The sequence below is a fragment of the Panthera onca genome, chromosome B4, assembly GCF_046562875.1.
Source record: "Panthera onca isolate mPanOnc1 chromosome B4, mPanOnc1 haplotype 2, whole genome shotgun sequence".
Lineage (NCBI taxonomy): Eukaryota > Metazoa > Chordata > Mammalia > Carnivora > Felidae > Panthera > Panthera onca.
This window is the reverse complement of record NC_138345.1, coordinates 40,800,421-40,868,036: the sequence shown is the minus strand read 5'-3', so window position 1 is coordinate 40,868,036 and position 67,616 is coordinate 40,800,421. Positions and strand designations below refer to the sequence as shown.

The following is a 67,616-nucleotide window of genomic DNA, read 5'->3' as shown; positions in this document are numbered from 1 at the left end:
GTTGATTTGGGCCAGTCACTTATCCTTCCTGAGCCTTAGTTTCTTCATTCGTAAAAATGAGGATCACCACACCTTTGTTGTGAGACCTGATGAGATGACAAGGAAGGTGAGTTATGGCCAGCACTTTGCACGAGACCCCCATGTTCACGTCAAGGTCCAGGGAGCAGAGAGGCTGGGCCCTGCCCTCTATATGCTCCGGTCCCTAAGAGGAGTGGGGCCTCACCTGGTGCCCCCACCCATCCCCCAGCCTGGCTTCCTCAGGGTCTTTGAAAAGCCTCACCTTTGGGAGATGTGGCCTGTGGCTCCAGCTAAGGTCCCTAACGAAGGCAGCGGAGACTGTATCACCCATGTGAGTGTTGTAGGTTGACAACCTGAACCATGAAGCCCAGAAAACCCATTCGTGGACATCAAGATGCTCTGGTCCTCTGAATGATACCCTCAGACGACCCAGCCTTGGGCATGGACAGGGGCCCCTCTGCTGTCCTCTGTGCCTGTCCCTCTCTGTGAGCTGGCAAACTTCACTCAGTGGCAGTGAGCTTCTGTTTAGACGAGCGCTTACTGTCTCTTAGTCAGAGTTTGGACAGAAGAAGAGAGAAGGAAAAAAAAATCAAGTTCAGTGTATTCATTCAATAATTTTTAGTGATACATTCCGTGTACAAGCAGTACCACCTTTAGACCTGGCCCCAGCCTCCACTGCCCCAGCTCCCACTCCAGCGTGCCCTCTGACCCTCTATGCCATGCATGAACTTGACCTGAGGAGTCCCGGGGTGGGGTGGGGGTGGGGTGGGGGGAGGGAGACTCTGCAGCCAGGCCTCAGCTCCAGGAGAACAACCTGAGTCTGCTTGCTCCTGATGGCTGGTATGGGATCACAGAAGACTGAGCTCTGGAATGGTGCTGACCTGTTGATTTTGTGTGGCTCAAATTGTTTAACTAGACAGCAGCCCAGAAAAGGAACATTTGCCCAGGACTGCCTTGCCCACTGTTGGGGGTGGCCCTGGTGCTGGGCACCTTGTCAGGCACTAGAACTAAACAATGTCCTACCCCGCCCACCCCCCACCCTCCCTGCCACCCCAAGCTTATATTCTGGTCAGGAGAGACAAATTGGGGTGACAGGGGCTATGAAAAGAAAAACAGCAGGTTAAGGAAGATAGATGATGACAAGAAGGGCTGGCTGGGAAGTCCTGAGTGAGGAGCCAGCATTTGAAGAGCTGTGGAGGGACACCTGGGTGGCTCAGTGGGTTAAGTGTCTGACTTCGGCTCAAGTCATGATCTCACAGTTTGTGAGTTCGAGCCCCGTGTCAGGCTCTGTGCTGACAGCTCAGGGCCTGGAGCCTGCTTCAGATCCTGTGTCTCCCTCTCTCTCTGTCCCTCGGCCACTCGTGCTCTCTCTCTCTCTCTCTCTCAAAAATAAATAAACTTTGAAAAAAAATTTGAAGAGCAGTAGGAAATGTGCCAGGGTGTACCTAGGGGATGGGCTCTCCAGGCAGAAGGAACAGGAAGTGGAGGCGGGCACAGGCTCAGCCCGAGCCAGAGAGAAAATGATGAGGACAGAGATGTAGTGCGGGCCAGGTGGGGCAGAGAGTCTGCAGACCCTTGAAAAGCCTGGCCCTCACTCCAAGAGAGAGGAAAGCCATTGAGGGGTTTGAGCAGAGGAGTACCTGATCTGACTTATGTTTTTAAAAGGGTGACTCCGTTCATTCCTGTTCCCTGCTATGTAGTATTTCATCCTGCAAAGAAAACAATTTAGTTATCTGCTCTCCTGCAATGACCTCTTGGGCCATTCTAGCTCTTCACAACAAGAAACAGCACCGTTGAGAACATTATTTACGCATCTCCGGGTGCGCCCGTGCAGGCATTTCTGTCGAGCAGATACCTAGGAGAGGAATTGCTGAGCTGTATAACGTCATGCCAAAACATCGAAACATCGTGGGAAAAAGGCCGAGTTGTTTCTCAGAGTCGTTGTACCTATTTACACTTCTAACCATATACAGGAGAACCTGTTGCTGTATTTAAATAAAACCTCTTCCCACACATGGTCTTGTCAGGGTTCATCATTATTACCAGTCGAATGATGTCAAATGGTACTTCCTGTGGCCTTGATTTGCATTTCCCTGGTTACTAAGGAAGCTGAACACCTCTCTCCTCATGTAACTTGACCCACCAGCAGCACTGGGCTGGGGTCACTGCTCCTTCCTTTCGAAGCACTTTCTCTGCTAGCATTCCTGGATCCTCCACTCTGTCCTCTCTCCTCACTGGCTTCTCCTTCCTGGTCTCCTTTGCCCCTTTCTCCTCGCCAGCCTGACCTCCTGGCCCTGTCCTTGGACCTCTTCTCTCTCCTGTTGTCACATATTCATAGGCCCTGTCATCTGGACTCATGGCTTTAACAGCAAGCATATGCTAATGTCTCCCAGTTTTAGCTGCTGCCCAGACCTCCTCCTGAACTTCATATATTGAATTTCTGACTATGTCATTCTCTACTTAAATTTCTAACTTGTATCTAAAATTCAACTCCCGGGACGCCTGAGTGGCTCTGACTTTGCCTCAGGTCATGATCTCACAGTTTGTGAGCTTGTGAGACTGAGTCCCGTGTTGGGCTCTGCACTGACAGCGTGGAGCCTGCTTGGGATTCTCTCTCTCCGCCTCCCCCCCCCCCACTGTGCCTCTCCCCCTTCAAAATAAATAAATAAACATAAAAAAAATTTCGACTCCTGATTCCTTCACTCCCTGGACCTCCTCCTAAAGTCTTCCTGTATTGGTAAAAGGCAACTTCATACTTAATGTCCCTCAGGCCAAACAACCTTGGACTCATCCTTGACTTTATCCCATTAGCCAATTTCATTAAGTTTACCTTCAAAATGATACCCACTTTTCACTGCCTGCTCTCCTGGTGGAAGCCACCATCATCTCTCAGCTGGATTAATCCAATAGTATCTTAGCCCACCTGCATCCTCCTCCTTGGTTTCCCTAAAATCTATTCTCTAACCAGGGAGACATTTTTTAGACAGAAGTCAGATCAGAACATGTTCTCTGCTCAAACCCTGTAACGACCGCCCATCTCATTCAGGATAAAACCCAAAGTCCTTGGAATGACCTGAAACCACCTGGCCTCTTGCTACCTTTCTGACTTTTCTCATGTTACCCTCCATTTTGCTCACTCCGATCCAGGTTTGCTGGCCTCTGTGCTGACCCTGGGACCTGTGGGCACCCTGCTGCCTTAGGCCTTTGCACTGGCTGTTGCACTGAAATAGCTTCAATGTTCCTGTTTGTTTACTTACTGTCTGCTTCCTCCTGATAAAAAAACTCTTTGCAGGCTGAGGCTTTCTTTCCTTCCTTTCTCCCTACTTTCTTTCTTTCTTTCTTTCTTTCTTTCTTTCTTTCTTTCTTTCTTTCTTCTTTCTTTCTTTCTCCCTTCCTTCCCTCCCCCTCTTTCTTCTTTCTTTCTTTCTTTCTTTCTTTCTTTCTTTCTTTCTTTCTTTCTTCCCTCTTTCTCCCTTCCTCCCTTCCTTCCCTCTCTTTCTCTTTCTTTCTTTCTTTTCTTTCTTTCTTCCCTTCCTCTTTCTCCCTCCCTTCCTTCCCTCTCTTCCCTTTTTTCTTTCTTTCTTTCTTTCTTTCTTTCTTTCTTTCTTTCTCCCTTCCTTCCCTCCCCCTCTTTCTTCTTTCTTTCCTCCCTCTTTCTCCCTCCCTCCCTTCCTTCCCTCTTTTTCTTTCTTTCTTTCTGCCCTCTCTTTCTCCCTCCCTTCCTTCCCTTTCTTTCTTTCTCCCTTCCTTCCCTCCCCCTCTTTTTCCTTTCTTTCTTTCTTTCTTTCTTTCTTTCTTTCTTTCTTTCTTCCCTCTTTCTCCCTCCCTTCCCTCTCTTTTCTTTCTTTCTTTCTTTCTTTCTTTCTTTCTTTCTTTCTTCCCTTCCTCTTTCTCCTTTCTTTCTTTCTTTCTTTCTTTCTTTCTTTCTTTCTTTCTTTCTTTCTTCTTTCCTTCAGTTTTATTTATTTAAGTAATCTCTACACCCAACATGGGGCTCAAACTCATGACCCTGAGATCAAGTGTCACACACTCTTCTGACTGAGCCAGCTGGGCACCCCAGGACCTTTGTTGTCTTTACCGCTGTCTCCAGCACCTACAACAGTGCTGGGCACAGAATGGACAACTATTTCTTGAATATATCAATTACTGGATTATTATTATGAGCTATGTAATCTAAACCAGACAAAGGAAGTTACATCATGAGGGTGAGAGGTGGGGAAAAGGCGATAAGGGCAATGGTTGGGAGGCTCTGGGTAGGTTTGGGAGATTGTTGGATCTGGGCTATTAACGACAATGAGTTTCAGTGACATGAAGAGATTAAAGAGTGTAATACCTGGGTTGAGTGGGTAAAGTTTCTCCATTGTTCTACCTCCTTGGCTACTTCACCTCAATCTCCTTCATTTGTTTCTCTTCAGCTTTTTGATTTCCAAAATTGGAGTGAAGTAATATAAATGTTTAGGACAGTGTTTTTCAAATTGAGAGACGTAGCTCACTAGTGAATCATAAAATTAAGTTAGTGCATATTAAAAAATGAGGTAGAACAGAAACAACAAATCACGGGTAAGTATCATATTATAAAACTTTATTTAATTTATGTATGTGTAGACCTAGGTGTTAATATATGATGTGTGTTATACTGAGTCCATGTATGGTTCGGTCGTGGACAAACAAGTTTGAAAGCCACTGGTCACGAGAGTGGCTGAGGAGGCCAAACAACTGACAGGCCAGGTCGTTGGAAGGATTTTATTGTGAATCCTGAAATCACCAAGACTGTAGGGGTAGCACTGGAGAGAAAGATACTTTACCAGGGTCCAAACTCTTCAAGAAATGTCCTGGAAGTCTGTAGATAATTGCAATGAGGTGGTTCTTATTCCTTTGCTAAGACTTCTAGTTCTTTTTTTTTAATGTTTATTTATTTTTGAGAGAGAGAGAGACAGAATGTGAGGCAGGGAGGGGCAGAGAGAGAAGGAGACACAGGATCCTAAGCAGGCCCCAGGCTCTGAGCTGTCAGCACAGAGCCTGACGCAGGCAAAACTCAGGAACTGCAAGATCATGACCTGAGCTGAAGTCAGATGCTTAACCGACTGAGCCACCCAGGTGCACCAAGACTCCTAGTTCTAACCCCTTCCTGCCCTTCCCCAGCCCGGAGCCTGCTGGCTCTTTTTATCCCCACCGGCACATTCCAACCTGCCTCAGTAGCCCTAGCAAGCTGTTTCTGACTCCTGGGTCACAGCCCCAGGGGCCGGTTTCCTCACTCATCTCTCTGGCCTCTCCAAGCATGCTCATTAGTGATAACAGCGGCACAATATCAAAGCCAGCCAGCATTTACGGAGTCCCTCTCTGTGCTCTAGAGCAACAATGCAAGGTACACATTCCCCTTCGTTTTAAGAAGAGGAGATGGGAGTGCAGAGGTTAAGTGACGTGTGCAAGGTCACTCAGTGGCAGAGTCAAGATTTGAACTCAGGTCTGCTTTCCCTGTGAAGCCTTTGCCAAAACCTCCCCCAAAGGCTGATGGATTCACTCTTACAGACCGTCCTTACAGCATGAAATTCAGATTTCATGCTTCAACACAACTACAAATCACTACATTTCATGGATGTTGGGTTCTATAATTCTGACACAAATTCTGATATGTGGCTTTTTCACCCTACACCGAGTAATTCTCTGACAGCAGTGGGGTGTCCTACAATTCCACTCAATTCTGACACTGTCTACCTGGAGATAGCATCTGATGCCACAGGTTGAAGGCTCAGTCCCACAAGACTGCCTCCCGGTCTCAGACTCCCATCACAAGCCTGGGTTGTTACTTGTGCTTCTGACCAACTGGCTATAAGTGGGAGGTTCCTATGATCCCCTCTGTGGATTCAATTAATTTGCTAGAGCTGCTCACACAACTCAGGAAACCAGTTTACTTACTAGATTACTAGTTATTACAAAGGATGTTAAAGGTCACGAATCAACAGCTAGATGAAGAGATACATAGGGTGGGGTCTCCAACCAGGAGTTCCTGTGGAGTTTGGGGCCTGGCACAGTGGCACGTGGATACGTTCTTGCTCACCGACCTGGAACCAAACCCTATCCTTTTGGGTTTTTATGGAGGCTTCATTACATAGGCAAATGGATTAAATCATTGGCAGTTGGTGATGAATTCAACCTCTAACCTTTCTCCTCTCCCCATATGTCAAGGGGATGGGACTGAAATGTCCAACCCTCCAATACCATGGCTGGTTCTCCTGGCACCCAGCCCCCATCCTTTGGTGCTGTTCCAAAAGTCAACCTCATTAATTTAACCGTAGGTGTGGTTGAAAGGGGTTTGTTATGAGTATCAAGACACCTTTATTGTTCTTATCACTAAGGAAATTCCTAAAGGAGCTCTATGCCAGAAATGGGAGTAATATTAGATATATATTTCTTTTTTTTTAATGTTTATTTATTTATTTTGAGAGAGAGAGAGAGAGAGTGCTGCATGCATAAGTGGGGGAGGGACTAAGAGAGAGAGAGGGAGAGAATCCCAAGCAGGCTCTGAGCAGCCAGTGCAGAGCCTGATGTGGGGCTTGATCCCATGAACCAAGAGATCATGACCTGAGCCAAATCCAAGAGTTGGCGTCTTAACCGACTGAGTCACCAAGGCGCCCCTTTATATTTCTTATTACAACTCACAATATCACAGGTTCTTTTAAGAGCTGAAGTATAAACATCAAAATTCTTGAATGGCTATTGTGTCTACTGAATGCTAACCTTGCACCCAGAGCTGTGTTGGGGATATAGGGAAAAAGTGAAGGCCGGGCCCTAGCCTCAGGAGGTTACAATTAGGGGACTTGAGACCTTGGAGATTTTCCACATTTAACAACATGAGTCATAATCCAGGAAAGAATTAGAAGCCTTGGAGTGAGGACAAAGAATTTATAAACTCCTGGGTCATGCTTTATCATTTCTCAAAAGTTTTTCATACTTGGTAAAAAGTCTCTCTAACACTATTGCTATAAAATCTTGTTGGCTTCCAGAATCCAGGTCTCCTGTCCAGTAGTTTATACCTTCCACAGGTTGAGATGACAAAAGGACAGTATGGGGCATATATGAATCTGGCTTACAGTGTTAGGGCCTACCTAATCACCAGGTCCTGCCCCATTCTGGGTGTCCAGAGGCCAGGTGCCCCGAGTGAGACTGTGACCCTTCCTAGCCCTGGGCCTGGGCCCTGGGGAATGAGTCTTGTTTAGTCTGACCCACTTATGGTAATTCCACTCCACTTGCCTTGATTTAAGAATGAGCAAACGAGGAGGCGGCTGGGAAGAGGATCAAAATTGGTGAAGGAGAATGGGAGGTACAGGCTTCCAGTTATGGAATGAATAAGTCATGGGGATGAAAGGCTCAGCATTGGCCATATAGTCAATTGTATTGTAATAGCCTTGTATGGTGCTAGCTATGCTTGTGGTGAGTGTAGCATAAAGTATAGAGATGTTGAATCACTATGTTGTACACCTGAAACTAATGTAACACTGTGTGTCAACTATACTTTAATTTTTTTAAAAAAAGTTTTTAATTGTTAAAAAGTAGGAGCATTGGAGGGGCACCTGGGTGGCTCAGTGGGTTGAGTGTCCAACTTTGGCTCAGGTCACGATCTTGCAGTCCATGGGTTTGAAGCCCTGTGTCGGGCTCTGTGCTGACAGCTCAGAGCCTGGAGTCTGCTTCAGATTGTGTCTCCTTCTCTCTCTGCCCCTCCCCCACTTGCACTCTATGTGTGTCTCTTTCTCTCTGAAACATAAATAAACTTCAAAAAAAGTAGGAGCATCGGAAAGAAAATAATGCGTCTGTAGTCAACTTTGACCAATGAGATGTGAGGGGATGTCTTCTGAGGGAATCTGGGGAATAATTTTCATGTTCTTAAAAAAAGACACACAGAAGAAATGTTTTCTCTTCTATTATTTAAATATAAATGCTATGGGAGGAGATGAAGCCTTGAGTTGTTACAGCCACCTTGTGACCATGAAGGGGACAGACACTAGGGCAAAAGCCAGTGTACTCAGGATGGTCAACCATGGAGGTGCCCTACCTCTGAATTCCTTACCCAGGAGTAAGTTCCTTATTGGTTAAGATTTTTTGAGTTCAGCCTCCTGATACTTATAGCCCAAAGCATCTTAACCAATTGAGGCAAAATGTGGCATCAAGTGGCCTTGGCTCTGAGCACTGGAGAAGGTCAAGCAAAGCAGGAGTCGGTGGCAGCCAGAGCTGTAGGCTGGCTGCTGTAACACCAGGCTGGCTGCTGGAAACCTGTGTTTAATGCAATACAAACTATTTTCTCCCTGTGTCGCTGTCCATACACAGTCTCATGAAGTCACCCTTTCGTGTGGTCATTCTGGGACCCGGGGTCCTTTTTTCCTTCTCTGTTCTTGAGATTCTCTCCATTTAGCCTGTAGGCAGGGATGAGGCAGGTGTGCTTGCTTCTTAAGCACTGCAGGCCAGAAGTTACACTCATTGCTTCTACTTTTGTTCCACGGGCTAGAAGTAGTCATGCAGCCCCTCATGGTTGCAAGGAGACTGGCTGGGCAGCCCCTTCCAGTAACAACTGCAGGGACATTTGACAGTCAGCAGGCCATCTCTGCCAGAAGCTGTGGTGGCTGGGCCTCCAGAGAGGAGGATCCTGGTGAGGGAGGGAAAGAGGGGCTTTCAGCGGGGGATGGTGGACACAGTGTGTATTAAGGTAAAAAGCTGATTCAAAGGGCACCCGGTTGGAGTAAGCCCTGCATTTGGGGTGGAGAGGTATATAGACTTGAGTAGAGAGTCTGAGACCAGAATACAAAAGGCCCTGAATGTCTGTGTCAATCTGTTTTGTTTTGTGTTCCCCAGAGTTGAGTTGGGATTGTTATGCAGACGCGCTTTGTCTGGGTCCCTACCTGGTGAGCATTGGGATTCAGGAAGAATCCCACAATATTCCATGGCATGGATAAAGAAACAGGCTTTACTTATTTATTGAGGGGTGGGGAAAAAAGAAAATTTACAAGTCCAGGGTCAACAAAACTAAGTTGTCATATTCTAATAAAGAGACCCTGGCCCTTTTCATAGGGCAAATATGAAAACAACCTTGCCAATGAAAAAACACACAGGCTGTTTGGGGTCAGCTAGTCTGGGTCTGGGTGCTCACTGTTGGCCATGGACCTTGGGTCCTTGGGATGTTAGGTTGTGGGAAACTGAGTTTAGGGCAGCCCCTCCCACTTGGAGAAGGGGAATCCCCATCCCAGTGAGCTCTCTGCCCACACTACCCAGAATGGGCTCCCAGAGCCACTTTCCAACAGCCCTGGTCCTAGCACCGCTGGGACCTGAGGATTTTGTGATCTTTGGTTGAAGATCTAACATTCTTACATAACATTGCAAGAGGGGTCAGCGCCCTGGGATTCAGCAATAACAAGACCATTTATTGTGCGTTGACTATGTGCTAGGCGCTTTATAATTGCACTTAGTAGGCAGAACAAGCAGGGCCCATGGGTTTTAACCTTACAGCCACTCTTTTTGTCTCTCCCTGTTCCTAAATTGTGTTCATTGGGAGCAGTTCATCTTTGTCCAGGATGGATATGTGGCAGTCCTGTGACTGTCCTGATGACTTTTAAGGTAAAGTCCTAAAGTGGCTTCAAGCTGGCAAAACACAGTCTTCATTCCAGAATTACAAGGTTTAGTCACAGGTGATAGTCAAAACTTCCAATTATAGTTAAAGATATGGCTGCTTTCCCTGTGCTTGGGAAGGAATGTGGCCAGCGTTTCTTTCCTTGCTTGGTCTGCTCACCTAACAGCATTTTCTGAGGTCCAACTTGGGGAAGGCTTTGGGAATCCCAGGCCAACGATCAGGGGCATAGAGCCAGTCTCTCCCCAGCCCTCCCAGTGCCAGCAGCAGTGGGTACGTGGCCCCTTCTCTGAGCTTCTAGGGTCTGATGGCCTTACCCCTTCTCTCTGTTCCCCCACCCTGTGGTTTTTTCTGCATTCCTTCCTTCTCTTTTCTGATTTTTTCAGTCCTCTAAAGTGTGTTTAACCAACTCCCTGTATTCAGTTCTTCTTGATGAATTACTTATTTTAGATTCTGTCTTCTTGGTCAGACTCTGGTTGTACATTGGTTCCAACCAGCCAAAATTGAAAAAAGATGTGAATTGTATTAAATACAATAGTCAATTATTTATGGAGAAAATGATGTCACATTTGCTTATGTCAGCCAAGGTTTGATAAGGTACTGCTCTCCCTGGGAGTGATTTGTATTAACTGAAGTGCTATGACCTTCCTTCTCTAACTCTTCCCTAAACCCAGAGGGCACCTAATACGTCATTCATGGACCAAACTATGAATACACCTTCCATCACATTAGCATCATCAGTAGGATATGGGAGTGAGGAGCAGACTCCACTCTCATCCAGAAAGAAATGATATACAGACTGATGGCCACTGAATTTGAATCTAGGTCTTTCTAGGGCTGGTGGGGGCAGGAGACATGGCAGAAGAGAAAAAAAAATGTTCCCTTGGATCTCATGACATCAGAGGGTTGGGCTTGTTTTCAAGTCATTCAGAGGATTCGTAACTTTAATTTGCTGAATATCATCTCTACATTTTGTCTTCATTCTCTGGTTCAGCTGGTTCATTTAATTACCGATGACTGCTTCGAAGAGGAAGAAAAGTGGACCAAGGAGAGTTTGCCCCTCTTTATTTCCACCCCAAGGCAAGGTAGCTAGGTAAAGGCTGCTTCCTTCTGTCCAAATGCTAGAACACTTGTCTGTTGGGGCCTCCACTCCTCACTGTCTCATTGGAGGTGTGTGCTCCTCCTCCTTCTCCTCCCCTCTGCTCTCTCTCCCTTCCTCCTCCTTTCCTTGCCCTCCCCCCCTTACCTTCTTCCTTTTCTTCTTCTTCCCTCCCCTTCTCCTCCTCCTCTCTTTATTTCCTCTTCTCCCATCCTCTCCTCCTCCTCCTCCTCCTTCACCTTCATTTCTCTAATGCTTTTTTTTTTAACGACGTTGTTAAAACAACAATCGACAAAACAATTGACAAAACTAAAAGGCAACTAATGAAATGGGAGAAGATATTTGCAAATGACATTTCCAATACAGAGTTTTATACATATACATATATATAACCTATATATAAAATATATAAAGAACTGATACAACTCAACACACAAAAAACAAATAATCCATCTAAAAAATGGGCAGAAGACATGAATAGACATTTCTCCAAAGAAGATATCCAGATGGTCAACAGACACATGAAAAGATACACAACTTCAGGGAAATGCAAACCTCACACCTGTCAGAATGGCTAAAATCAACAACATAAGAAACAAGTGATGGTGAGGATGTGGAGAAAAAGGAACCCTCATGCATTGTTGGGAACACAGACTGATGCAGTCACTGTGGAAAACAGTATGGAGGTTCCTCAAAAAATTAAAAAAGGAACTACCCTATGGTTCAGGAATTGCTCTACTGGGTATTTACCCCAAAATACAAAAGCACGAATTCAAAGGAATACGTGAGCCTCTGTGTTTATAGCAGCATTATTTATAATAGCCAAATTATGGAAGCAGCCCAAGTATCCATCAACTGATGAATGGATAAAGAAGATGTGGTATATATATATATATATATATATATATATATATATAATGGAATACTACTCAGCCATCTGAAAGAATGAAATCTTGCCAATTGCAAACGACATGGGTAGGGCTAGAGAGTAGTACTCTAAGTGAAACTAGTCAGTCAGAGAAAGACAAATATCACATTATCTCATTCATATGTGGAACTTAGAAAACAAAACAAATGAGCGGGGTGGGGGGAAGTGAGAGAGAAACCAAGAAATATACTCTTAACTATAGAGAACAAACTGATGGTTACCAGAGGGGAGGTGGGTTGAGGGATGAGGAAAATGGGGGATGGGGGTTAAAGAGTATACTTACCATGATGAAAAATAAAGTAAAATGAAAAAAAAATCATTGCTCTGGCCTGCATGCCAATGAACAGCCCCCAAATTCATGTGGAAGTTCATGGAAGCTGCCACCACCCAGTACCACCATGGTAAGTAGGCTCAAGAGTCATGTAACTGGTGTTTAAATGAACCCATAGAAAATTTGCACCTGGCACCCCACTCTGACATCTTATAAGATACATCTTGATGTCTTAGTTGAAACTTCCATGTTATCATCCTGTTACATGCACATTGACATTTTAAAATTGTTAAAAAAATTTTTTTAACGTTTATTCATTATTGAGAGACAGAGAGACACAGAGCATGAGCAGGGGAGGGGTAGAGAGAGGGGAGACACAGAATCTGAAGCAGGCTCCAGGCTCTGAGCTGTCAGCACAGAGCCCGACGCGGGGCTTGAACCCATAAACTGTGAGATCATAACCTGAGCCGAAGTCGGTTGCCCAACCGACTGAGCCACCCTGGTGCCCCAATTTTAAAATTGTTTTTAAAATTTTAGACTCTATTTTTAGACCAATTTAACAATACTGAATGAGAGTTCCCAACTACTTCTTCCTCCCCTCTGCTCCTTACATGTATAACTTTCCACACCATCAACATTGGCATCGATGTGGTACATTTGTTACAACTGATGAACCATTGCTGACACGTTGTCATCACTCCAAGTCTGCAGTTCACCTGAGGGTACCATAGTCTACTTGGGCATTGTACATTCCACGGGTTTTGACAAGTGCACAATGCCATGTATCCATTATTATATATGGTACCATACAGAATAGTTTGACTGCCCTAAAAATCTCCTGTGCTCCACCTATTCATTCTCTCTCCCTTTCTAACCCTTGGCAAATTACCTTTTCACTGTCTCCGTAGTTTTGCCTTTTCCAGAATGTCATATAGTTGGAATCACATAGTTTGTAGCTTTTTCAGATTGGCTTCTTTCACTTAGTGATATGCATTTAAGGTTTCTCCATGTCTTTTCCACAGCTTGGTAGCTCACTTCTTTCTAATACTTTCGATATGCAAAACTTCCCTGTGAGATAGGTTTTATCAGCTCATACTTACACATGAAGAAACCAAGGCCTATGACGATGCTAGCTGAATGCTAAGGGACGTCCTTTGCACATAGATCTGTTTCAGGGTCTCATTCTGACCTTTCCTCCATAGCCAATGGGTTTCTCTAGGTTTGGTTGAGCTCTGTGGTCCTGGGCAAGTCACTGCCTCTTTTCTTTGGCCCTCAGTTTCCCCATGTATTAAAAATAGAGAGGGGCACCTGGGTGGCTCACGTCTGACTTTGGCTCAGGTCATGATGTCACAGCTTGTGAATTTGAGCTCTGTGTTGGGCTCTGTGCTGACAGCTCAGAGCCTGGGGCCTGCTTTGGATTCTGTGTCTCTGTCTCTCTCTTCCCCTCCCCTACTTGTGCTGTCTCTCTCTCCCAAAAATAAATAAATGTTAAAAAAGAAAAGAATAGAGAATAATCCTCATGTTTCCCTAACTCCTGGGACAGTGCTGAGGGTCAGTTGGACAGCCCAAACTCTGTGACTGTACTTGCAGGGTATGTTGGAACAACCTCACTGGGTCCCTCACTGCCTTGCTTGGCCAGGTCAGCTCTGGCTCCTAGAGCCCTGGAGAGGAGTAGAGATTCCACATTGGGATAAGATCTGATTCTGTCTGCACAGCTAGAGGGGAAGCAGATGGTTTGGGGAAATCCAATTTAAAAGTAAAGAAATTGAATTAGCTCTCCAGGGGTCTGCTGGCCAATGATTGAGTAAAAACTATTACATTAGCTTCTCAGGCGTCTCCAAGCTAGCATAAAAACTGAGGGTGGTGGGGTGGCCTGAGGAGAGGAGAGGAGAGAAGAGAACTTAGCTTGGTGGTGTAAAAGTCCTTAGCCGCTGATGATCCCTGGCCTGGGACTGAAGCTGTATCTGCCTCTGCCATTGACTTTTCATGGGTCACAGACTCTTTCTGTAACTTTCCTTTCTCAGAGACCCACACGCATAATCCTACCTCTCTTGGAGTGTGGTCACACCTGCTGAAGGAGAACAACCTCAACAAGTGTAATTACTCGGAGAATCTCATTGGAGATTGACCTTGGTTTTTCTCCCCTTTGTATCCTCAAACCCCTACCCCTCTCCTTAGCTCATGTAAGCATCATGTTGCCTGGCTGTCTTTGGAATTTCCATGTCTCTGTGAATTCCCTGTATGTATGCTATTAAATCTGTCTCCTATTAATCTGTCACATGCCAATTTGATTCTTAATCCAGCTGGAAGGATCTTGAAGGGCAGAGGAAATTCTTCCACCCCAACACTGTGTATTTGCTTGGAGACTTACATCTTCATAAGATTTTAGAGATGGGAGGGATGTAGGAGTTCCTCAAGGCCCCACTGGTGCAGGAATTGTCACACCCCATCTCCAGCCTCTCCTGGAGCCTCCTTCACACTTTGGGGCCCACTACTCTGTTGGATAGTCCAAGGTTCTAAGGAGTTTTCTTTGTATTGAGGCAACACCTGTTCCCTGTGAACTCCACCACAAGTTCTCACTGTGGCCTCTGGGACAACATATGCTGCTGGACCACCTTATAGCACTTTAGATATTTGAAAACCAAGATTGTTGTGTTGTTGGTTCCCCCCACCCCACCCAGGTTAGAATCCCTTGGTCTTTCACTCTCCTTTTGGATGACATGGTTTTAGGCCCCTCCGTAATAAGGTCTCCCTCATCTCCAGCTGCCTTACTTTTTGAGGAGAGGCCCCCCCCAGATTGGAGCATCATACTGCCTTAGGGTCTGACTGCTGCATTTGTTGTGGCTATATTATCTCCCTCCATCTGGACACCTATCTCTCCGGATGGAGCCCCAGATAGCCTCACCTCACAGTTTTGGCTTCTGTTAAGTTTATGGTAAGCTACATTTCCTTGTCTTTTTTCAAATGAGATTCTTTCTCCATCCTGAATTTATGTAATGAGTTATTTTAATCAAGAAGTTCCAGTGTGTTCCAAGGGGTGCCAGGATGGCTCAGTCGATTAAGCGTCCAACTTTGGCTCAGGTCATGATCTCGCAGCTCGTGAGTTCAAGTCCCGCATCGGCTCCATGCTGACAACTCGGAGCCTGGAGCCTGCTTTGGATTCTGTGTCTCCCTCTCTCTCTGCCCCTCCCTGCTTGTGCTCCGTCTCTCGTTCTCTCTCTTTCAAAAATAAATAAACTTTATTTTAAAAAAGAAGAGGTTCCAATGTGTTTCTGTTAAAAAAATCCCTCTTATGATGTTAATCCTGGAGGCACCACTGTGTAAAATGTGCAATAAGACTGGAGAAAAACAGAACTGGATTCAAATCTGTATTCAATATATTAACTGTATGATCCTGGGGCAGATACTTAACTTCTCCAAACCTTATGTCCTCCCAGTTTAAAATGGAATAAAGGGGCACCTGGGTGGCTCAGTCGGCTAAGCGTCTGACTTTGGCTCAGGTCATGATCTCGTGGTCCGTGAGTTCGAGCCCCGCGTCAGGCTCTGTGCTGACAGCTCAGAGCCTGGAGCCTGTTTCAGATTCTGTGTCTCCCTCTCTCTCTGACCCTCCCTCGTTCATGCTCTGTCTCTCTCTGTCTCAAAAATAAATAAACGTTAAAAAAAAAAATTAAAAAAAAAAAAAGGAATAAAAACACCCATAACTCATTCGTCCCTTGTCCACCTTCTTTGTATCTAAGATTGGAACAATTAAATACTCATGTTCTCTGCTTCCCTTGTATCTGAGTACTCATGTGACAGATTTTGGTCAATGATGCACAAATGGAAGTCAGCTTCCAGTCTTCTGGGGGAAGCCTTTGCATTTTAGATGAAAGGGGTAGTTGTAGCAAGTATTTGCCCTTCTCCCCTACTTTCTGCTGTGGATATAGAGATGTTTGGAGCTGTGGCAGCTACCTTGTGACAGAGTGGGAGAAGCCAAGAGAATCACAGAAATGCCATCTTTGATATAGTGCCTCACTGCTAACTCAACACCTGAGGTTGCCTCAAGACTTAATATATAAGGGGGAAAAACCCCCATCATCTAGCCAGCCAAACATGCAATTCACGTATTATTCAGCTACAAGTGTAAGGAGGAGGACCTGTGTTAAAATACATTATGTAGATTGCTTGATTTCATTTACTTAATTATTCCTGTTAAGATATAACCTTTGGGTGTCATAATCCATTATTCCAGATCCTAACATCTCTTCGAACTATAATTTTGTTACTCACATTACTGGGTATTCCTCAGAGCTTTGGGACACCTATAATATTTGATAATATTCCAAGTTATTTAAAACATTGATAGGGATAGAGCAAAGCAGGGCCCTCAGCCTACCAATAGATCTCCGCTCTTGCATGGGAGTGTTCACCCAGCTATGCATCTGCCTCATGGTGCTGTAAGTCCACCCCTACTGCTCTATCCTGGGCCCAAGCAGCTCATGAGGTGTCCTAATTTTCAGTGGAACAAAAATACACTGTCCTTTTGGAGTGTCCTAATGCACTGGTTAAAACCTCTTCCCACGGGAAATGGCAGCAGCATGGAATGAGTGCCAGGATGCCTGCGGTCTTGCCTCCACCCTTGCAACGCTCAGCTCCAGCCTAGAAGGCACGGAGTTTGGGGATTTTAAAGCACTTTCAGTCCTTGAAGGGCACCAGGTAAAGTAATAACCTTTAATAACCTTTACTACCCACCTTATATTCAAACTTGTAGCCCCTGCACTGCCTTTCACAGCTGAACCAAGAGGCCAATACACCCAGCTGTGTATTCATTCCTCTTTTGCTCAAGGAGGTTCCTTCTGGACCCACAGCTATTAATGCTGTTGGCAGTCTCTTGCCCTTTTGTGACTAAAACTTCCTCAAGGCCTTTGTTCCACAAGCCCTTCAGGCCCTGAGAGCCGGGACCGTCTTGGTTTTGCCTTAATTGCAAAGCGTCAACTAGACTCACCCACCAGGAGTCAGAGCAAGCTTGTTCGGCTGGATCAAGGGCTGTGTGGACCAGCTGGCTCCTTTCTGGGTGTCTGCCAGCTCTCAGCGATCCCTCCTATTCTGGTTGTAGGCTCCGTCTATAGGTCAAAGGGTGGCCAAGTCTTTACTCCTTCCCCGAGCTGCCGGCTGAGGAGTCAGGGATAGATAATCCACTGAAAACTGGGTCAGATTTTCTCTCCTGGACGTTGAGAGAGGTCACTGGACGTTGTCTGTATGAACTTGGGGGTTCAAGCCTAGTGCTTTTTCCAACCCATGTGGACTGAGTAGCAGAGACAAGTATACTTGTCTCTTTGGAGAGCAAAACACAGCACTCAGAAGTGCAGAGCTGCAGGGAATCCTAGTTCACAGTTCCAGGAACCTCCTATGGCTCAACTGTGTTTCTGTTCTTGGGTTCCGTGGGCACCACCTCAAGCTTTCGCTTAAGCTAGCCAATTGGTCCTTTATTTATGACAAACTGAAGAGACAGGATACAACCCTGAAGTGTTCCTCGATTGAAGCAGTAGCAAGCTGTTTCACTCTTGAGTCCATCCACTTTTCAGCGAGGCAGCAGAGTGGAAAGTGTGTGGATGGGACCCGCTTTTCCTAGAGGGAGCTGGCAGTCACTAACAGGGCAGGAATTAGAGCTAATCGGGGATTGTGATGCCTGAGTGAAGACAGCCTCATTCACTGTCATAAAAAGAACAGTTGGCCTGTTATTCCCACATTGAAACGGTACAGTTAGCTCTCAAATGCTCAGATTAATAGGGCTCCTGGGGCCACAGAACAGCAAGGAGATGCAAGCCTGCTACGCTGATTTCTCCCCCTCCTCACAGGGGAGGCCTGGATGGAAATGAGGCAGCATTTTCAAGTTCACACAAAACGGTTGCTTTTATGAGGGCTCATGTCTGCTTCTTGAGCTCCTAGCCAGTGTGTGTTTAGCGCCACTACATAGGGTCCTGGCCTCTGTAGGACCCACACCACCATCAGAGGAATAAGAATTGATATAGATTTGTCTGTCCTCATGGGTGCTAACTCATGTTTGACTTCTGGCCTGTTCTTGCTCTCCCCAACTACATCCATCTTCTTGCCTTCCCGACTGTCTGCCCTGTGGGCTTCAAGATCCAGTGTCAAATGCAAAAACAATGGAATTTATTTATTTATTTATTTATTAAACTCCAGGCTGGAACTCACCACCCTGAGATCAAGACCTGAGATGAGATCAAGAGTCAGAAGCTTAACTGACTGAACCACCCAGGAACCCCGCAAAGACAATGGTCTTAAAGAAACTGCGTAAGCAACTCCAATGATTGTCCAAGGTCAAATCCCTGTAGCAAATTATACACACACACACACACACACACACACACACACACATTATAAATATGTATTATATATTATATGTATTATATATATATATATATATATATATATATATATAATGGATATATAGGATGGAAATTATATATAATATTTAACATCAATATTTTGCTTCCCTGATCAAACCCCGATGTGTATGCTCTCATTTATTCAACCAATAAATATTAATGGATAACAAATACTTACTGAGCACCTACTATGCACTAGACAATAGGTTCTAGGTGCTTGGGGCACAGCAGTGAATAAAACAAAGTCCCTCCCATCAGGGAGTCACGTTTACTGTTGCCCCCCCAAGATACAACCTAATGCTACAAGGAGGAGTCGTGGGCTAGGTTCTGGTGTGGACTCCACACCAGGTGCCCCAATTCAGAGCTAAATAAATGTTAATAATTGTGTGATCTTGGATCAAAATCCCTTCATCTCTCACTTTCTTCATTAGTCACGTAGGGAGACCAACCTCCCAACCTATTTCTCATATAAATGCAGTTAGACCAAACAGCAGTTGAAAGACATGTGAAAAATAAATAGCTGTAAAAAAATAAAGGAAGCAAAAACCAAAAACGAGTCGAGGATATTGTCATCATCATTTATTATGTATCAAATTGTCTTCAACATAAGTTACAACCTGATTAAGTTTGATAGACATTTTTTTATCTATTTAAAGACAAAAAAAATTCTCTTTATGTACAATATCTTTTGTCTAGAGTCTAGCAAATATAGTACCTTTCATTGCAGGATTTCTGCTTAACATAATAAGCAAAAACAAACAACCAAAAAAATGTAAACCAAAGCAAACCAAATCCCCAAATCTCTCAACTACAAATACCAATATTGAATAAAGCATTAAAAACACAAACATGGAATAACTTTTGTTTAGCAATGCGGAATGAATACTAACATTAGTGGCAAAAAAATAAAAAAAAAACAAAAACAGTACAACACCAAAAAAAAACCCAAACAAACTCCCCGCCCCCCAAAACACAATAAAACAAAACCCCAGGAAAATAAGCAACAATTTTTAGGGGTGGGCTTTCCTGCTCAGGGGTACAAGCTGACTCTAGACCATCTCTCGGCTCCTGCGGATAGCACAGCACAGGATCATACTGAAGATCATGCCAAATATCTAGAAGACAGAAAGGAACATGAGGAACAGGGTGGCGTGGCTCAGGGAAGGTTGAGGGACAGGAAAGACGGGAGTCATTCGGGCCAAGACAAACGAGAAGAATGGTGACTGCATGGTCAGGCATGTACAGTGTGCCAAAGCAGGAGAGATGGAGGCTAGCTGGCTCTAATGGGGAGAGCCGCTGACTGGTGGGATTCTGAGGGTCTGCAGCCACTTGTCAATGTAAACTGCACAAGCAACTTCCCTGAAGAATTTCCAGAGTGTGACAAATAAGCTCAGAGCTAAATTTAGAATTAAAAAAAAAAAAAAAGTTTTATTTAGTTTTGAGAGAGTGTGAATGGGGGGGGGGTGGGGGACAGACCATTGGAAGAGGGCTCACTTGCTGTCAGCAGGGGTTGATGAGGGGCTTGAACTTACAAACTGTGAGATCATGACCCGAGTTGAAGTCAGCCGCTCAGCCAACTGAGCCACCCAGGCGCCCCAATTCAGAGCTAAATTTAATGCTCAAATGCCAGACGTTCCGATAATCCACATAGGCTTGTACTTCCCATCTTTGTGAATGTCTGTTTTATATTCTATTTTAAAAGGTATTATTACGCCTTTTACTGAAAGCTGCCTCAAAGCCTTTCTTAGGTGTAAATAACCACTAAGAAAGGAAAGAATTCTCACTTTCTCGGGATAGTCTTACTGGGGCAGAGGAAGGCCCCTCTTGGGGAATGAGGGAGTAACCCCAGGGAACCTTGTTTGTACTTAATGGTTTCTAGGGCTGATTAGCAAGACAGTAGATTGTTTGAAGCCTGGAATCTTCCCTCTGGTTGTCCACCTTTGCATGCCTTTCAGACTATGGGTGTGATGTGTGTGTGTGAAGTAATTCCTGTCCATGTAACTTTCACTGAACTACTTTCTCTGGGAAAAGAAAAGCAGGCACATAACAAAAACAAGTCCTAAAGATTACCTCAGGATCACTAACAGGGCTGGGTGATCTACACCCTTGCTATTCAAAGCGTGGTTCATGGACCAGCAGGACCAGCATCACCTCACATTTGCCCCCTGAACCCTAAGGGTTAGAAGAATGCATTCTGGAGACGCACAGAGCTCAAATCCCAGATGCTTCACTCACGAGCTCAGAGGCTTTGATCAACTCGACCTGTCCCTCCACTCCCTGGTCTGTAAAATGGGAATACTAACAGCTCCCATCTCATAAGTATGGTGAGGATTAAATTAGTTGATGAATGAATTGATTCATTAAAACAGTGCCTGGGCAGACTATGTGCTTCACAGATGTTAATCGCTGTGACATCATTCCCTCCCCACATCCTCAATACTCACCATCACCACGGCAATCCCAATGCCCACTGCGCCGATGATGTGGAATTTGTTGTGAAAGACTTCTTTGATGGCCTCAGGGCAGGGCTTAGGGGGGCAAACCAAGACTCGGGTCACACACAATCCCTGCTCCAGGCACACCTCCCCCCTCCCACAGCACCTGTGTCACACCAGGACATTGGGGATCCGGGAGAAAGGGCCGAGGACAGGAGTGCTCAGGTGTCCTGTCTGGCAGATGGAAAGGAGAACCAAGAGATATGGAGGTGAGTCCTTAAAGTCTGGGTAAGAAATAAGGGAAGGAAGAAGGGGAAGCACCTGCTTTGGGGCCTATTTCTTATCAGGCCATCAGGCTACTTCCTATCATTCTGAAGTGTGGACACGAGCTCTAGCTTACAGTCGTGAGCTGTTTGTACGTCTAAGAAGCGGGAGTGCAGAATTCAGAGCACAGCTGGGGGAGGCGGGATAGAAGCCAGCAGCTGGCAGATCCAGGTGCCACTAGAACACTTTGCTGTTTCCCTGGTCTGGCCTTTGTTTTGCTGCCCTGGAGGAAACAGAGGCCCCAGGGAGGGGAAGAAAGACATGGCTGCCACGGGGCTCTTCCGCAGGTGGAAGGGGTAGTTCTGAAGCACTTAGATGCCTGTCTTCCCAGAACGAGAGGGCAAGGTTTCACTTCAACCCTTGTGGGATTTGTCCAGAGCAGCGGGGCCAGGGCGCAACAGTTTACCTTATTGGGTTTTTAAGTTTACCTTCACTGTGATGGATGACAGTATATCCTTTTGGGGGCAGATGTCGGAGATAAACTGTTCTACTCCACCAGCCAAACCACAGCAGTCCAGCTGCAGGGGGAAGCGCAGGGATGGGGCGAGAGAAACAAAAAAGGATGATTGGAATGGAGATGCACAGGCTGGTGCAACCAGTACCCCGTGTGCACGTGCGTTCTGAGGGAAGGTCAGCGAGGGTCGCGGTGTTGGCGCAGGTGACATACCGCATAGTGGATGGCTTTCAGGGTGTCCCGCTGGGGCTCGTCCTTGGATTTCAGCTTGTTGTAGGTGTCCTTGTAAAACTCCTGGACTTCCTGAATCACCTACGACGGGCGGACGAGAGCGGGGCAGATATGGATTTTTCAAGAACATATAAACGTCACCTGTTCCATCTTGTTCACACTCAGCCAACAAATTCTTGTGCTTGGAAAACGTCACTGAGCAGACTGAAGCCACCAGACTGGTCCTGCCTCTCCCAGCACCTCCGGCGCCCTTCTCGTCTCCTCCCACGTCCCTAGGAACCCAATCCGGTTTTCCCTTCTTCTCTTGCACCTTTGGCAGGTCCCTCCTGCCCCAGTTGGCAACTTCTCCTCTACTTGTGCACTGAATGGACTCTCCTCAATCTAAAGAACAATAATAAAAAAAATTCTACTCCTGACCGGGCTAGTTCCTCAGGCTTGCAGCTTTTCTTTTTCACTTAGAGGCTGTGTGACTTTTGGCAAGTTACTAAACCTCTCTGTACTTCAGTTTCTGCGTATGTAGGATGGAGATTATAAGAGTCCGTGCCTCAGTGGTTATTGTGAGGACTTAAATGAGATGCTGCATGATAAGCCCTTAGCGCAGTGTCTGGCACAGAGTACTGGGTACCTCAGTACACCCTAGTTTAACAAACGCCTGTCCCTTGCCCCCCCCGCCCCCAATCAATTAATTAACTGACCAACATCCAGAATTTCTCCAGCAGCTGTCGTGATCATCCCTTCCTCTTTCTTCAGTTGTAGCATTTATATCTGGATAATTAAATCTTTTTTTTTTTTAAACAGGGTTCCTGCATCCAGTCTCTCGTCTCTTCTCTCTCTTGCTAAGCATGCCAAGACTGCCTTTCCTAATACACGGTTCTGATATGGCCCATCCTGGCCCACAACTCCTCCCTCAGTGGCTCCCCATCGGAACCCACATTCAGCTGTCTCTGCCGGAAAGTACTGGGTCTCCCACCAACTTTCCTCCTGAAATCCTTTCTCTCATCCAAGATTTAGGTGAGTGTCCCCTTCTCCATGAAGCCAGAAGAGATTTCCTGTTGGCATGCCGCCTTCTCAAACCCCATGGAACTTCTGGATATAAATGACTTCTAGGACACTTCTCCTAGTGCATATTTGCATATATGCATTCTCCAAATGCATATTTGGGTGGAAAGTGCGGGGACCACAGCTTGTGTATCACTGGACCCACTGGCCAGTGGTCTGGCCAGCACTTGGCTCATGGTGGCACATATTCATAGACTAGGTGAAGGAGCAGGGGGCTCCAGCCCTCACAGAGGCTCGTTTTCCTAAGCCATCCTTCCAGAGGAGTCGGGGACAGGGCTGCTGAGGTGCGAGACACAGACACACACAGACCTGATGAGTATTTCTTGAATATCTGCTCCGTGCCAGCACCATTCAGGGAACTGGAACCTGTGGCTGGCACCACACCCACATCGCCTGCCCTGGGGGAGCTCACACTCTGCTGGGCATGTGGGAGTGTGGTGAAGTAGGAGCATGTTTGATGGCTGAAAGCTGACCAAAGTGGCCTGCTGAGACACCTGTCACTCTCATCATTCCCACCCCCGAATTCCCAAATCTGTATCACTCCCGAGAGATCTTATGGGAGACACCTACCTCATCTTTGTGGGAATAGCCCCAGATGGCCGCAGCTATTTCAATGGCAAATATCACCAAGAGGAAGCCAAAGAACTAGAAGGCAAAGAAGGGGTAAGATGAGGGGAAATCCCAGCCAGCCAACCACAAAGGGTATTCCGGAGGATAAGGAGGAATAACTCCCTGGGAGTTGGGCATCTGGGGGCGCAAATGAATAGCCTGGAAGGGATGGAAGAAATTTATGGAACTGTGAGCATTGAGCCAAGGCGAGGAGCGAAAGCAGTAGTAGGAAGAGATTCCCATTCAGGAGGAAAGAATGGGGCACAGCTGACCCCAGAATTGATATTCCTAAGGTGTTAATTAAGAGTCAGTGATAAGATATGATCGCTCACTCACAAAACCCACAGGGATTTGAGGAAATAAAGAAAGTGAATGCACTCTGGAATTTGAAGAAAATTGTTAACAAATTTTAAAATAAGAGAAGGCGAAGGTACCTGTGGATTCAGGGAAAAAAAGCAAACGTGGTCCTCGAAAAGGGGGAAAACAAAGTCCTGGCATTTAGTCGCCTAAAGGAAGTGATAAGACAGAGAGGCTCCAGAACAGAAGAGAAGCAAGGCATCACTACAGGGGAGGAGGGCAAGATGGCTACCTGGCTAGGAGGCTGGGGTGGGGCCTGGAATGGAGCAACACTGTGGGGGCTGAGGATAGCTCATGCCTTTAAGGTACCCTCTGGACCCCATCCCACCCCATCTGTTCTATGAGATCTTGGGGGCAGGGCCCTTGGGTCAGAGTGGCTGTGGGGAGCAGAACGGGTACTCACCAATCCCAGCATGCACTGGGACTCTTGCACGGCCCCACAGCAGCCCAGGAAACCCACCAGCATCATGAGGGCACCAGCTCCAATCAGAATATAAACTCCTGAGGACAGAAAGCAGACGGCAAGGCATGGGGTCATTATTGTTGAGACCCAGACATGTGCTGCAATTCTTTTTTCCCCCTCTAAGAATCTGTGCTGCCCCCATCCTTAAAAACAGCCTCCTTGGGGCTCCTGGGTGGCTCAGTCAGTTAAGCATCCGACTTCGGCTCAGGTCATGATCTCACAGTTCCTGAGCTTGAGCCCCACATCGGGCTCTGTGCTGACAGCTCAGAGCCTGCGGCCTGCTTCAGATTCTGTGTCTCCCTCTCTCTCTGCCCCTTCCCCACTCATGTTCTGTCTCTGTCTCTTCTCAAAAATAAACATTAAAAAATAAAACAACAACAACAACAACAACAACAACAAAACAGCCTCTTCCACCTCTGCTTTTAAGTCTCCTCCCCACCAATCTCTTTTCTAGGACCCCGCCCCATTAAGCCCTCACCCCTCTCTTACCCTCACCTTCCTGGAAGGTGCTCATTACCTTCTATAACCAGGACAAAGATACCCATGGGAATCCCCAGGTTTGACTCAGGATGTGAACTGATCCAGTTTGTCAGCTGTTTCCAGCAAGATGAATCCGTTCACACTAACTAAAATAGACCCTCCAAACTAGGGCTAACTTCCTGGGACTCTGATGAGCCTTCTGCTGGCCTCTACCTGACAGAAAAGTCTGTCAGAGCAAGTTTTCCAAAGGAAAGGGGTTGTGTACACTTAGACATCCATGCTCAGGTGGACCAGCTCTGCCTCATTCCCGGAAGGGATGCCTCTCTGCCCTGCTTCCAGGTGGCGGTGAGGCATGTGCAGTTAGTAACACCCAGGGGCACAGGTTGGCAAAGGTAGGGGTACTTGCTCTAGTGCAAAGAACACAGCCCTGGTGTCAGAAGACCCTTGTTTTGATCTCAACATTGCTACTAACTGCTGTGTGATCATGGGGAAGATGCTCTCCCTCTCTGGGCCTCGGTTTCTTTATCATTAGAATGAGAGGTTGGTGGCTAGAACATTTCAAAACATCCCTCAGAGTGCACTAAAGAGATTTTACAGTTGCAATTCATTTACCCCAGGTGAAGGCTGAAAAGGATCCTTCTTTAAAGGGAGGGTGAGTGAGTGACCCTGTTTCTAAGTCGTCAGTTTGAGTAACTGATGGGGGGAGAGGGAGGCGGTGCGAAGGGAGTGACTTCTGCCTAGGCCCAACATGAAGCAAACCCCTGGGAGGGGAACACACTGGAGCCTGGCCTTCGTCATCCTATAACCCCCCAGGGAATGCCCAGACGGACCCATCTTGCAGTTATATTCTTGAAAAGCCACAGCTGTCCTGAAGGGACCACCCCCTTTCCCAGCTCCCCAACATGCAGGCCCCATGGGGACACTGGCAGAGCAATCCCGTGTGCCTCCCTGTCTTGCAGGCATATTCTGTCCAACCTTGGGAAGGACTCCTGTCGCATGGTGAGAGCATGTCTGGGTGTGAAAGCCAGCTCTGTGACCCTGGGGAAGCTGCTTAATCTCTCTGTGCAATAATTTTCTATCTGCAAAACGGGGATGGTACTAATGCCTGCCTCAAGGATCGTTGTAAAGATTAAGTGATCTAACCCAAATGTGCACAACAAATGCTAGCTACTGTTAGTAATATGGAGGATGAATGACAATTATTAATAACCACAGTGATGAATTTTTACATACTCGCGGAACCCTCCCTATGAACTGGGACTAGGGAGACTTCCTTGAAGTGCAGGGCTGAAGCTGAGAGAGAGTGTCTGCGATGTTTCCACACAATACACAACAGGGTACTGCAGTGAGAACCTTGGCAGGTGTCACAGTGACCTCACTGTCCCACATCTGCACCCCCAGTCCCGGGGCCGAGGCTTTGCAGGCAACAAACCGTGCAGTCTGCCTGCAGCTGAGGTTCACGGGCAGCACCCAGCAGAGCACACACAAGGGAGCATTTGTGTCTCTGCCTTTTCCCCCCACATCTGTCGTGATGTCAGGTCACGTGGGTTTACTGGCAAACCCCTATGTTGTATGAATATGGGTATTGTTCCCATGCATGCCTGGCCCAGACTGGGCAAGGGGACAAATGCAGCCTGTCCTGGAGTCAAGTCCTATCCTCCTGGGCCGTTCGATACTGTGGGGCCACGGGTGCATTGCATGGGTGCCGTGGGAGGGGCGGCCTCCCTCAGCTTCGGGCTCTGCCATGGGGCCACCAGTGAGCTGCAGCAGTCAGTCCGATGGCCCTGGTTTCTCCCCATCTCACTGGGGCAAGACAACGAAGGATGAGGGTCACTCCTTTGAGCTCTGCGGCAGGGGCTGAATAAATAGGGCGTATTAAGAGATCAAAAGGATTTACAAGCACATGGAATAGAGTCAGTGGGAATGAACAGACAGACATGTTTTCTCTAAGTCCAGACCCCAGTTCATAAGCCGGGACAGCCCTGGCAGAAGTCAGGAGAGTTGGATAAGGAGCAGTAGGGAGCTACTAAAGGAAAAAGCTTTCCCATGCATGGGGGGGGGGGAAGAGAGAGAGAGAGAGAGAGAGAGGACATTCTCCTCCTAATGGGCTTCTTGGTTAATTATAAATATCCATTTCTTGGGCTCAGCAGATGAAGCTTGTAGGACAAAGGGTCTTGTTGGGTTTAAATCTTGCTCAGGTAGCTGCCAATCTGGGGTGTCTTGGCTTACGCTCTTCAGCTGGGGATAAAGACAAGCAACCCCCTGGTGGCTGTCCATAGGGATTTTAGCACCGGCCATCAAACTGGAGCGGCCATCAAACTGGAGCGGGGGCTCATCTGCAAGCCACACCTCCCCCCCCCCCCCCGCCCCCGCCGGAAGCCACAGAACCACTGGAAGGCTTGGTGGCCTCTTACAGGGCCACGCAGGGCTTCCCTTTGGAAAGGCTCCTCCTCGCCTGCATCCTGAGCTTGTTGGCAAAGGCCGGCAATGATAAATGACAATGTGTTCCCCTTTATAAAACAAGTGAATGTTAGCTTTCTGTCTGACTCATGGAAAAAGTTATTTGTCACGGAGCCTTCTCCAGGATTACTGTATTAATTTGCTTAAGGGCTGTTTATTCTTCCTTTTTCAGGCTGACAGTACAGGCCTAGCCAGAGAGAAAAAGCCTTTGGTGCAGCAGAAGCAAATGCCCAGGTGTCCTTTTATACACGAAACTGAGCATTCTTTTCCCCTATGTATCAGGACTCTGGGCTTCGGCGACAGAGTGACACATCAGCCTCTTGGCATCACCCCAAGCCCATCTCGCAACTTAGAACAGTTTATTGTCTCCAAAGACTCAGTCGGGGGTTCAAAGGAACCCTACGCAGCTCCCCACTGGCTCTCTCTCTCGGTCCTGCTTCCTTCCACCGATGGCGGTTCACACTAACAAGCCAAGCCCGGTAGGTAGTTCTCTGTCTCAGAGAGGTGTGGGGTGTGTAAGCTCTGCCAGTTTCAGGATGGGGAGAACCAGGCACAGGGCAACAAAACAAACTGCCCAAGGCCGCTAACTGCCCTAGCTCACAGAGGGCAAAAGCCATGTATTCTGGAAATTATTGGGTGCCTTGTCATAAAGAGAGGAATGACCCTGGGGAGGGGTGGCCATCTGTGGCCTCTGGCTGGAGCCCCCAGATGTCCTCATTTAGTGGTGATGGTTCTGGAAGGACATCAAGGAGTTAAGAAGGGCTGCTGGCCCCGGACCAAGAAAATGAAGTTCCCCAACACGTTTGCGGCCTGGGATTACAGATACTGCTGACGGGCTGAATCTCCCAGGGCCTGAATTGGAGAGAAGGCCCATATAAGGCTGTCAGCTGTTCTGGATTCACTACTGACTGTTCTGAATGTTGGAAAGTTTCATTTTTAACTTGCTTCTCTGCCTGGTTACGTGTTCTTTCTTTATTTTAGAAGCCGTTGCCCCCCTGGAGAAAAGACACCCCTGGGTCCTTCAGGTTTTCTGAAGGGCCAGTTGTGTGGTCAGGCTGGCCTGGGGGCTGCCCCGCAGATGGTTAGTGCCCCAGTGCCAGGTACGGTCACCCCACGATGCTGGGAATATCGGCAGGGATGGAGCTGACACTCTGCTAACAGGGGCCATGGGCCAATACAAAGGCTGGTGTCACAGCTCAAGGGGGAAGGGGACACACAGAATGAAGCCTCCTTGGCCCTTTGCCCATGGATGACGATGACTCAGTTTCCCAGAGCACTTGGTGAATTGCAAGGCCTAGCCAAACCCAGGCGGTCACTCGTCTGACTGATGTTCTAGTGTCACCTGAATTACCCTCCTTTGCTTGGGCTTCTGCAAGCAGAATACAATCACCAAAGTGGAGCCCTTTCCTAGGGAAGCAAAGCGTCAACAGTCCTCTGTTAGATCCGAGGGGGTGATGGCCACTGGCCTCCAACTAGAAATCCCTGAGTGTCTTTGGGACTGTGCCTTCAAGTCACCTTCCTGGTCACTTCAGGTAGGAACACTGGCCTCCTGCATCTTGTGAGATTCCCAGAGGCAGGCTGTGCCTCCTCCACCCGTGTGCTCATGACTCTTCTGCCACCCTGTGCACCTTCTCCACCCCATCTGTCTTCGGCTGGCTAGGGCCACCAGCGTCGGTGACCTCTCTCTCCCAACTACAGTTTGGGTGAGGTCAAAGTTCCCCCAACAGGGAACATCTAGTCGGTGGAGATCACTTCTATTCCCACATGGGGCATCCTCCCCACAATCTAGCATGGGTAATACAAGAAGCAGCTTTTGGGGGCACCTGGGTGGCTCAGTCAGTTAAGCCTCTGATATCAAGTCACGTTCATGAGTTTGAGCCCTGTGCGGGGCTCTGTGCTGACAGCTCAGAGCCTGGAGGCTGTTTTGGATTCTGTGTCTCCCTCTCTCTCTGCTCTTCCCCTGCTCATATTCTGTCTCTCAAAAATAAATAAATGTTAAAAAAAAGGGGGGGGGGCACCTGGGTGGCTCAGTCAGTTAAACATCAGACTTCAGCTCAGGTCATGATCTCATGGTCCATGAGTTTGAGCCCCACATCGGGCTCTGTGCTGACAGCTCAGGGCCTGGAGCCTGCTTCAGATTCTGTGTCTCCCTCTCTCTCTGCCCCTCCCCTGCTCACACACACACACACTCTCTCTCAAAAATAAATAAAGATTAAAAAATAAATAAAAATAAAAATAAAAAATATTATTAAAAAAAAAAGCAGCAGCTTTGGTAGGCCTGGGTTCGAATCCCAGCCCTGCCTCTTAAGGGGTACGAGCTTGGGCAAGTTCTTTAACCTCTCTAGGCCTTGCTTTCTTCATTGAGAAGATGCTAATCATTCCACGTACCCTACGGAATTATGAGGATTAAATCACATAACAATATACATGAGAGTGTGAGCGACACATGAAGGAGGAGTTGTCTCCCTCCTAATATGTCCACTTGCCAGTGAGATTTTTGTTGCCCACATCTAAAAACACTTGGAATTAGTCAGAGTCCTAGAGACCGAAAGATAGAACCAGGGCTGTGGGGCCACTGGGAGAGGTGGGGCCACTGGGAAAGGTGCAGCCAGGCACCCTGCACAGAACGGTGCAGACAGAGCAGGAGGCCAGGCTGTCCTGAGGACAACTGGTCCCAACAGGATGCCACTCGCTTCCACATGTGTGCAGATGTGCTCTCCCCTCTCCCCTAGAGGGTTCACAGCTCCCTGGTGCAGCGAGGGGGTGCTCCAGGTCCCCCCCTCAGCACAGTGCCCTCGTGCTGCTCTCTTTCCACAGGGCCGCATTCCAGGCTCCCAGCCGCAGACCTGCAAAAATGCTGTTGCTAAAACAAGTCAGGGCACTATGGAAACCTGCTTCCTAAAACCTCGTGTGCGTGCGTGTGTGTGTGTATGTGTGTGTGTGTGTAGTTTTTTTGTTTTTGTTGTGTTTTTTTTTTCAAAAAACATACTTGTGCTTTACTTTCCTTCACTTTCTTTCTGGAAATAGGGACACACACCCTAAAAAACAACAGCAACAAGCAATACAAGCAGGGAAACATCCAGAGGGCCTGGGTGCGTGTGGCTAAGCAGGCTGGGCAGGCCCGGCCCAGGTGGCCTCTGGGAGGCGGGAAGCGGGTGCATGTGTCCGCCAGCCACCTTGTCCTTCCAGAAGGCCTGGGGAATAACTCTCTTCAGCCTGTGTTTTCCATCTTTTTTTTAAAAATAACTCCTTTGGTGGGTGGGAAGGAAGTGACCAAACTTACACTTTGAGCCTGATGACATGACAGTGTAATCCTAAAAATAGGGGGCTCCTCCGTTTCTCGTAAATGAAGTGTTTCCTACCCCCAACACAGAAAGAAGGGCTACGGATTTTGTGTCGACTAGAAACTGGGGGCGAGCCTTGGTGGTGACCCAGCAGGTGAAAAGGACAGACTAATGGTAGAAAAGACAAAAGAATGCCCAGGAGCCATGTGTAACCTGCTAAGCCTATTTGTGTTTAAACTGGAAACTTTTGCCCTAAAGCAAAAGCACTTTAGAAAACACACAAATAGGGGCGCCTGGGTGGCTCAGTTGGTTAAGTGGCCGGCCGATTTTGGCTCAGGTCATGAGGTCATGATCTCGCTGTTCATGAGTTCGAGCCCTGCCAGCTCTTGTGCTGACAGCTCGGAGCCTGGAGCCTGTTTTGGATTCTATGTCTCCCTCTTCTCTCTGCTCCTCCCCCACTCATGCTCGGTCTCTGTCTTTGTCTCAAAAATTAACATTAAAAAAGAAAACAAATAAAACCAAATACCCTGTGGCATTTACCAGCATTAAGGGTCTGACTCTCTTATTAATCCTGACTGTACTATGCAGGAGACAGGTGTTTTGGGTCTCAGAGCCCCTATCTGTACAGTGGGGAGGACTCACCCTCCTACTCCTGGGACTCTGGATCCCCAGGACAAAGTTTTTTGAATTAAAGAAATGATCAAGCCTAAGGAGACATGACATTAAGAGAGGGTTAGGGACAAGAACAGAGGTTCTTAAACCATCAAGAGTGGCAGTAACTTTGGCAAAGCCCATTTCCTATTGGGGGAATGGTCAGAATGCCAGACTTAGTCAGCATGAAGAAACCAACCACATCAGTCCGATGCAAATTTGCGGCACATGTAATACCAAGCATGGCTGGAAAGGGATGTGACAGGCCAGTGTGGCCAGAGCAAAAGTCTTTCCCCAGGCCCATCCCTGGATCAACACAGAATCTCCACGGTTGGAGGAAGTACTGTCTCCCCCTGCTCACCTGTGTAGAAGCTGGAAGGTTGAGTGTCTTGCTCGAAGATGCTCTTGGTCTGAGAGTCGAATCGGAGCCATAGTCCAACAGCAAGGACCGCGATCCCAGCAAGCTGCAGGATATACAGGATGTGGACATCAGTCCTGGCTGCTGGTAGGAGCACAGCCCCACAACACCAAAGGGGACACTTGCAAAGGGTTCTGGGACCACCCTTGGTGGTCCCTGCCTCTCACCGTGCACCTGGTAGTAACAGGGGTCCAGTGTGGGAATCAGTCCATTTGCTAAAAATATCAGCAAGCTGGGAACAATTACCTACTAGCAGTCCAGCCGGTAGAATGGATACTTCATGGACACTAGAATACTCTATAGCAGTGAAAAATGAGCCACTGTAGCTACGTGCAATACTATGAGTGCATCTCATGATGCCAAACAGCAGCAAGAGGCACCAAAAAAACATACAATGTGATGCCTTATAGTTAAGAACTGCTCTGCTTTTCAGAGGTACATATAAATGACCAAGATAAAGAAAAGAATTAACATAAAGTCAAGTGTGCGGCACCCTGTAGGGGAAGGAAGGGATTTCTGATAAGGGAATAGCACTTGTGAGAGCAGGGTCTAGGGCACTGACAATATTCTAGCTCTTAACTTGGGTGGTGGTGACGCGGATATTCCCTTCCTGATTATTCTTTAATCTGTTCATGTTTCAGATGTACTCTGTATATGTACCATATGATAAAAAAGAAGCAGGTTGCTCAAGGGGCACAGCCATGCACCAATGAGGGCAGCCACGATTCCTTACAAAATCACACGGCTCATTAAGTGACATAGAGCAGCGTCTTCCCTAAGTGGCCGACATTTGTCCCTTCCCTTTCACCCTGGGAAACCTCACAGGCTGAACCCCTCCCATTCCAGGCTTTAGATGCCTGCTTCCTTACGAGTGATCCTTACATAAACATCAGATAAGACACTTCTGAGTAATCTCCCAATCTTCTGAAAATCCCATTTTGTAGGTGGGCAAGTTGAGATACTGGACCCTAAAGGGCAGCCCTTCCCACCAAGGGACAGAACCGAGGTGCCAAATCCCAGCCTGGCACTGTTGAACTAGAGGCCTGTGCAGGCGGCACCCCCTGCCAAGTTGTCCTTGACCCCCAGGGACAGCTGGGCTCCCCTGACTCTCGTTCGGACCAGGGCTTGCATGAGAGTGATTCCCATGGATGCCTCCTCAACAGAGGCGCCCTGTGTCAGAGCCCTGCTCCTGAGAGAGCTTGGTTCTCTGCCCTGAGAGCTGGGATGGCCCACCGTGTGGCCAGGCCTCTCTTTCTTTAATTGTTTGTTCCACTTCTTTTCCCCAGGACTTGGTGGTGGGTGTAGACGTGTCGGGTGGAGGTGGAGGTGGCGACAGTGGAAAGGACGACCCAGGGCCTCAGCCTGCCATAGGGTCAAAACTGTGCCCAGGCCTCCAGTGGTGTATTTCCACAGCAAGGCTCTGGATTTCCTGGCTCAGAGCCCTATTGCCTCAGTTTTCCCATCTGTAGAACAGGAATGGCAAGATGTGGCCCTTCCTTGCTTTTTAAGTATGGCTAACAGTAAAGGAGATCATATTAGAAGTACTTCCGAAAGAGGAACCCAATGGGCTTTATGAGAAGAACTTTATCAGCACCCCGGTCACCAGCATCACACTCCTCCCCACGGAGGAGAGTCATTCTGCATCTCCCCAGCTCTCTTAGGCTTCATGTGACAGAAGGCAACCACCAAACATCGGTAGGAAGTACATACCCCCAGGTGCCCCATGGGGGACAGTGCAGGAAAGAAAAACTCATGGTTGCCAGGCTTTCCTTCTTATTCACAGGAGACTTGCAGGTGAGTGAGGGTCTCCTGGCCTAATTCCAAGACAGCAGACATGGCTCCGTGGGGAAAAGTAGGAGTCTCCCTCCCCATTTCTAGCCTGGATGCTCTGGCACAGACTGGGTTCTCCTGACTCACGAGTGCCACTGTTGGGGCAGGGACACAGTGGGACCAGGCTGGGACCTCCCTGTACACGGAGTACAGGACAAGCACACACTAAGTGGGTCCTGACTCTGGTGGGCAGGCTCTGGCCTAGCTACCCCCTGGGCTCCTGGAGAGTTAAAAGAAAGAAGGCAATATTTTCTCCTCTCCCCACAACATATGGAGGCCCAGTGAGGCTCCTGGACAATGGGAGACTGAGGCTGCTGGCTTCCCTATGGACATGACAGTGTTAACCTGAGAATGCTGTGGGCAGGGACTGAACATGCACTGGAGGTACAGACAGCACTTGCCACAAACCTTGTCCTCAGTCCTCCCTCTTGTTGACAACACCTGGGACTAAGAGAGGTCCATGTCCCTTACTGTCATTTCTGCTCTACGCTTGTGCTTATCAAAGAATTAGCCTTGGGACGCCTGGGTAGTTCAATCGGTTAAATGTCTGACTCTTGATCTCAGCTTAGGTCATGATCTCAGGGTTGTGAGTTCAAGCCCTGTGTTGGGCTTCATGCTGGGCGTGAAGCCTACTTAAAAAAGCAGAAACAGGGGTGCCTGGGTGGCTCAGGCAGTTAAGCCACCAGCTTTGGCTCAGGTCACAATCTTGCGGTTCATGAGTTCGAGCCCCACATCCGGCTCTATGCTGACAGCTCAGAGGCTGGAGCCTGCTTCAGATTCTGTGTCTCCCTCTCTCTCTGCCCCTCCCCGACTTGCATTCTGTCTGTCTCTCTCTCTCTCAAAAATAAACATTAATTTTTTTTTTAAAAAAACAAAAACAAGTTAGCCTCAATTATTTCTCTTTGGGTATGATTCCATGGATAACAAGAGGGTACCCACCTAAAGCCTGAAATGGTGAGGCCTCTTCCATTTTGTAATTTCAAGGAGCCTGAGCCAATCTGTAAAAGTCCAGTCATTTATCTGGTCTATACACACATGTGTCAAAAAGGACACTGTACTGGAGAATTGGAACCAGGAGAGAAAGGACTTCAGGTCTCACCCTGGCTAAGGACAAGGCCAGACAGAGTCAGGAGTCCATGTTTGGACCCCACCCAAAACCTGGCCTCACACTGCTTGGTTGTCAAAGCCACAACACTTTACTAAAAGGAGAAAGAAAAAGCAGCTGGCTCTGGAGAAATGGAAAAAGCAGTAACGATCTCAGTTTCTTACGCCTATAAACTCACCAAAAGAGACAAGGAGGAAGGTCTAAGAAATCCAGGTGGAGGAGAGGGTCAGGGGCAGAACCAGGAGCACATAGTTCACAAAAATCAGAGGAATGAGCTCTGCTGCTTTTTTGGATTGAATTACTCAGTTAATTGGCCTGAGGGGAAGATATGTAAGCCATTAGCTGCCCCATTTTCTGTAATGCTATTGGAGAAATGGCCTTATTGGCTGGGTAACCGATGGATGGTTCAGGGTTACAGGGCCACATATAATGGGTGTCACCTAATAATGGCTCATGGTTGTGCAGGCAGTATTATCTAAGGAGCTCGAGAGTTACTTTCTAGAAGAGTTCACTTTTTGGTGTGGCACTGAGGGGGGTCCCAGGCCCCCACCTGGCTCTCACCCCTAGCTATGTGGAATACTAAGAGAAAACAAATGGCAAGAACCAGGGAGAACTTTACCTGTGACAAAACTGTCACACTGAGTCACTTATGAAGAGACTCCATGAAGTAAGAAATCGGGGATCTGGGAGGCCAAGAAGTTTCTGGTTTCCTCCCAGGTTAGTTAGCTGATGTGTGGCAGGAACGTTGGCCACACAATCATCATGGTGGCCGCCTTGCTTTGTAACAGTGCAGGATCTGAGCAGGTCTGATGTAGATGTTCAGTTAGCAGATTCCTGATCACAGGCCCCCCTCCCCCACCATGTAAAGGACAGCAATCAGCCTCAGACCACCAGCTGGGTGGTGGGGATGGATGTGAAAAGTCCAGAGCCTCTACTCCTAGCCTGAGGCACTGCCCAGTCTGCCTGCTTACCTCATTCTCAAAGGACGCCAAAGGAAAACCTTCCGGTTTGGCTGAGAAAAGGTCCTTTGCCTTCAAGCCAAAAATGGTCCCATCTATCTGACAGTGCAGGGAAAAAAAGGATAGCCTTTCCCCATTGTTTTATTGGAAATTCTTAAATTCTTCACTCATGTTCCTTTTGTTCTTAGAAGACAGCCATGAGAAAAACCTAAACTGAGGACATTCTACAAAATACTTGCTCGTCAGCACTTCTCAGAACTGCTAAGGTTATGAGAAACCAGGGAAGACAGAAACGGTCACAAATCATAGATGGAGAAGTATGACAACCATCATATGGTACCACGGATGGGACCCTGGCACAGAAAGAGGACATGACTGGTAAAACAAGTGAAATCTGAGTAAGTTTAGTTTAGTTGACAGCAACGTTATCAGTATTGGTCTCTTAGCTGTGACAAATGTGATGTGGTAATTAGAGGTGCTAACCACAGGGGAAATTCTTGGGACATAGGGGGTTCGCTATACTGTCTTTGCAAACTTTCTGCAGATCTGAAACTGTTCTAAAACTAAGAACGTATATACTTGTGTGTGCACATGTATATACATATTTATGAAGCCGGGGCTTCTCTTTCAAAGCTTCTAGGTCTCTCTATCCTAAAATTCCCAACAGAAACGAACCCTCTCTTCTTCCAGGCTCACTGCTCCTTCTGGTTGCCCTGTGCACTCACCCCTGAGCTGGTGGCTTACCCCTCTCCAGGTCCCCACAAAGTGGTCACAGTATAATGCACCCAGCCCTCCATGTGGACAGCAGCCATGTCCCTGAAAGGCTTAGGTCAGTCGCTCTGTTTTAAGATTTCAGGTGTTAGCTGTGTCTTCATGTTTTCTGATCTCTCTGCAGGACACCACGGAACCCTGATCCCACCTCCTCCTTACCTGCCCCTCAGATGGAATCACTCAGGTTCCCAAATAAGTCCCCTGCATCCTCGCCTCGGCTCATGCCAGCCCTTCCTTCTGGAATGCTGTCCTGGCCACCCGGGCCTGCTGCTTCCCCACCAAGATGTCCTCAGTCCCTGGGGGAAACGCAATCCCACCAGCTGCAGCATCATCACACACGCCCTTTTCTCGAGGGTGTTCCGGGCTAGGGTCTCACTAGAGTGCAAGTTCCTTCAGGGAAGGGCTGCTTCTCAGTCATTCTGGCAGCTCACCCACCCCATCCATACCTTGGACACAACAGTGAATAAATTCTAAATTCATGAATAAATGATCAGTCAGTCAACAAATAATCATCCGACAAATGAGAGGATTGCTGCAATGGGAGAGAGTCTCTGAAATCCACCAGAATCTGCTCTCTCTGCTCCTCTTCTCTTCAATAAGCTTCCTCTCCTTTCTGGCCTTTCCTCCAGATTCAGCTTCTCGTTTCTCGCTAGAAACTGCCAAGTCAGAAATTGCCAAGAACAATAACCTGAGAAAGACCCACCACGGCATGTGATGAGTATCACAGTGAGATTCAGGGACAAATCCATAGAAAGTCTTTTGAAAATGAGAGTTTATGAAAAGTCCATGAGTCACTGTCCTCACCCCACGAATAAGTCCAGTTTGACACTCCAATCTTTGGTGAGCACACAGGTAACCCCATCACCCGGGGCTTATGCCAATTCCAGGGGCCATGAAAACCCAGCAGGGCCCAAGCTCAGGCTCACAGAGAACCATTTTCTGGTCACCCCCTCTGCCGCCACGGAAAGCACCACTCAGGAAAAAGGCAGCCACGCGAAGCCAAGTGCTTCAACGAGTCACTCCATGAATCTCGCTAGAGGGCCAGGCCCAGGGATCCTACACTAAAACACACCTAGAGTTAAAGGAAGTGTCTTTAATTCCAAAGGAAGATTGAAAACAAATCAAAGCATAATGCCACTTAGGGGCACCTGGTTGCTCTGGACCCGGTGCCAAGTTTGCAAAACTGGTTCCAGTTAGGACCTGGGGAACTGTTTACATGCAGGCAGCCCCACTGACGGAAACATTTGAATGACGCCTGCAGAAAGATGTGACAAGAAGGGCAGCTGCGTGTGTGTGTGTGCATGTGTGTGCATGTGTGTGCATGTGCGTGTGGTGCTGTGTCCTACCCCTCTACAGGAAACAGCCCTGTTTGCCTTGGACAAATCCCACTTCAAAGAAAAATCTCATGGCAAACAAACTGGGTGGTCTTGGTTAGACCCCCCTTTCTTCCAGGTCCCCTTTTTCTTTTGTAATATGACCTGACCAGTCACACATTTTGTTAAAGGACAAAACATTCATCACGCTTTCTCTATCCAACTGCCTTAGAAAGCCCGGAAGGGGGAGGGTGGATCATTCTCCACCAGCGGTTTCTCTCTAAGGCTGACCTCAGATTTTAAGTGGTCACATCTGCACTTTTGGGGGGTTGCAGGTAGGCCGTAGTAAGAGGACAGGGGTAGGGTAAGGAGGGGTGCTGGCCTTCCTGCTTCTCGTTGTCCTTCTGGAAAAGCAATGGCCATGCGGTTACTTTGGTGAGCTGGTGGTCAGTAAGATGCCATAACATTCTTCAGTGCGGGGCAGAAAGAATGACAAAGCAAAGGAGTAGGCCCTGGTTCTGTCACCTGTCATTTGCATGCATGTGCCAACCAGACCTGGTCTACATGGGGTGGATGTCAGAATCACCTGGGGAATTCTACATGTGCATCTGTCTCAGCACCCCCCTCCTCCAGGGTGTTCTCTGGCATACCTTTGCTGAGAAGCCCCAGATTAGCAGACAGCCATGGACTCTGGGTTTAACTCTGGTCTGCCACCTAGATGCGGTTTCATACTAAGCACTTTCCTTAGCTTCTCCAACCCTTAGAGTTCTCATTTGGGCACAAGATTGCAGGACGCCTGTCCTGCCTTTAATCTAGCTTGAAGGGGAGGATAAATGATGTAACCCATGTACTACACTCTGAAGACCACAATGACCACAATGTGGCATAGCCAGCCAGATTCCGTAGGGAAAATAAGGATGGTAATAAGAATAATAAACCTTGAGAAAGACACAACACGACAGGGGGGCAATTCATGGCAGTCGGTGGCTATCAGTTGTGTCCCTCTACAATTGGAGAGGGTGGTTGGGCAGGAGGGAACAGGGCAATCTAGGACACAGGGGTTCTGGTTTCTGTGGGTCTGTGCGAGTTGCGGTGCGGTGGAGGATGATGGATAAATTTACCTCCTCCACACCCACACTGGCCACCCGCAGACAGGAATGGCCAAAGGAAAGTGGGGAAGGAAGGTTAAAGGGGACAGTCAGCTCTGTCCCGGGATCACAGGCTGCTTCCCTGGGCGAATTAAAAAAGCAGATCAGAGAGGGAGGGGATTTTATCTCTTTACTTTCCTCCTTCAGTAAGATACACGTCAACCCTCGTTATTTACTTATTTTTTTTTTTAAAGGACTAAGCATGGGAGACCTGTAGGCATAGTTCCCCATGGCACCTGGGAAGTCGGTAACAGACTGAATACCAAGGATGTGAGTTTCTCCTACCAGCCTTTTCTGGGCCCCTGAATACCAGTCACGCTTTAAGAAAGCCTCAGAAGCAGAGATAAGGGCCTCTATGTTCACACAGGCCTCAACATTTAAAAACAAGTCAGGCCACCCAGACCTGTGGGCTCGAGCCTCACCCATCTCCATGGCAACCCTGGCTCACCGCTGACTGCCAAGCCTCGGATGGGCTGATTCACCCGTCAGGAGGCTGGGCCCGGCGCTGGCAGCATGCACAAACAGGAGTCCAGTCCTCACCACCTCTTCTGATCCTCTCCTGGCACCCTCCGCTCCCACCTCCAAATGAAGGCTGAAGCTGTCATCTTTGGAAGGGCAAAGACGCCTGGCAGGAGCGGAGGCCGGAGTCCTCCTGTACCCAGTCCTACCACGCAGGAAAACAATGACAAAAACCAAACTCCACTCTCCTGAGTGGAGAAAAAACTACCATGACTTGCCTTCAATTAAGGATCACAAGTAAAATGTTACTTCCTGGCAGAATTTAAAGATAGCAACAAGGGACCTGTTATTAACTTTAGTTTTATTAGAGAGGAGTTGAAAAGCTGCAGAGGTGACAGTCCTGGAGAATAAATCCCTCTGTGAGTATGATCGTCCTGGGGGGTCATCTCATCCTTCTGGACAACTTCTGCTCTGAGGCTTTGACCAAGCCACTGATCTGGGGGCAGTGCTCAGATTGACAGAAGCTGGGCCACTGGGAAACTTATCTCTAGGCCAGCGGGTCACCACGTGTGGTCCCCAGACCAGCAGCAGCAGCACCTGGGAATTTGTTAGACATGAAAATCACTGCCCCCATCCATCCTAGACTTACTGAATTATAAATGGGTGCGGTGGGGCCCAGCAATCCCCCCAGATGATTCTGATGCTTGCTCAAGTTTGAGAACCACTGTTCTGGACCTTTATGTAAACACCAAACAATCGGATGACATGGAGAAGCTTTCCTCTGGGCACAGAGACTAGCTTCCTTTTTCTTTCTTTCTTTTAATTAAAAAAATTTTTTTTAACATTTATTTATTTTGTTAAATAGAGACAGAGCGGCAAGCAGGGGAGGCGCAGAGAGAGAGGGAGATACAGAATCTGAAGCCTGGAGGCTCCAGGCTCCGAGCTGTCAGCACAGAGCCCGACACGGGGCTTGAACTCATGAACCTTGAGATCATGACCTGAGCCGAAATCAGACACTTAACCAACTGAGCCACCCAGGCGCCCCCATGAGCCACCCAGGCACGCCCAGAGACTAGCTTCTAAATGCCAGTGCTGAAGGTCAGGAAGCCATGGAGTGGGGCGGGGGGTAGGAGCTTCCTCTGGGCTCAGCCCTTACGTGGAACAGTGTTTCGCCATTCTACTTTACACTGTAATCTGGAGAGTATGGGCTCAACTCTTCCATCTAGTGCTGTAGAGCCATGCGACTGGGCCTCAGGAACACCTTGTACTGCTGCATGGTGATAGTCAAAGGGAGGACACAGGTCAGGTAAGTGGGAGGGAAGCTAGAGGTAAGAAAGAGATAATGGCTGGACAACTCTATCTTGAACCCACTGAGCCTAGGCACTCATAGTAAATGGTTCAAGTTAGAACCTGCATTTGGCTTCCAAATAAGTATTCATCACACAAGCTAAGCCCTGTGAACTCTCCTCTCCAAGAAGCCAAAATGACTCCCACAGCCTCCGCAGCAGGGCGGTCTTGGTAAAAAATTCCTCCTCCTCCTGATTTCTGCAGCCTGAGTTCTCCCTAGGCTGGACAGCCATTAGGTACGAGTGGATTCTTTTCCTCAACTAATTATAAATTCTAGGGGGCAAAATTTTATTTCTTTTTGTAAAGAATATATGCAGAGGCTAATGGTCAACGATGTCATAGGTTAGTGTTGAGTTGACTTCTAGCAGGCTTTTCTGTCCATGAGCAACTCCTCCAGAGGCTACAGAAGGGAAAATCAATAATACAATAATAGGAATAGTTACTCTCTATGGGCATCCATGCACGTCTCACATTATAGGAGGTGACTGACATACATCATCTCATTTAATCCTCTCATCACCTTTAGAGATAAAACAGGTTCCAAGAGGTTAAGTAACAACTCACTCGAGAGGACACGGCAGCAAGAGGCAACATTCACACTGAACCAGATCCACACAGACAACTCAAAGCTGCCTCTTCCTGACACCGTGCTCTCTCCCTGGCCAGCTGGTGAATGGGAAGACTAGGAACCCCTAGGAACTTTTCTCGGGGAATGAGAAGGTCATCTGGACATGCTGAATTTAGCAAAATGCTCTGACCTAAACCTTAATTTGTCTGCTGTGGTGAAGTGATTCAGACTCAGGGTGCCAACCCCAGCCTAGGGGAAAGCCAAGAGGGAAGGAGCTCACTGACCACTAACTTCTCCTTGGGTTTGTTCTCTCTCTCTCCTTTCCCTTCCCCTCTGTTGAGGCTGGGAGAGATGGTGGTTTCAATCCACCATCACCGGGTGCCAGGGAAAACACACCCTTTGGGGCCAGCTCTGCCTTCTTTCCCCTTGCTGTGGGGTCCACATAGAAGCAATGGTGACTTTGGCTCTGCCCCACTCTGAGACCTGGCTTCAAGGTGTCAAGAAAGTTCTAGATAAGAGGGAATCTACCTCTTCCTGGGAAGCACAAGAAGTGAACAGGAGAGGTGTCGAGGCTATCCTTCCTGGTTTGGAGGAAGGGCAGATTTCTTCCTCTTATGGCTATTGTTGAATTCCCAGTTCGACTCCACAAGGGGAGGGGGGCCCTCTGCCAAATGGCCCTGATGCTGGGGCCACTCCCAGCTATGTGCAAAACTGGTCCCTCTCCTCACCCACCTTTCCCATACTGGGAAAATCTCTAAAATGGGCATTTTGTGGACAGATGGAAAGACAAGTCCTCTAATTCACCTTCTAAAAGGGAAAAAACCTAGGGGTAAAGGTTCAGACTTGAACAATCCTGCGTGATGTGGCTTTACAGAACTGAGGTGAGAAGACATGGATGAATGTGAATCTTTAGGACAGCTTCAATCTCTGAAACATTCCGAGAGGCAGTAGTAATCGTAACTATAGCAGTAGCTGCCAGAACTAACACCCGAGTTCTTGCTTGGAGCCAGGCACTGCGATAAGCTTTTTACATTAAATATGCCACCATTTCTAACAACCCTAAGACTTTGGGGATATTACCTTCATTACTCAAACAAGGAAAGTGTGGCTTAAGGAGAGTCACTGATTTCCCCCAGGAATCTGCATTTCTGACAAGTCAACTCCTCCCACACCCAACAATCGCTGTGTCATAAAGGGCCCTGCTACCATGTGCTGTTCTTTTACACCACACCAGGGCACATCAGAAAGTCAACAACAAGCCCTACCGTCCCTGAGAAGCCAGGTCCTTGGGAAGGCACACTTCTGCCTCTTGTGACCATTTTACAGCCCTAAATACTGAGGAAATTATGGCACCTACCCCATATAATTCAATATTTTAAAAAATCAGTATTATAAAATAAATATAAAGAAGGTCAGAAAAGTTCATATTTTCTCCATGATTCCTTGGGCTTACCTGCATTGCCGACATCCTAAGCACCTGTTTGGCCTGCTCGCTGAGCTTGCAGGGGTTCACTTTCTGGGGATTCCAGTGCACTTGGAGGGGGGGGGGTCTCTTGGGTGGAAGGGTGAAAGTGGTTCAATAGCTATAGCCTATGGGTGCCATCAATTTGCTAAGAGTGGCTCTTTTGGGCCAGTGTGTGTTCCAGTGTGACTTCAGTCTAATGGGAACATGCCCTATAGGAGTGACAGTGGGATTTCCCAGGGAGACGAGGAATGTGAGGGAGCTAGATTTCTACAGTAAGGTCCCCTTGTGAATCTAAGAGGACTGGTAGGACTGCCTTATACACTTAGAGGTAGTTCTGATCATCCCAGTTTGAGATGAGGAAACAGGCTCAGAGAGGTAGTTACTTCCCCAAAGTCACACAGAGCAGGTATGGAGCAACTCAGCCATCAACTCTCTCCCTCTGTCACATGCACAGCACGTGCCATGTAGAGGTTAATTACTCCACTGCCTGTCTCATCCCTGGTGGAAGGGAGCTAGTGTGGTCCCCTCTCTGGGGTGTGGCAGAAGGTGAAGGGCCTTGTAAGCTTTTTCTCAGCACACCTTAATGGTAATTAGGCAGTGACCTGCTCGGAACAAGCTCAAGAGTTGAGAAATCCTCCCTTCCAAGGACATCACCATCAGTTAAAAACCAGAGCTCTTACTCTGCCCAAGAGACGAGAAAAATTTCAGCTGATATGATGGGTTAGTAGTAAGGGGATGAAGGATAGAGAGGGAGGGCCTCTGCCCAAGATAACCTCTTTCTAAACAAGAAACCTCATTTCAAGTTTCCACTGCCTGCTTGCCAGACATGCAGCATACATCAGCCAGCCCATAAATCTGTTTTCTGCTGAAAGCAGGCATTCTGATCTTAACCAAAATCATCTGATGTGGGGGATTGTTTGGGGGATGTTTTGCTTTAAATTCCAGAATACCACACATTTGTTTTCCATTGTGTATGCCTCACTAAGACACTTGGCGATTACACACACACACACACACACACACACACACACACACACTCTCTCTCTCTCTCTCTCTCTCTCTCTCTCTCTCTTATTTTAGCCATGTGGACCAGTTAGCTTTCATTCCATCTGTGGGAACAGTTGCCACTTGCTTGCATGGCCCTGAATGGTGGTGGGAGATGCCCCTTTTTTTATACCTTTGAAACAATGCCATGTGGCATGTGGATTAGCAGTGTTGGCAAAAGGCATGCCCAGCACCGCTCAGTTAAATGGCCCTCCTTCCCCAACATGGTGCATTCTGAGCACAGGGCCAGGAAACGAGCAAGAGCCAAGGTCCCCAACTGTTGTGTCTGACCTATCATCTATCCTATCCCTTTGCCATGATTCCTGCCTACATTTTAGGTCTCTTAATTATAGCTCCCATTTGCATAACATGGGTTTCAACTCATACACAAGTCCAACTATACGCAGATTTTTTTGATAAATACAGTACAGTCTTGTGAATGTATCTTCTCTTCCTTAGGATCTTCTTAATAACATTTTCATTTCTCTTGATTATCTTATTGTAAGAACACAGTATATATAATACATATAACATACAGAGCATGTGCTAATTGACTTATCGGTAAGGCTTCTGGTCAACAGGAGGCTATTAGTAGTTAAGTTTTGGGGAAGTCAAAAGTTATAAAGAGACTTTTGACTGCATGGGGGTTGGTGCCCCTAACCCCCGCATTGTTCAGGGGTCAACTGTATGTCACTGGACAGCTAGCACGACAACACAGCACTTCACCTGTAGTATTTCATTTTCACAGTAGACCCACCAAGTAGCTACTATTTACTTTCATTTTTTAGATGAGAAAACTTGGGCACAGAAGCAGCTTGTCTGAGATCACACAGCAAATAAGTGGCTGGATTAGAACTTGAACCGTGGACAGTCTGACTACAAAGCCCATATTCTCAATCATTTTGCTAAACTGTCTTTTAGATCAGTTTCATTGATTTCAGAGCCAGAATTTTTCACTTTTGTGCTGTCTCCCTCCTAGCCACATCTGATCCCATTTCAAAAGGGTACCTTCTATCCTTAAAGGTCCCAAGAGAGCCCACCAAAGGGCTTTACCTTCTCAGGACAGACAAACACCTGCAACAGCCACCTGGCCGCAGGTGCCCCGTGAACCTGGCCTCTCTCCGAGGCCAGCTGCCTGATAGACAGTCTAGAGAGAGAATGCACTTCCTCCTGCTGGCCTCTGGCCCAAGAGTGGCGTCCACACCCTTGCTGCACTGGCCAGAAAATCTGTGTGGACACAAGCACTGCTCTGGGAAACAGATTCCCTGCAGTAACTTGGCATGTTTTCTTCTTATCCCAACTTCGCTACTGTCACAAACCTGGCAAGTGCAGACACTGTTAGATCTGCCCAGTGGCCACCGTCCTTGCATCCCCTATAGGAATGGCACCAAGGTGAGGCCCAGAACCTCTGCCCTTTCCCCACAGCACCATCCTGCCAGCAAAGGGCACGAGAGGGCATGATCACAGGCCTGTGTTGCAGCCCCAGCCATGGGGTCCTGAGAGGCACCAGCCACATGAGGATAATGCCAGTTTCCCACACTGATGGTCCCTCCCCAGCACCGGATGAGAATCTAATTCCTATCTGAAATAAGCTTTCTGGGTCTCTTAAGGATTATGTGTCTTAGGGACTCAGAGCTATAATATAGGGGGGGCAAGGGAAAGTAGGGGATGTGGAGATGTTCCCAGGCTTGCAGAAAGGAGGCTTTAGAAAGCCTGAGCATAATAGTAACAGATTTAAATGCGCAGCCCCCTACTGCAAGAAGCAACGTGAAACATTCATACTGCGTGGGGGAGAACGGGAGACTGTCTTAGTGGGAAGGGTTTCTTGTGTCTGGACTGTGCATTCTGCTAATGAGCAGAGTTGCTGTGGGGGGTGAGGAGGCCTGCCACCCACCGGAGGGGGACACCGATGTGAGCTGTGTGTACAATCACTCACCTAGGCGGGAAGAGGTGATTTTGATTTGAACATATAAATAGCTATGTCTGAGTCCATTTGGGCTGCTATGACCAAATACCATCGACGGGGTGTCTTAACAAGAAATTATTGCTCACAGTTCTGGAGGCTGGGAACTCTGAGATCAAGGTACCAACAGACTTGGGGTCTGGTGAGGAGTTGCTTCCTGGTTCACAGAGGGCTGTCTTCTTGCTATAATCTCACATGGTAGAAGGAAGGAGGATGCTCTCTGGGGCCTCTTCTAAGAGCACCAATCCTATTCATGAGAGTGAGTCAATCACCCTGAAAGCCCCTACCTCCAAATACCATCATGCTGGATTTTAGAACTTAACATATACATTTTGGGGGGGGGGGGAGGGGGGACACCTTCCAGTCTATAGCAAACTATCTTTTAAAAACACCAAACTTCTGTTGACTTGCAAAGCAATGCGTTCACAATTAAGTAGGGGTTTGCTGATCTTTTCATTTAAAGTTTTAATAAATCAATTTTATCATTTATCATGCTATTGATTTGATCAATGTAGGTTTAAAGATAAAACCGGAGTGTTATATAGAAATTTGTTTTGAATTCAGTGAAACTGTCTGATTTACTTGATTGTATTTTTGAAGCCCTGGTCAAGGATTTGCTGCTATGATCCATGTGTTGTGCTGTTTTTACACTTGGACACTGACATGTAGCTCATGCTGGGAACAGAAGCAAGGGACTGTGTTCTGAGCGCAGGAGGCGAGGGCTTGGTAGAAGTCACGGGCCATTGGCCTGCCCGGCCTGAGAGGTGTTCAGTGGAACCTGGAATCTACGTTGAACATAATAGAAACAGGATTAAGCTTTGGAGGGTTTCTTTTGTAACAGCACCAGCAAGAGTCACTGTTTCAGCTCCCCTGCACAATGCCTGCCAAGAGGATTGAACAAGCAGGATCTTTAAAACCCAGATTTCTGATTTTTCTCCAAGTCAATAGTCCCCAAACCTCTCTACCCAGGGATCTTTGCTACAATCAAATGAATCCAGTCCCCTCTCCAAGTCAGAGGGCTTCACCCTCCTCTGCTATTCAGCCAGACTGAGTATCATCTCCTCAGGAGTCCAAATCCCCAAATGATCCCCCAGAGATACCCTTCCCTTTCCAAAGTCCTCAAGGGCAAGGCCAGGGAAGGTTGGCTGATTTTAGTCTCCATTGGGTGGGAAGGAGGAGGGGGGAAAGACAGAACTCAGTTCTTCCTAAACAAATACAAATCACCCAAGCTATGGGAAACCTAACCCAAGAAGCAAAACTTGGCTAGAAGCTCATAAAGTTGGATTCTTCATGTGGACTAGAAATACAGAACACTCATTAAATTAATCGAGAGTCAAAGCCACTCCCTGGGCAATGATTAAGCTGAGAGTCAGAGCAAGTATGGGTGGGGAGGCTAGCTCTCCAGTCTACACTGTTGTTGATCATCAGGGAACTTAGCCTTTCTCAAATCACCCGCAATTCCCCCACATAGTCCTTGGGCAACCCACTACTCATGGCTGAAACAAGGGATTCAGAATAGAGAAGAGGTTGCTTGGAAAATAAGAGAGAAAAACTAAAATGAGGTGTTCATAACCTAAGGTCCATTGGCCTCCAGAAAAAAAAGCAAAAACAGAAACAAAACAAAACAAAACAAAACAAAACAAAACAACAACAAAAAGGCCTAACATTTTTCTGGAGGCCGGTCCTACTGATTTTGTGGGATTCCCTAAAAATCTGGTTAAGGTCCATGAATCTAGGACGATAGCACACAGTACTTACAAACTATCCAGAACCAAGTACTTTTTTGGGGTGGTGGTTGGGGGTCGGGGGAGTTGGAATTACGGGTGGATGTAATTGTTATAAAATTATCTCATCTGGAGGCAGGATGCTGCTTTCCACAGCTGGATGCCATCACTTGATGGAAAATGAAAATGTCCCTGGACCAGCACGACTTTTTCCACAGAATGAAACAGGCAAGTGATCTGCAGTCAGACTTCAAAAACATAAATTTAAAAAATGTATTATTGAGATCAGCTCTTCTGGTCTCCTGAATTCCCCGTAGTTGAGAGCACGGGGCCAACAGGCTCTTCCCCAGGTTTTCAGAACCCTAAAACAATGAAGTCATCACCCTCCTGTATGGAAGAGATGGAAAGGTGGTTTCTGCAGGGCTTTGGTTGAAAAGACCTGTGGAAGGAAGTCCCACTGACCCCCACCTGGGGAGGGGGGATCACAGAAAATAAACACGCAGCTCCTCAAACTTCACTGTCTTCTCCCCAGCTGGACACAGTTCTATTGAGAACATCCAGCTACCAAGGAGACAACAGGTTACAGGAGCCACGATAACCCATGACCTGCGGTCCCTTATCCTTGCAGCCGGGCGCACCCAGGAAAGAACTGTCAAGGCTGTGTTCTTTAGAAGAAAAGGTGCTTTGGCAAGTTCAAGGTGTATTATTAAGTTGCAGACTGTGTGACCAAAAGCCACACCTCCTTATAAAATTGAATCGAACCGGAAAACAAACACGGGACACACAGCTCTGCGTCTAACAGGGAAGATTCACATGTAATACCAAAGGGTGTGAGAGCACTGACTTGTGAGGTTTGAAACCACAGATGCCTCCTTTGGCAGAGTTAAGTGCTCTGGCAGGGATGGCCCTCCGTGGGGCTGCTTATCAAAGTGGATCCAAATTCAGGTCTTAACCAGCAACCTCTTCCTTGGAGTACAAAAGAGTAAGGTCTGGAACGGTGCCATGGGGCACTTTGAAAGTGAAGGGGGAGAGAGAGACAGACAAAGAGAGAGAGTGAGCATGTGTGTGCGTGTCTGTGTGTGTGTATGTGTGTAGTGTGTGTAGAGGAATCCCCTTCCCCCCAAGTCAGGAGTCAGATCTTTGTTGTTGACAACCAATGCAGGGAAAAGTGCGGGGAAAGCCATCAAGATTCTGGGCAGGGGACAAAGGGAGAAGTCCTATTTTCCTTAGCAGATGCAGACACCTGGCCTCAACTCACCTCTCCCCAAACCTGCCAACCTCAGTAGAAACACAGCCAGCTTTCCCAGAGCTCTGGCTGTCTGCGTGCCAAAGTTGGGGAGCCATTTTAGGGAATAGTCCTAGCTGCTTGCTCGGCCCCACGTTGAAGGTCAACAGCTTCTGGGGGAATTGGCAAGTTGGGTGGGAAGGGCTTCTGCCACCGCCATCCCCTAGGTCCATACCCCTCCCTGACCCAGAAGCCTGATGTCTTAGGGTTCCTGTGCTGTGTAGTTTATTTTCAGAAGTGGGGCGCCGCCCCATAATCAAACGTGTAGCCACACATAAAATGGAGTGGGTGTCCCAAAGCGGGAATCATTGAGGCGGGGTGGATCATGAGGCTGGCAGTGATGCAAGAAGAGAAGGAAAGGAAGGGGGGGGAATGTGTGTGGATTCCGAATGTGGATTCCTGCCTATGTCCCTGGTTTCAATTTCCACACTTCTTGCTTAGGGAAGTGCTCCCACCCTCCCCACTGCTTCCATCTACCTCCAACAGAGGAGCAACCACAGCTGGAGTAAACAGAAAGTTAAGGCTACTATGCCAAGTGCAGCACATACATTCTCTCATTTTGCCTACAACAACGCCATGGGGTAGACGCTGGCTCCATCCGGTGATGGGGAGACTGAACCCAGAGTGGCGCGCTGGTCAGTGGGCAGGACTACCACAAATGGCTGAGGGCGAGGAAAACAGAGAGCCCCCAAACATAGGGACCCCATCCAGGGCAAGAGAGGGGAAAATGTGAGGTTAACAGGAAAGACACCAAGAATCAGGCCCAAGAGGTAAAGACCCAAATGAAGCCAGGCTCCAAGGACAAGCCTTCATAGCCACAGCACATGTCCATCCCCCAACTCTGATTTTGATTTTGGGTTGTGTGGGGAAGTCCTATTGCTGTAGGTACTCGGGGTGGGGCCAGGCTCATAGACTGAGCTGAAGGGATTTCTGTCACCATTTGTTTCAACCCATCATCATTTCCTCAGATGAGGAAACAGGTCTGGAGCACAAAAGCAACCTCCCCAAGGTTTCAAAGTGACATGAGGACAAAGCTAGACTGAGACCCAGGTCCCTGTCCAGGTTCCCACTGTGGTAGGGCGGTCTGGAGGAAATACAGAAACACTGAAACAGAGCCAAGAAGTTAGCGTTGTGAGGGTGCTGGATGAACAGGGTGCTTGGTCTGGCAGTAAGCACTGGAGGCCCCACTTGGGGAGGGCAGGGGTGCAGGCTCAGCTGTCACTGAGGGTTCCCCAGGGCTGAAGGCAGGGCCAGGGAAGAGGTGTACCCTCTCCCCACCCTAAGCCCACCACCACTGAGGTGGGCTTTTCTCTGGGTCCCTGCGAGGCTACCCCTCTCAGCATCCTTTGTTCAGGAGGTGCTGGTGGCTCCTGGCCTCACAACTCCTGTTTTTCAAGGCCCACGTCAGATCCCAAATGCTAAGTTTATAAATCTCTGGTCTCAAAAAAAGGTAACTGGTGTCATCATAACAATCCAAGTGGTTCCTTTTTAAAGATCTTTTTGGGAGCTTGTTCCTACCCAGCTGGGCCTGGGTTGGGATGAAAAGTACATTGGACTTTAGACCAACCAGACCTGCCTTCAAACTTACTTCTCGTGCTATCCTGCCACATGACCCTGGATAAGTCATTTAACTTCTCTAGGGACTCTTTTCCTGGTCATCAGTACAATGGGGATGATGCTTCCTGCTCTGGCTAGATCATGAGACTTGGAAAGGGCCTTTGCAGGCTGCACAAGTGGATCCTGATACCCCTTTATTCCATCATCTCTACAGGGCCCTTGATACAACACTACTGAACAATAGTTAATTCAGGAGAACGTAGCTAACCCCCCTACACCAGCTCATTTGCCAGGTCCCCTTGTTGGTTTCATGATGGAGACAGAAGAGGATGGGACTCAAGTAAGGGACACTAGGGTTGTGGTATTGGTTCGGTCTCTGTGATCCTGGGCCAATCATCCCTCTCTGGTTCTCTGCTTCTTCATTGTGAATACTAGGGCCAGACTGGATGATCACTAGAGCCCTTCCTAATTCTGGACCCAAACATTCCCAGAGTGAGTCATTTCTGTTTCAGATGACATAGCTGATCAGCAGCACCTAGTCCAGGCCAGGGCAGCTCTGAATGTGGGTGGGGTGGTAGGCTGGAGACAATAAGAGACTGAGCAGATCCCAGAGGAGCCCTGGAGCCTCCCATCAGGCTCCTGCATGTGCTACAGGGCAGACTTGGGGTATGAAGGCCCATGGTAGTCTGTGGTTCCTTCCCAGCCTGAAACCCTGATGCAGCCTAGGCAGATAGCTGAGGACTAACCAACAGATGGGCGGGGCGGGGTGGGAGGGGGGGGGTGTGTGGCGGAGGTTGTGCTGGGGAGGGGAGAGGAAAACTCCCCAAAGGACAAGGGTGGGGTGGGGCGGGGCTAACCCGCCTTCTCACATTCTTTTCTGGTGCCAGCGGTTGGGGAGAGGAGGAAGCCAAGCCTGGGAGCTAGCTGGCAGGCTGGCTGCTGGGGGCTTGTGGGAACACCGGGAGGAAGTAACGCCACCACCAGGAGGTCTCCCTAAAACAGGCCAAGTGTTGGGCAGGGGCACATCTATGTGCCATCCTCACTAGAACATGTGTTAGGTATGGTAACTCTTGCAAGAGCAAGAGTCAGCTCCGGAGAGAGGATTAAAATCTCAAGAGGTTTGTCCCAAGGTTCCTGGGGACCCCAGTGACCAGCTCCAGGGGAATAAGTACAGTATATTTTTTTGTTACAAGGCTCTGGTGGCATGCCTGTTTCTACAGCCATCTCACGAGTGGCATAAGGGCTGCCTTTCCAAATCCCTTTCTGACTGCAAAGGAGCAAATATTGCCCATCTGTGTGCAAGGGATGTAGTCCTCAGATTATTCCTTGCTTCTTTTCTGTCTCTGGGTGGTCCCTTAATCCTCCAAGAGAAAGTGTGGAGGGGACATCCCCTTTTCTGCTGCTTCCCTCTGGCATTCCATTTGCAGAAAGGCTGAGTGTGGCCAGCAGTGGGAGTCAGGTAGCTTCCTGGCCTGGTGTCCTCTCCAGGTGAACTTCCACTCTCCCTGGCCCCGCCTTGCCACTGGGTGGGCTGGCATGGGGGCGTAGGCGAGGCCAGAGGCCCTGGGCTGGCAGTGGGCGGCAGGCACCTGATCTTCCCCCGGAAATGGAGAAACACTGGACTAAAAGCGCCAACAGGCATCTGCCCCTCCTCTCCCCAACTCTCCCAGAGTTCTCTCCAGTTCAGATACTTATCGCCTTTGAAAAAAAAAAATCAAGACAAGCTAGTCTTTCAGGTAGTTTCGAGACAGTTTGGACTTTCTCACGGTGGCGGCTCAGAATCAAGCCCTCCTCGAGGTACCTCAGGTACCTCCTCGAGGGTGGACGGGGTCCTAATCCTCCCTCCCTCTCCCTTTCCAGTGTAAAAGTGTCAACAGCTCCAGGCTGAGCTCTCCCCGCGCCGCTGAAGTCCTCAGTGTGCTCGCATCCCCCCTCCTCGAGGCCCCTGCCACTTGTGAGACCCCACCCAGATTACGAACTGTACTGCCCGCCACAGTCCTCCTTGGCCATGGCCCCAAGTTCCCAGAAGAGGGGTGCTCCGTTTCTCTCTGCCGTCTTCCCCCTCCTGCACTCGGAGGGGTTTGGGGGTGGGAACAGACACAAACCCCACCCCAAACCCTCGGCGAAAGAAAGGGCCGGGGCCGGTCTCCGCGCCCCAGCTCGCTAGGGCCCCAAGCCTCCCCCTGCCAGCTCGGCTTCGGAGGAGTCTTCTATGATCGTGCCCGCCCAGCTCGTCCCCGGACCCCGTCGAGGAGCCAGCTGGCGACCGCAGTGCTTTTCTCTTCCCGCCCGGAGTCCACCCGGCGCGGGCAGCGCCAGTTACCGGCACTTCCGACCGCGGACGGGGTTCCCGGGACGAACAGGTGGCCCCGCAGAGGAGCGCGCGGCAGTCGCACTCACTCACCCAGAAGATGAAATTAAATCCGAAGAGCAGGTATTTGATACACTTGGTGCCTCCTTTGACCGGCATCGTGCGGGCTAGACGGGCCTGGACCGGACTGGTGAGGGACTGGGGGGACGCGCGGCCGGGACGAGCGGCACCAGGATTCGGACCGAGGTGTCGGCGGCTGCGGGCTGGCCTCCGGGCTGCACTTTTAAAAAGTGCCACTCCTTACTGCGCGCGAGGGCTGCGGTGCGCATGTGCCGTGGACCCCGCCCCCGGCCGACCCCGCCCCTGGCCCCACCTGCCCCACCAATGCCGGCCGGCCGGCTACTGCCCAGGTTCCGGGGACTCCGGCTCAGCAGACCCGGAGCCCGCACTCTCATTTCTCCTCCTGCCTCCCGCACAGCCCTCTTTCCCCCTAATCGGCCATACCCTCCTTCCCGCCACAGACCTCCCGCTTTCCTCTCAACCGTCCAGGGATCACTCCAGACTGACACCGTCCCCCCTCCCTCCCCCCCCCCCCCCCCCCCCAGCCACTTTTACCCAGGAGTTCTATGGAGGCCTCGCCCTTCGCCCTTCGGTTCTCGCTTTGTTGATTCTGGGCTTCCTGCCTGAGTCCTCTTTGGGGAGATTTTCCTCGGGTCGTTGGGGTAGAGTCCCCTTGCCCGCAGAATGAGGGCTCTTCTTGCTCAGGGTTCCCCTTGAAGGGAAGCTGCCTGGCTTTATTTCTCCTTGAGGTGGCTCCTTGCACTGTCATTTGGAGTACACTTACTTGGCACATCATGCGGAGTAGGAGGAATTAGAAGCTGGCAATCCAGGTGGGAAGAGAGGTTGGAGGCTTATGGGAGTAATTTTCAAATATAATCTCCGAATTGTAAAATGGCTGATAATCCGGTGGTCCTGGAGTGCTTCCTGGCCTTGAGGTTTAAATGCCCTGAGAGGAGGAGAGTTTGTAGCCAGGCTTCTGTTCTTGCCTCTACTCCATATCACCCTGTCTTGCCCTTTGGCCTCGGGATGCTGAGTTCTGAGCCTGTTTCTCCTCCACCCAAAAACTTTCAAAACCTTTTCCTCATTCAATGGCCCAAGTTGAAATTCCCCATAATGCATTCAGCTCCTTGTGCTGAACACTGCTCTACCTGGAACACACTGCCCCATTCACTCCTCACCTCTGCCTGGCCTTGCATGTGGTGTGTGCCCTCTGGTTGGCTGGCCCTGCCCTCTTCAGATGTAGACACTCTGAGGCTCCTCTAACATTCCTTTCCTGTTTCTCACTAAAGGACGAGGAGAGTCTTTTCAAGTCCCAAAAACCCCTTTATTTAAGTTTTTCAAAACGAATTATCGTTTGCAAAAGCAAGAAACATCAGAAAATACCAACAAGCAAAAAAAGAATATAACTCAATTTCACCCACTAGAAACAGAGAGGGTCAGCACTTTGTAGCTCTTATCTTGCTGTTTATTATCACGGTCATATTTGGCTCATTGATTCATTCATTCAAAAACATTCTTCAGTGTCTACTTATAAGGGGGCTCATTAGGGGCAGGGGCTGGGTGTCCACTGGTGGAGGGATTCAGGCATCCAGACAATGAGGGAGAGTGCTATTTGGGTGTCATAGCTCTGAACAGATTGGTAAGTAATGCTGCAGAACCACAGGGAAAGTTGTAATCACTGGAGAACATTGGGCAAAGCCTGGGGCTGGGGCTGTCTGGGGTCTGGGCTGGAGCTCACGGTTGGGGAAGGTATGTGGGAGGTGAAGGTGGAGACCCAGCTGGGGTGAGGTGAAAGGGAGCCTCCCCTCCGCACTTTGCACCCTGAGGTAAGGGGTCGCCCACTGAAGGGTTCAGGCAGGGAATGGGTTCCATCTGTTGTGTGATTTAGGTTGATGGCTACCTGTATTTTAGGCAGCTGGGTGGGGGAGGGCAGGAGGTACAGGCATTTGGCCCCTTGAAGTTAAGGGCTATTGTTTGTGCAGACCTTGGCTCAGAGGTTTGGGGGATTATGTGGAAGGTGACAGGTGACAAGTTGTTGTATGGGGTGGGGGGCCCCCGCAACTGGGTAGTGTGAAGGGAGCATGGGACACAAAAGGTGAGGTGAGGTGAGAACATATGGAGAGCAGTTAGGAGGCTCTAGATAGTTCAGGTGAGAGACAAAGAGAAATGGATGGGGGGGGGCAGTGGGCGGTGGGGAGGGGCTGGAGAGTGCAAGCAAAACCGGAAGAGGGGACAGTGTGTGTGTGTGTGTGTGTGTGTGTGTGTGTGTGTGTCAGCATGGGGGGGGGGCATGATGAGGAGAGATCCCAGCCAGAACAGCAAGAGACAGATTATGGAGGATCCATGCACGGGTTCTAGTGCTTCTCAGGAGCCCACTATGCCTTGGACTGCACTGTATACTGAGATGGAGGGAGCTCTGATCCTCACGGAAGAATCTCCATGCAGGGCAGGTAAGTGTGAGCTCAGGGAATCTTGGCTCAGGGGAGATGTGGTCTAGGAACAAGGGGCGACACAGCGTGCATCCCCAAGCTTGCTAGAGTCAGGAGAGGCTTCTCAGTGCAGGGAACACAGCAGCAGCTGACTTTGGGAGGCGGGGTGGAGAGAATTCCAGGCCTAGGGAACTGTATATGCAAAGGCACAGAGCAGGAAACTACAGGCGGCTGGCCGCTCTGGGGAAACTGCCACTAGTGGATGAGAAGGAGAAGGAAGGATGAACAGGAAGGAGGAGCCAGGAAAACAGGGCTCCTACAGTTTACACAGCACCGAGAGCAGTCAAGTGGAGGAATTTTGGTAATGCTCTACCTCAGTCACTCACCGTAATCTAGTGTCCACTGAGGATGGTTGGGGCAGGGCAGTATGTGGGGGTGGTAAAGAAAACAATGTCCCATTGTGTTGCTCTCAGGCAGAGGCTACCTATCTAGGGAGAACTGGTCTAACGAAAGAAGATTTTATCTTTTTATATTCTTCTCTCCTCGCCTCCTCTCACTCCAACCTGTTCACAAGCAAAGGTGGGAGGAGTTCAGTAAATATTTAAGCTTATAGTAGAAACTACTTGCTAGGGTAATGTGCATATTGAATGAGGTAATCCACTAGGAGGGCCTGGTACAGTGCCTGCCACACAAGTGCTGAAGAAATGTTATCTGTTGTTACTATTACTATTATTATTTATACTCAAGAAACAATGGAGGGGGGCATAGTTAAGCTCCCAATTACAATCAAGGGGGTCCTTATCATGTGAGTGAGGAGATAGATCTGAATTCTTCATCTGAACTTTTGGTTTATTTTGGACAAGTCCCTTCCTCTCTCTGGGCCTCAAGTTCCACACCTGTAGGAACATTTTGGATTAGGAGATGGCGGGGCTCCTGCATTGTGACATGCTATGATGTAACAAGCCTCTGGGCCAAAGTGTGTTTATTACACATAGTTAGTTCTACAGGCAACCAGGAAAAACAGAGATGGAAAAAATATGGTTTGCTTTAGCTGAAAGGGGAAAATCTGGGTAAGCCCCTGAGTCAGAGATCACATGGAGTCACAGAGGGCTTCCAGGCTTTGTGGCGCTGGGAGTGGGAAACTTTTCCTCCCTTCCCTCAGGGCATCCTGTTTCTGGAAAAACCCAGATTCGGGCTGAAGGTCCGCTTTGGCTTTTGTGCGCCCCCTGGTGTTAAGATTGGAAGCCTCAGGGGCGAGGCGAGTTAATGAACCCGCCACACCCATCTCCAGCTGTGGGTCGCAACAGGCAGGACCCACAATCTCTGTCCACTAACGCCCTGCTGGCCGCCAGGATCACACCAGTGATCATTCTGTGGCTTGTTTTCTCCCTGATGCTGCTGTAGCATTTCATGCTGCTGACCATCCCTTCTTTCTGGACATTTCTCCCTTGGTGTTCCTGGTGCTGTACCATCTTGGTTCACTCCCTTCACTTCTAGAAACTTCTTTCCTGCTCCTCTTAATAAGCTCAAGTGCCACCATTTCATGAAATCTTCCTTGAACATCCCAGTCTTTCCCTCCGTGGATTACCTTGTTTGAATCTTCCTCACGTGTGACTCATTGACCTTCATCATGTTCTCTTGTGGGTACACATTTTGGTGGTGAGCTTCTCTAAAGGATCCTTCACTTGATTAATTTCTGGGTTCTCCATAGCTCCCAGTCCCTTGGTGGCCCATCCAGGTCCTCTGGACACGTGTGTGGAAAAACTGCAGAGGACTGGTTTTTCTCAGGCTTTAGTCCTCTGCCCTCTGCTCCCCTCTAGACTCTCTCTGAATACTCACCTCCCTCACCATTTCTCTTTTGAGCTGACCTCTCCCTAAACTCGTCATGATATCCAAGGGCCTGTTGGGCATTTCTACTTTAATGGCCCCTCACATCCTAATCCCCCAAATCTGTGAAGACGTCGCCTTACACGTCAGAGGGCATTTTGCACACATGATTAACTTAGGGATCTTGAGGTGGATTATGCTGGTGAGTCAGGTGTGATCATGAGAGTCCTTACGAGAAAAGACAGGAGGGTCAGAGTCACAAAAGGAGATGTGAAAGTGGAAGCAGAGGTCCGAGTGGCGTGGGGCCACGCGCCAAGGGACACAGGCAGCTGACAACAGCAAGGAAGCCGATTCTCCTGTATAGCGGCCAGAAGGAACAGCTCACTTTAGATTTCAGGCCTTAATGTGTTACAGAAGCAAGAGGAATCTCAAAATTAACGTGAGATCAGAATTCATGACCTCGAGGGCCTCCCTGCACCAGAAGCCTTTCTCCTCACCCTCTCATCTGTCAGCCCGGAAGTTCATGTCACCTGTGACTGCTTGTCCCTCCAGTCCCACACCTGCTTCAAGAATGTGGTGCTTGCTTCTGGGTGTCTCTCATGCCACTGCTGGCAGTTACCACAGAGGCTGTCCAATTTACAGATACGGAAGCAAGGGTAAGGCAGGAGATAGTGATTTGTGGCAAAGATCAGGCCTCAGGCCTTCTGCCTCCAGCTCTGAGGGGGTTTCTCAGCCTTCATTCCTCCTGCCTCCTGTGGGCTATGCCCTCAAAGCTCTTCCTCAACCCAACAACCATCCCACCCTCCTCCGACCCCTTGTCTTCGCCTATCCAGTCTGCACACATTGCTTGACTGGCCTTGTGCTGTCACTGGGCGTGGGCTGCTCCACACCTACGCCCACCTTCTTTCCATTGCATTAAACACACACGCAGTCAACGGGAGACCACCCATGAAGATGCCATGGAGAGTTGACCGTGAAGAGTTGGATGAGGAATGAGAGCTCACAGGCCAGAGAACACCATTCTTTTATTTTTAAAAAATGTTTGTTTACTTTTAGAGAATGCAAGGGAGGGAAGGTCAGAGAGAGAGAGAGAGAGAGCTACCTGGGTCTCGATCCCATGAACTGTGGGAGCACTTGAGCCAAAATGAAGAGGCAGATGCTTAACTGGCTGAGCCACCCATTCGCCCCAGAGAGAACACCATTCTAAAATCCCTTTCAGGATGTCTCTTTCTTCAAGCTTGCGTTCTGTGGCAGGCACTCCTGCCTTGTCCCCTGCCCCTGGCACAGCCCTGCCAGCCTTCTCTCCATTTGGAGCAATGGAGCACTCACTTGGCATTTCCAGTTTGTAGCCTCCACTCCCACTACCCCAGCTTGGCAAAGCAAGTCGTATTTCTCAGGATCTGTCCTCTTCAAAAGACTGGGGGGTGGGGAGGGGTTGTAAGTAATGGATATTTAATCAACTTTTGTCATACTCCTAAAGCTTTGCTTTGCTCTTCCCTACTCATTTTTCCTGCTTGAAAACCTCCCAACTGCCCCTGCGTCTACACTGTTTTCCTCGGCACTGTCACTTTCTAACAGAATGGGGACTTTTCTTAGTGTGTGTACTGTCACTGTCTGCCTCCACCTACTGGAAGGAATATAAGCTCCAGCAGAGTGGGGAGTTTGGACTGTCCTGTTCGCAGACGTGTCTCAAGTGCCTTGAACAGTGCCTGACACACAACAGGTACTTGGGAAATATTTATTTATTGAACATATGAAAAGCTAATGTTCCAACTCTGAAATCATCACTAAGGCCCTGGACCGTCTTAACTGAAGCTTACAATTCTGATATTTATAATTCTCTTAGTATCCGTGCTCACTCCTGCATCTATGCCCGAGCTCCCACCTCCTCTGTCCTCAGCTGGGACATCCTCCTCTCTTCCCTTGTGTGCAGCTGACATGGCTTGAGGCCAATGGGGCCTCCACCTTCCCCAGTACCCTTGGTCACCGCAGGCTGCTCTGACCACCACCCCCCCCCCACACACACACCTCAGTACTCTTGTAGCAGTTTTCTTCTGAATCACCCACTAGACTTGTTCAGACATTGTCCCAGATGGTAACATCACGTTTCATGAGTCTTTAAGAAAAATCTCCCAACGAGATTATCAGCTCCTGTGGTACCCACTGTAGGTGCTCTACAGATACTCAGTGAAAAACAGTCCAAAGAATAACTCTTAGATGGGCACATGTGATGTGCCAGATGCTGTTCTACCTGCTATAGAAACTCATTTAGCCCACAAATAGCCCTCTGGGTCAATAGTCTTATTACCTCCCCTTTACAAATGGGTAAACTGAGGTACAAGGAGGTTAATTAACTTTCCAGGAAGCAGCAAAGCCAGGATTTGAACTCCTATGGACCAGCTCCAGAGACCAGTGGATGTGTTAACACTTTTTGCCTTTGATCGTGGCAGAGGGTGAAGGGGCTGCAGGTGACGCCCCAAGGGCTGGGCCATCCCGAAGGTGCCTCTGAGCAAGCTGACTCCCTGAGCCTTAGGGGCTGACCACAGGTGAAATTTGCACCTTGGCTGGCCTCTGCTAGCGTCTGTCTTTCTGAGCCTCCCTGTCCACAGGTGTGGAGCTGGGCGATTTACTGCTTTTCCTCTGCCATGCGGAGTGAAGATGACTGCTGACTTCTGTTCTGGGTGGTAGTTCTAGATTCAGGAGAAGGGTCAGAGGCTGGACACAGGCTCCTCCCAGAGGGGAGGTGTGTGTGTGTGTGTGTGTGTGTGTGTGTAGGTAAGACCTGGGACCCTAGTGTGTGTGGGTTCGGGCAGATATGGGCAGGTGAAATACACTTAAGGTAAGCCTAGGGGTAAGAAGCTGTCACTACTCTCTGCCTGGGGCCTGTGAGAAGGGTTGGGAGAGGGAGAATATTGCCACAGGGTCATTGCCTGAAGATCGATAAAGTCTGGACCCCCCTGCACAATGCAGGAGGTTATCTGGCCTATGCTGATGTCTGTCACCCATTTCCCCACTTCTAGAACCTGATGTGCTCTAGACATTTTGCTCTACTTTTCTTTTTTTCTTACTCTCTTTCTTGATAGCCTTTTAAAGTCCGGAATAACTCTAGGGTTACAGAAAAGTTGTAAAAATAGTACAGCTTCCCCCTAATGTTAACATCTTATGTTACCATGGGATGTTTGTCCAAACTAAGAAGTTAACACTGGTACAGTACTATTAACTGAACAGATTTTATTCGGATTTCATCAGTTTTTCCACTCATGTCCATTTCCTGTTCCAGTATCCAATCCAAGATCTCACAGTGATTTAGTATCTTGCATTTCTTTTAATTCTCTGAATTCACTGGGCTCATGCCGGCCTGTTTGCCTTGGAGCCTGCCATTTTCTTTCTCACAGTAACTTTCCTGCTCATAGCAAATTCTTATTCATCCTGCAGTAACCCTTTTTTTTGAGTCAAAAATAATGTGGGGAACTTGGTAGGAGTGGGATTTGGGTACCTGGCCCTTCACAGTACTGAGTGGGGGAAAATGCCACTCCCCTCTCCACGCCCAGGATCTCATTTAACTCTCACTTGGGTTTGATATATCCTTTACACAAATGCAAACAAATACTAATGCATATTACTACTCATTCCCCCTTCTCCCAGCCGTGGTTACTCAAGGTCCACAGGTGACTTTCATAGGACAGCATAGTTGGCTGGTGGCAGAGGGGGAACCTGAACCTAAGTCTCTGAGTTCCAGTTTCATCGGCTGGCTGCCTGGATCCTTCACGCGTGGCCTGTCTCTGCTGTCCTCGGTTGTCCAATCTGGGTATGCCTCAGTATAACACTTGGCACAGTGTGGTGGATGGTGGGCTTCCTGTGGGTTCTCACCTCCGTGCATATTTAAAGTGATTGTATCATCCTTGGCTTTGGGGACTTTCCTCAGGTTACTCCAGGCTATGTTGTGGCTGGTGTCCCCAACACCCATCAACCCACCTCTGCCCAACAGTCCAGGAAAGCCCCCAGGATGCCAGACCCCTGGGTTCCCTGACTCCGTGTACCACCTGGGGCTTTGGTGGACTTTCGGCACCGCCCCCCCATCCTCTCACCCCCAAGTCACCATTGCGTGGGGTGCTGTCTCTCACCCACCACCTTTTGGGGATGTTTGGGAGGTTAACTTTTCCATGAAGCATGAGGGGTGTATTTTCCTCTAAATTTAACTTGAGGTGATTTAACATCTGAAGTTTAACATTTAGATGATTGAAAAAGAAAGATGTAAGAGTGGAGAGGGAGAAGTGTCCCTCTTAGAAATTGTTCTAGATTAGGATTTAGGAGTCATATCAACCTTAGGCAACATATGAGCCTGGTTGGGATCCTTATTGAACCAGATCAATTATTTAAAAGATTTTTTTAGGCAATTAAGGAAATTTAAATATTGACTATGTATTAGATGATAAGGAAATACAGTAATTTTTTAAGTGGATGATGGTATTGTGGTATATTTTTGAAACACCCTATCTCTTAGAGATTCATCCTGAAGTTTTTAAGGCTAGAATGATCTGGTGTCTGGGACTTTCTTTAAACTTCTCAGCCCCTTCCCGAAAAGTGGGAAGGCAAAAGAAATACGAATGGCAAAATGGTGGTCATTGTTGATGCACGGTGAAGGTACATGGGATTCATTATACTACTCTCTGTACTTTTGTGTGTATTTGAACACTTCCATAATGACAAATCTTCATCCAACCTCCTATCCCCTATCAGTCTACCCCCCCTCCCAGCAACCAGTGCTGGTTTCTATGCATGGTTCTTTATGCAAATAGTAATACATATTATTCCTCACTCCCTTTCCCCACCATTTTTTAGCACCTTTTGCTACTGGTGCATTTGCCTTTTCCCATCTTGCTTATGTGCAGTGGGCAGAATAATGCCTCCCCCAAATGTCCACATTCTAGTCCCTAGAACCTGTGCATATGTTACTTTACATGGCAAAAGGGACTTTGCAGATATGATTAAGATACCGACGATTATCCTGAATTATACAGATGGACCCAGTCTCAGCACATGTATCCTTAAAATCAGTGTTGTGGTCCTGGCTATGGTTAGAGGGAGAGGTGATAAAAGGTCAGAAAGATAGGACAGTGCTGGCTTGAAAGCCAGAGGAAAGGAGCCACAAGCCAAGGAATGAGGACAGCCTCTAGCAGCTGGAAAAGGCCAAGAAACGAATTCTTCTTCCCTAAAGCCCCCAGAACTAGGAACACAGCCCTGTGGGCACCTGGTTTTAGCGCGATGAGAGCCACGTGTCAGACTTCTGAACTCTAGAAAGGCAGTATGATAAATGTGTGTTTAAGTTTATGGTAATTTGTTACAGCAGCAATGGAAAGGTGCTGCCTTCCATCTTGGAGATACTTCTGTATCAGAATAGAGATTGTGCAGCACTGGTTTCCCAGGTTATATACACTGGCTCTGAAGTCTGACAGATCTGGGCTGGAGTCTCAGCTCTGCCGCATACAAGCTGTGTGGTTTCAGGCAAGTTACATCATGTCTCTGAGACTGTCTGCTTATCTGTAAAAAAGGGAGTGATAAAAGCACCTGTCTCATAGGGTTGTTTGGAGGGTTAAATCATACAGCCCATGCAAACAATTAGCACAGTGCCTGACAATAGTAAATGCACATAAAAGGACAGCTGTCAAAGTATGGAAAGAGCATAATGTCCATCGAGATGGAAGAATGGATAAAGAAGATGTGATATATCTATATCTATATCTATATCTATATCTATATCTATATCTATATCTATATCTATGTCTATGTCTATGTCTATGTCTATGTCTATATCTATATCTATATCTATATCTATACACATATGTGATGTATATATATCACATACGTATATGTATATATACATATGTACACACGTATATATATATACATATACACATGTATATATATACATGTATATATATTCACACAGTGGATACAATGGAATATTACTTGGCAGTCAAAAAGAATGAAATCTTGCCATTTGCAACTACGTAGATGGAACTAGAAGGTATTATGCCAAGATTAGTCAGTCAGAGAAAGACAAATATCATATGACTTCACTCATATGAGGACTTTAAGATACAAAACAGATGAACATAAGGGAAAGGAAGCAAAAGTAATATAAAAATAAGGAGGGGGACAAAACATAAGAGACTTATTTATTTATTTTTTAAAATTTTTAATCTTTATTCATTTTTGAGAGAGAAACAGAGTGTGAGCGGGGAAGGAGCAAAGACAGAGGGAGACACAGAATCCGAAGCAGGCTCCAGGCCCCGAGCCATCGGGACAGAGCCCAATGCCGGGCTCAAACCCACAAACCGTGAGATCATGACCTGAGCTGAAGTCAGATGCTCAACCGACTGAGCCACCCAGGCGCCCCGAGACTTTTAAATACAGAGAACAAACAGGCTTGCTGGAGAGGTTGGGTTGGGGGATGGGCTAAATGGGTAAGGGGCATTAAGGAAGACACTTGTTGGGATGAGCACTGGGTGTTATACATAGGGGATGAACCACTGGAATCTACTCCTGAAATCATTATTGCACTATATGCTAACTAACTTGGATGTAAATTAAAAATAATAATAATAATAATAATAAATTAATTTAAACAAAAAGGTCAGCTGTTAGTAATACTATTAACATAATTACCATAACAAGGATCTTTCCCTGGGTGCTCCAGGGATAGCTCCAAAGCAGCATCTGAGAGAGGGTGGCCATCACTGCTCTCCTATTTTTTCCCAAGTTGAGGCTCCCTCCTTCCCACACGAAGGGCGTGTCAAGGGCCAGTGGATCCTGGCAGCCTCCCACGCTGCTCCCACATGGTGTAGCTTCTCTGAGTGATGGGGACCTCCAGGATCCCTCTCCGTACCTGTGCGAGCTCACCTCCTGCTCGGGCTGGCAGTCTCCTATGGGTCTTTGTGGTTATTGGAAAGGTTTTCACCCTCCCTGTGACCCCTGTCCATGTTCTGCCTTCTGGTCACCACATGGAATGAGTTTGCTTTCCCTTCTACACGGCAGTCCTTCTGCTTTTTAGATGAGTGTGGAGTGGGAGAAGGAGTGTCCTAGGCTGGGGGCAGGGATGGCGGCACGTACTTGCTGAATGGCCCTGGGATTATGTGAGCCTTTTCTGTTTCCATCATCTGTAGAAAAGGAACAAAAATATCTGTTTCAGCATCCTTGTGGGACCCTATGGAAAATATCCCCCACACAGTAAATTCAGCTTCCCTTCTCTCCCACTCCAGGCCACACCTTAACTGCTCCTTGGGGAGGAGGTTTGGAGTCTGCCCCGCCCCCCCTGGCTACTGGGGAGTACAGGGCCCTGACCTAGAGTCGGCCTCCAGGGATCCATAACCACTTGGAATCTTCTGCTACGGGATAGTCTTTGCTGTCAACCCTTCCCCGCCCCACCTTGGGCCTTCTCTCTGCTTGGCTTCCAGGCAGGAACAGCCTTGTCCTCTTTGGGGTTTGGGGAAGCACTGTCCTCTCACTGCTGAAGATGGAGCCCCCACCCCCACCCCCCAGCTCTCCCCGCTTCTCTGGCCTCACTGTGCCTGATGATGGGCTAAAACTCCTCTCCCTGCCACACAATCCCACAAATGCTAATGCTTTTACTCGGCATGGAAATACTTCCTTATTTTTAGCTCTGGCCCTGGTCCATCCCTCTGCACCCCTCTCTTTGTTAACTTGTCCAGATCTGCAAGTTGTTTTCCCAAATTTGTAGAGTCACAAGAATGCACTCTGGTCACAACACTTACAGGGGCTGTGCCCACACTTCTCCCCGTCACCTTGTTTACTTGTACACATCTGTTTCTGCCATATACATCCTCAAAAGTGTCTCCCCAGCTTCTTCCTCAATTCCTGTACCTGCCCTGTCCCTCCCTCCAGCAGAGAGGAACAGTCCCAGGAAAACCAGAAGCTGGAGGGGTCAAGGGAAGATGGTGAGAGGGAGACATCATTTCCTTCCTGGCCCCAAGAGGCCAGCTGGGGAGGGTGTTATATACCGTCCTGCGCGTGCACACGCATGCGTGTACACACACACACACACACACACACACACACACACACACACACTGTGTCCTGCCTTTTGTGGCGGGTGGGGGGGATGGCTGTGGCTGGATTAGCCAGCTTTCCGAGGCAAAAGTGGTTAACCCAGAGATTACTGTGCTTTCCCTCCCAATTTAAATTTAAGATGAACAAACAAACAACCGCCGTTGGAACAAAGAGTCTTAAACTAACACTGACACAGAAAACCAGGCTTCTAAATTGAGACATGCAGTTTTTCCCCAGGCCTGGCAGTCCATGTTCCTCTCTCTTGAGGCAAGCTGGGTTCCACATATTTAGCATGAATTCCACCTCTGGGGCTTGCCTTGCTTCCAAACTGAGACTGGAAGTTCCCTGAGGGCATGGGACATTTTGTTCGCCTTCCTTTTGTATCCCCAGGTCCTCAGGGTAAAGCCCAATTCCTTAGGGCCCGCAGTATATGGTGGACCTCTCCCAACACATACACCCTGGACTCTCGGCTGTTCCTGAAATCAACAGGCACACTCCCCCTCTGGCCTGGGCACTCGGTGTTTCACCAGAATCCCTCCTTCTTCTGGGCCTCTGCTCTGAAGCACCCCTATTGGATAGCTTCTCAGCTTTACCAGTGACACAACCCAGCCCAGCCCAGCTCAGTCACCCATTCCCTGTCCTCCTCCCCTGCTTTGTTCCTCCATCACCCTTAATCACCACCTGAAGCACATTGGTTTGTTTTGCCTCTGTCTCTTTCCACGTGAATGTAAACTTCACAGGGACAATGGCAGTCCTTTTATTTGCTGCTCTATCTCTGGGGCCTAGACCAGGCCTTCAGTGGGTGTTAGTACATAGCTGTTGAAAAGGGAGTGCTTCATATATGTGGATGGATGTGGCTTGCAGTGGATGCTTCTCAGCCAGGACAGCTGGGCCCCTGGATAAGGACCTTGTCAAGAGAGAAAGGGGCCCGCTTGGCCTCCCTCTGAGGGCTAAGTGGCCACCCACTGTCCAGGCAGAACACAGAGTGGGGAGGGCTGGTGTGTGGGACTAGGCCTAGTCAGAGGTGAGGTGTCCCTGGCTCAGCAGCCAGCCATTCCTGCCCGTCCCTTCCTGTGCAGTGAGTAAGCCAGGTTGGGGAAATGAGCCAGGAAAGTGGCCCCAGTCAGGAATACAGCGGGGTTAGGGGTCAACAAAACAAGAACTTGCACCCCTCCCACTCTGCCCATCAGAGGCGCCTTTTCTGTACCTCCCATCTCTGTTTTGGTCAGTGTCTTTCTGGGTTGAATCGTGCCCCCCACTCCGAATTCATATGTTGAGGTCCCCACCACCGTGTACCTCAGAATACGACTGCAACTGGAAATCACGTCACTGCAGATATAATCAGTCAAGTTAAAATAAGATTACACTGGGCTAGAGTGGGCCCCTAATCCAATATGATTCTGTCCTTATAAAAAGAATGCCACGCAGACAGGGATGGATTTTGGAGACGTGATGCTAAATGCAATTAGCCAGGCACAAAAGGACAAATATTGTACGGTTCCCCTTCTGAGGTACCTAGAATAGTCAAACTCCCGAAGACAGAAAAGAGAGCAGTGGCTACCAGGGGCTAGGGTAGTGGGGGATGGGGACAGAGTTTCAGTTTGGGAAGATGCAGAAGTTCTGGAGATGGATGGCGGTGATGGTTGCCCAACGTTGTGAATGTGCTTCATGCCACTGAACTCTTAGGCTTCAAAATGGTTGAAATGGTAAATTGTTTCGTTATGTATATTTTACACACACACACACACACACACACACACACACACACACACACACACTCACAAAGGCCCTGTGAAGAGAAAGAGACACAGACAAAGGGAAGACATTGTGAAAATAGGGAGAACACCATTGACAAGCCAAGGAACACCCACAAGGGGGACTGCAAACCCACAGATGTGGGGGAGAGGCATGAGATGCTGTCCCTCACAGCCTCAGCAGGAACCAACCCTGTCCCCCTTGTCTCAGACCTCTGGCCCCTGGGGCCATGAGACCATACATTCTCATTGTTTACCCCCGAGTCTGCAGTAGGTTCCGGCAGCCCCAGGAAATGGATATAATACCTCTCCTGGTGGTAATGCTTCCTGCCAGAGTCCCTTGATTTCTGGAATTCAGATTCACAGAGAGAAGAGCTGGTTTGTGAGGATTCTTCTGCTTTTGCCTTTCTTTCATTCCATTTGTTCTCTTGGTTGCTCCTTCCCTCCACTGCCTCCTCCCCCTTCTCTACGGTCCCATTACAATATAGGAACAATTACTTGTTCAATGTCTATCTCCCCCTCTAGACTGTGGGTCCAGGAAGCCAGGGACCTTTTGTGCTCATTCACTGCCGTGTCCTCAGTGCCTGGCCCTTTGGAGCACTGGGTACACATTGTAAATGAATGAGCACTGTAGGAAGGGGAAGGAATGAGTCTTGTCATGACCGCCCTCTACCCCTACGCCCTGGTTCAGTCAGACGTGTGTTGATAAAATGTGCTTATAATGGCAGAGGCAGTAGAATCCCCCTCCTGACCATGCCAGCTGATTGGGATCTCTCCTGGGTGGGTTAGTTGCTACTGCAGAAAGTCCCAGGGGCAGGGCAAGGGCCTGGTGGACAAAGCTGTTTCCTTAGGTCTGCCCAATTCACACCTAGCACTTGTCCAGTAAAAGAAGGGCTAAGGAAGAAGCTGGCCCATATTATGTCAGGCAGAGCCTGGAACCGGATTGGAGAAGAGTCTTGGGTGGATATTGGAGTACGCATTCCTCTTCCTCTTTCTTACTCCTGACCCACTCTGCTTCTCTGTTGTGGGAGCAAAAAAATAGGACTGGGGGTGAGAAGTAGAAAGAAATAAAAGTCCTCTCCTC

At 48.3% G+C, this 67,616-nt stretch overlaps 1 protein-coding gene and 1 long non-coding RNA gene across 2 annotated transcripts; one reads left to right on the top strand and one right to left on the bottom strand.

The window, feature by feature from the left end:
- Nucleotides 1–18,882: 18,882 nt before the first annotated feature.
- CD9 (CD9 molecule) lies at nucleotides 18,883–52,695 on the bottom strand. The gene is made up of 8 exons (XM_060658632.3): nucleotides 52,486–52,695; nucleotides 31,487–31,589; nucleotides 24,191–24,288; nucleotides 23,392–23,466; nucleotides 21,745–21,843; nucleotides 21,506–21,595; nucleotides 20,763–20,846; nucleotides 18,883–19,433 (listed from the first exon to the last, which is right to left on the bottom strand). The coding sequence occupies exons 1-8, from the start codon at nucleotides 52,549–52,551 to the stop codon at nucleotides 19,368–19,370; spliced, it is 681 nt and encodes a 226-aa protein (XP_060514615.1). The 5' UTR covers nucleotides 52,552–52,695; the 3' UTR covers nucleotides 18,883–19,367.
- LOC132694846 (uncharacterized) lies at nucleotides 31,542–37,987 on the top strand. Its single transcript, XR_013556885.2, has 3 exons — nucleotides 31,542–31,630; nucleotides 35,626–35,835; nucleotides 36,333–37,987. It is a non-coding gene; the product is annotated as an uncharacterized LOC132694846 (long non-coding RNA).
- Nucleotides 52,696–67,616: the final 14,921 nt, after the last annotated feature.

Excerpts from the sequence above, each read along its gene's own strand:
- CD9 (XM_060658632.3), bottom strand. The coding sequence starts at position 52,551 with ATGCCGGTCAAAGGAGGCACCAAGTGTATCAAATACCTGCTCTTCGGA. Across the intron at positions 31,590-52,485 it reads GATTTAATTTCATCTTCTGG|CTTGCTGGGATCGCGGTCCT; the intron begins GTGAGTGAGTGC and ends TATATCCTGCAG. Across the intron at positions 21,844-23,391 it reads GCTATTCCCACAAAGATGAG|GTGATTCAGGAAGTCCAGGA; the intron begins GTAGGTGTCTCC and ends CGCCCGTCGTAG.